The sequence below is a fragment of the Brugia malayi genome, assembly GCF_000002995.4.
Source record: "Brugia malayi strain FR3 genome assembly, contig: Bm_v4_ChrX_scaffold_001, whole genome shotgun sequence".
Lineage (NCBI taxonomy): Eukaryota > Metazoa > Nematoda > Chromadorea > Rhabditida > Onchocercidae > Brugia > Brugia malayi.
The window spans coordinates 2,678,506-2,750,411 of record NW_025062479.1 but is presented as its reverse complement, the minus strand read 5'-3'; the positions used below and the strand labels follow the sequence as shown (position 1 = coordinate 2,750,411).

The 71,906-nt window shown below is 28.0% G+C and overlaps 12 protein-coding genes across 19 annotated transcripts in view; 7 read left to right on the top strand and 5 right to left on the bottom strand.

The window, feature by feature from the left end:
- Positions 1–5,601, bottom strand: part of Bm4528 (multidrug resistance related protein 1, putative) — a gene marked incomplete at both ends in the record, with an annotated part of 15,706 nt that extends 10,105 nt beyond the window's left edge. For all 3 annotated transcript variants that reach the window (XM_043073368.1, XM_043073367.1, XM_043073369.1), the window contains 15 exons: positions 139–291; positions 540–708; positions 1,120–1,281; positions 1,365–1,472; positions 1,692–1,814; positions 1,972–2,103; positions 2,281–2,361; positions 2,564–2,660; positions 2,951–3,081; positions 3,181–3,227; positions 3,549–3,735; positions 3,853–3,966; positions 4,148–4,426; positions 4,744–4,920; positions 5,557–5,601. In XM_043073368.1, coding sequence (XP_042929302.1) covers positions 139–291; positions 540–708; positions 1,120–1,281; positions 1,365–1,472; positions 1,692–1,814; positions 1,972–2,103; positions 2,281–2,361; positions 2,564–2,660; positions 2,951–3,081; positions 3,181–3,227; positions 3,549–3,735; positions 3,853–3,966; positions 4,148–4,426; positions 4,744–4,920; positions 5,557–5,601 — 2,005 coding nt within the window. The remainder of the gene's footprint in view (positions 1–138; positions 292–539; positions 709–1,119; positions 1,282–1,364; positions 1,473–1,691; positions 1,815–1,971; positions 2,104–2,280; positions 2,362–2,563; positions 2,661–2,950; positions 3,082–3,180; positions 3,228–3,548; positions 3,736–3,852; positions 3,967–4,147; positions 4,427–4,743; positions 4,921–5,556) is intronic.
- A 7,184-nt stretch (positions 5,602–12,785) lies between these two features.
- Bma-rrc-1 (RhoGAP domain containing protein) lies at positions 12,786–24,295 on the bottom strand (the record flags this gene model as incomplete). Its single annotated transcript, XM_043073366.1, has 17 exons — positions 12,786–12,895; positions 13,193–13,536; positions 13,691–13,794; positions 14,188–14,443; positions 14,561–14,713; positions 14,953–15,094; positions 15,419–15,567; positions 15,702–15,809; positions 16,222–16,301; positions 16,652–16,796; positions 16,989–17,091; positions 17,223–17,517; positions 17,965–18,093; positions 22,299–22,421; positions 22,801–23,017; positions 23,432–23,578; positions 24,129–24,295. 17 exons carry the CDS (start codon positions 24,293–24,295, stop codon positions 12,786–12,788), a joined length of 2,772 nt encoding a protein of 923 aa, XP_042929300.1.
- A 6,482-nt stretch (positions 24,296–30,777) lies between these two features.
- Positions 30,778–31,069, top strand: Bm17907 (Uncharacterized protein; the record flags this gene model as incomplete). Its single annotated transcript, XM_043073365.1, has 2 exons — positions 30,778–30,780; positions 30,968–31,069. The coding sequence occupies 2 exons, from the start codon at positions 30,778–30,780 to the stop codon at positions 31,067–31,069; spliced, it is 105 nt and encodes a 34-aa protein (XP_042929299.1).
- A 1,223-nt stretch (positions 31,070–32,292) lies between these two features.
- Bma-sup-10 (Uncharacterized protein) lies at positions 32,293–34,577 on the top strand (the record flags this gene model as incomplete). Its single annotated transcript, XM_043073364.1, has 5 exons — positions 32,293–32,532; positions 32,815–33,012; positions 33,310–33,452; positions 33,869–34,076; positions 34,332–34,577. 5 exons carry the CDS (start codon positions 32,293–32,295, stop codon positions 34,575–34,577), a joined length of 1,035 nt encoding a protein of 344 aa, XP_042929298.1.
- Positions 34,578–39,388: 4,811 nt separating this feature from the next.
- On the top strand, positions 39,389–39,762 carry Bm10900 (Uncharacterized protein; the record flags this gene model as incomplete). Its single annotated transcript, XM_043073363.1, has 2 exons — positions 39,389–39,526; positions 39,649–39,762. The coding sequence occupies 2 exons, from the start codon at positions 39,389–39,391 to the stop codon at positions 39,760–39,762; spliced, it is 252 nt and encodes an 83-aa protein (XP_042929297.1).
- An 891-nt stretch (positions 39,763–40,653) lies between these two features.
- Positions 40,654–42,280, top strand: Bm6561 (ShTK domain containing protein; the record flags this gene model as incomplete). Its single annotated transcript, XM_001893187.1, has 4 exons — positions 40,654–40,747; positions 40,998–41,173; positions 41,446–41,636; positions 41,932–42,280. 4 exons carry the CDS (start codon positions 40,654–40,656, stop codon positions 42,278–42,280), a joined length of 810 nt encoding a protein of 269 aa, XP_001893222.1.
- A 660-nt stretch (positions 42,281–42,940) lies between these two features.
- Positions 42,941–49,168, top strand: Bma-rbm-39 (splicing factor, CC1-like family protein; the record flags this gene model as incomplete). Of its 4 annotated transcripts, XM_043073360.1 has the most annotated exons (17): positions 42,941–43,006; positions 43,082–43,165; positions 43,653–43,867; positions 45,172–45,267; positions 45,608–45,670; positions 46,001–46,111; positions 46,220–46,327; positions 46,448–46,541; positions 46,619–46,768; positions 47,101–47,313; positions 47,389–47,451; positions 47,565–47,639; positions 47,830–47,962; positions 48,262–48,406; positions 48,535–48,602; positions 48,730–48,846; positions 49,029–49,168. In XM_043073360.1, 17 exons carry the CDS (start codon positions 42,941–42,943, stop codon positions 49,166–49,168), a joined length of 1,941 nt encoding a protein of 646 aa, XP_042929294.1. The 4 variants fall into 4 exon arrangements, with proteins under 4 accessions (XP_042929294.1, XP_001893221.2, XP_042929295.1 ...); XM_001893186.2 differs by lacking the exon at positions 42,941–43,006 and having other exon boundaries at positions 43,106–43,165; XM_043073361.1 differs by lacking the exons at positions 42,941–43,006; positions 43,082–43,165 and having other exon boundaries at positions 43,689–43,867.
- Positions 49,169–50,792: 1,624 nt separating this feature from the next.
- On the bottom strand, positions 50,793–52,392 carry Bm10899 (Uncharacterized protein; the record flags this gene model as incomplete). Its single annotated transcript, XM_001893185.2, has 6 exons — positions 50,793–50,972; positions 51,065–51,163; positions 51,291–51,403; positions 51,680–51,721; positions 51,888–52,113; positions 52,330–52,392. The coding sequence occupies 6 exons, from the start codon at positions 52,390–52,392 to the stop codon at positions 50,793–50,795; spliced, it is 723 nt and encodes a 240-aa protein (XP_001893220.1).
- Positions 52,393–54,862: 2,470 nt separating this feature from the next.
- Bm2751 (Uncharacterized protein) lies at positions 54,863–56,314 on the top strand (the record flags this gene model as incomplete). Its single annotated transcript, XM_043073359.1, has 5 exons — positions 54,863–54,928; positions 55,210–55,444; positions 55,587–55,807; positions 55,911–55,997; positions 56,183–56,314. 5 exons carry the CDS (start codon positions 54,863–54,865, stop codon positions 56,312–56,314), a joined length of 741 nt encoding a protein of 246 aa, XP_042929293.1.
- Positions 56,315–56,869: 555 nt separating this feature from the next.
- Positions 56,870–59,055, bottom strand: Bma-mttu-1 (the record flags this gene model as incomplete). 2 transcript variants are annotated; one of them, XM_001893183.2, is made up of 9 exons in its annotated part: positions 56,870–56,956; positions 57,033–57,160; positions 57,244–57,334; positions 57,540–57,719; positions 57,867–57,923; positions 58,019–58,191; positions 58,386–58,570; positions 58,695–58,837; positions 58,948–59,055. In XM_001893183.2, 9 exons carry the CDS (start codon positions 59,053–59,055, stop codon positions 56,870–56,872), a joined length of 1,152 nt encoding a protein of 383 aa, XP_001893218.1. The 2 variants fall into 2 exon arrangements, with proteins under 2 accessions (XP_001893218.1, XP_042929292.1); XM_043073358.1 differs by lacking the exon at positions 58,948–59,055 and having other exon boundaries at positions 58,695–58,696.
- A 555-nt stretch (positions 59,056–59,610) lies between these two features.
- Bm1696 (Uncharacterized protein) lies at positions 59,611–62,060 on the bottom strand (the record flags this gene model as incomplete). Its single annotated transcript, XM_043073357.1, has 9 exons — positions 59,611–59,694; positions 59,756–59,848; positions 59,950–60,099; positions 60,412–60,492; positions 60,577–60,678; positions 60,910–61,033; positions 61,140–61,231; positions 61,396–61,473; positions 61,965–62,060. 9 exons carry the CDS (start codon positions 62,058–62,060, stop codon positions 59,611–59,613), a joined length of 900 nt encoding a protein of 299 aa, XP_042929291.1.
- A 1,050-nt stretch (positions 62,061–63,110) lies between these two features.
- Bm10898 lies at positions 63,111–67,737 on the top strand (the record flags this gene model as incomplete). Of its 2 annotated transcripts, XM_043073355.1 has the most annotated exons (15): positions 63,111–63,316; positions 63,442–63,698; positions 63,850–63,940; positions 64,062–64,211; positions 64,417–64,510; positions 64,764–64,949; positions 65,118–65,340; positions 65,427–65,599; positions 65,736–65,882; positions 66,010–66,186; positions 66,341–66,508; positions 66,731–66,924; positions 67,149–67,232; positions 67,308–67,466; positions 67,719–67,737. In XM_043073355.1, 15 exons carry the CDS (start codon positions 63,111–63,113, stop codon positions 67,735–67,737), a joined length of 2,328 nt encoding a protein of 775 aa, XP_042929289.1. The 2 variants fall into 2 exon arrangements, with proteins under 2 accessions (XP_042929289.1, XP_042929290.1); XM_043073356.1 differs by lacking the exon at positions 63,111–63,316 and having other exon boundaries at positions 63,350–63,698.
- Between the last annotated feature and the right edge of the window lie 4,169 nt (positions 67,738–71,906).

Below are 71,906 nucleotides of genomic sequence, written 5' to 3'. Positions count from 1 at the left end.
CTTAAATTTTTTGCGGAAATAAATAGAATGTCATATTTTAGACTGAAATTCTTTCAGTGTCTAGAGCAAAACAATATGAAATTGATGAAGTAAAAAAACATGAACGCAAAAATAAAACTATCAAAAATGAAAACATACCTAAGACAGCAGAAAGCAAGCTACTTTTACCACTGCCGACTTTCCCAACAATAGCAACAAGCTCGCCTTTTTTGATTTTTAAATTGATATTATTCAATGTCACTTTATTATTGTCCCAAGAAAAATTACCACTCTGTATCGACAAGGCATAATCTACAAAAGTATTAGCAGATTACTCGATAAAAATAAAACAGAGGTTAGTTAGGATTATCCAATAATTCATTAATTTTTAGTTTTAATTAGCTAGATTAGAAGTTAAAATGTGATGAAATTGACTTATGAGGCTGTAAGTAAAATCTAAATAAATCGAAGTAATACTAAAACAATAAAAAATAATACTAAAATAAATCGAAGTGATCCTCTATTTGGAATTAAAAGAAGTGTCATATGCAATTTCTAACCGCCTGAAGAGATTCGATCTACTACAGAAAGCTGCATTTCATCATCCGACAGAAATGACTTCAGCCTGGTATTGCTAACCGAACATTGCGTCCCCTGACTGAATATTAATGGAAAGATTGTCATTGGGAAACGGATCAAGTTGAAAAGTGAAAGGCCAACGAATGTAACCTGTAAAGTAATTAAATTTAAACCAATATGATAGAATGGTATTTGAGTATCACATCTGAGATTAAAATATAATCATTTCTTTTTTTGTAACCAAATTTGATTATTCAGTGCTTAATTGGCTTATGTCAATTTCGACTGCTTAGTGTCTTATTGGCTTATGTTTGGAATAAATAACTATCGCATATAGAATGAATCATTTATTCTAATCGCTAGTACGAAGCAATCCATCCTCCTTTTTGAACTAATTAAATCCCATTTGAGTTAATTTCATTTTATTTATCTGGAGTGAATTAATTCAAGATATTCATGCTTAAGTTAACAACAACTTATTTTAAATTGCCTGACAGAATTGAATTAATTCGGATTTATTCATCATCGCTGAATTTAAACTAAGCACCTAATTTATCTTACCTGAGGTGTAAGTTGGTTGTGCTGTGGATCAATTTTCACATATAAGCCAAACGTGACAACAGCAACAAGAAATGGCGCACATGACCAAGTTAACGATATTGCAGCATTATAAAGCGCAATTTCGCGTAGTACAGCAATCTCTTTCTCGCGAATTTCCAAAACCTGAGTACTCAAATAACTTTTACTTATAAATACTGAGTTTTGAACAACTCAAAAACAATAATATTGAAAATAATGTAATTGACCAGTTTTTGCATGCTTTTCTCCCAAGCATAAAATTTGATTATTCGAATTCCATTTAAAATTTCTGACATGAATTTCAAACGTTCATCTCGCAGTTTCATTTGTCTTCCCTGAAATTCATCACTTCCATATAGACATTACATTTCAAAAATTATTAATAAACAGTATGAAATTTTTCCAAACAAATAAAGGAGCAACATTTTTCAAAGACTGATTGATTTAATGTGAACATTTAAGAGAAAATATTCTAAACAAACTCTTTTATGACAAATCAGACACAAGAAATTCGACTTTCCACTTCTTTGATTTTATGATTTAGAAACAATTACTTGACAGTTTTTCATTCGTAGAGAAATATATGAAGTTAAGGGAATTGTTGCGAAAAGTACGGTGAGACCGGCAACAACTGCTATTCCAAGCAATCGCCACAGAAAGTAAATTGCAAGCAGTATCTGTAATTAAAAAAAAAAAAATCTACAGATAAAGTAATAGGGCCAGAAGTAATGAAATGATAAACCAATTAGAGATTGATCTTCATTAAAACTTGGAAATTAATTTCCAACATAAAAATGATTACTATATAAATATAAAAAGAATGTGTAGACTTACTTGAAATGGAGCAGACCAAAAAAGCATAATAAAACTGGCGATATCTTGAAAACGTTGGACATCCACAGACATCAAATTTACAATTTCACCAACAGTACGATTTTTCCGAGCAGAGTTAGATAACATTAACGCCTACAGAAAGAAATTAAGTAAAACTGATTTTGAATACTTAAATACAGTCATTTAGTTCAGGAATACGAAATAACTATTTCAACGAAAAATATTTTCAGCAGAAAACTTTTGCGTATATATATATTTCAGAATAATGAGAAGTAAATCAGTCACAAAATAAAATCATACTGAAAATACCTTGACATATACAGAGTTTGTCAGCACAGAACGTACATTAATACCTAACATGAACATTTTGTGAAAATACTGATGCAGAATCTGAAAACCATTTAAAAGAACAGTTGAGGCACGAAATGTTTCTAGCTTTTCCAAGAATTTTTTAATCCATTATAGAATCCTTTCGTGTTTTTTTTTTGAATTCCTTGAGGTTGGAATTTCTTATTACTTTTTTTCCGATAAATTTAAGATGAACAATAACTTCATATAACAAAGAGAAACTGTTTTAATATAACTGGCCAACCATTGACTGAACGAGTGCAACAGCAAACATGGCAAATGATATAGCAATACCCATCCATAACGGTCGCTTCATATCTTCGATATACGATATTAATGCACTGTAAAAAAAAAGATAAATTACTTGAATGGTACATAAAACAATTAGCTATGGAATTTTCCCAATTACAGACACAAAAATCTAAAATACTACAATATTAAAGAATTTCTATTAACTAACATCATTAACCGGCCTTATGCAAACTGATGCACCAAATTTCTTTATTATAAGGTATACTGAACAAAAACTAATTGAATATACTCAACATTAAGGCATGTTTTATTATAAGTCGAAAAAAAGAATAAAAAAATCATGAAGAATCGATTCCAGCAAAACAAAAAAGTATTTAACCTGAGAAGTTGCGGGCTGACGAAATTTAATACGTCAAATACAAATTTCATTGCAGCGCCAGACAAAATGGTCCAGCGATATGTTTTCGCAAGCGCCCACAGTAATGATGGCTGTGTTTTTGGACTAAGTTTCTAAAATAAGACTAATCTAATACAAATAATCAAAAAGTAACAGAACAAGCATAATTATTCAAAGAGATAGATAAATTTCTGAATGGAAAATTAAGGAACCTTAAGTGAAATTGATTGTTCCGCTGCTCGCTTCTTTTTATAGTAAGCTGAAAATTAAATTTAATTACATGTATTAAAATTAAAAGACAAGAATACCTTGAAATATATTCCTAATAAAATCACAATATATTTCATTTTTTGCAATGATCAATCTGATAATTCTTAAAAAATATGTGAAAAACATTTGCGGAAAAAAGAAATAAACAACGAGTCAAACTGACTTAAATGCAAACGATAGCAAATCAGCGTCAGATCTTTCACAACGCTCTCCATTCTTTTCAAAATTTTAAATTTACTGAATATATTTAACAATCACAACATTAAATTAAGGAAAAATATGGAAAGAAGTATGTAATACATAAGCATACCATTAACCGCTGGTAACCAATAACGCTTGAACTTTTTCATCAAATTTTCACTTTCTTCATGTAGTCGTAATCGCCATAAATCATTAACTTCGAGCGGTCTACGAAAACCACGTGCTGCCAAGCTGTGAAACCAGTTAAATGTGATTTTATTCAGATAGGAACAATTATCTTCTGGACAAAGTTTTTCCTGAAATAACAGCTAAAAGATGCTTTTTCCTTTAGTAACTGACATTAAAGATACAAAAATAAGTTTAAATTTTGTGATCTTAGATAGAGAATGATAACACGATTCAAACATGCTTACATCTTTCAACCAATATCTTGGTTTATCAGCAAAACATGACAAGAATACTTCGAACAATATGAATGCGTAGTAGATTATATACAATACATATTTCACTGAGACTTCATTTTTATCCTAAACGATATAAATAAACAAATTTTCAACAAAAAAGAAAAGAGAATAAAATCAAATTCTAAAACCAATTCCCCATTTAGACACTTTAATTAAATTAGAAAGCTTTGTGGTTTTCTGCTGTAGAAACGAAATTTCATGTTTATAACAATCAAAAATGTAAGAGTATAAGTATATTGCTAACCTGAATGCCGGTAAAATCTTCAGCATAAGCAGCTCGACGTCTAAGTTCTGGAAATGCACAAATTGCAGTAAGAAGCCAAAAGTTGAACAAAACGCCGGAAGTCACTAAGCCACGATTACGATAGGCAATCAGTAACAGCAAACATACGCAATACGTTACCGTTTGCCAGCAACATGACATGATGCTATACGGTTGATATGTTAACGGTGTCCGAAACCATGTTATCAGATTGATTATTGTTGCAGTTAGACGATTCATTACCAACAAGAAACACAGAATCTAAATTCATTCAGTAAACCTTCCTATTGTTAACTTCATCATATAATAATTTTATTCCACAAAAAAAAAAAAAAAAAAAAAAAAAAAAAAAAAACAAAAACAAAAACAAGAAGCAAAATCAGAAAATTTTCCACCATAAGTAAAATAACATGCCGCGAGCTAATTACTAGCCAGAAATTTCATTAAATATCTTAATTACATGATTAAAATTTAGTGCTGAATTAGATCATTACTAACTATCAAAATACTATAAAAAATACGTGTATAACAAAGTGAAAAAATAGTAGAAGCATAATATATGCATGAAATACACTTACTATTCGAGCAACTGTTGGTGAATAGAGTTCTAATGGAGGATGTCGACTTTTCTTGAGGTCATATAGAATAAGTGGACTAAATATGATCAAAAATATTAATGGTGTAATGACAAGGATTGATGATTCAGCACAATTTGTTATATGTGGCACTGTGCTATTCAATGAATAATCGAATACCTGAAATGACATAAGAATCTTTTAGTCAACATATTATTTTTCATATTAAATTAATTTTTTCTTCTTAACTGATAAATTTTATTAATGTTACACGAAAATTTAATCAAACATTATTGGAAAAATTTATCTTATCATTATCTCATTAAATAATTTATATGCAAAAATCAACAAAATGTTGAGAATGTTTGTATATTCAGTATAGTAAATTTTTTCTTTTTTAAATAATCAATTAACCTAGTAAAACTTATCGGAAGGAGGATTATGATATAAGTCTTTTAATCATTTGTTATCTATTCATTGACTGAATTATCAGTAAAATGAACCTTTTATTTGCATTGTAAAGAAAAAAAATGGACCGAAATACATTGGTATTATCATGCAATGTGAACTTAAAAAAAACAAAAAGAAACAAACAACAAATCAAAAAAATTCAATGAATTAATGAAAATAATATTTCTAACATTTATCAATGCTTCAACTGCAATTATTATTATTATTTTTTTCTTGCATGACAAATATATTGAAAGTTAAACTCTGGTATTTCCTTAATTTGCAACATTAGCTAACAATTTTACCATAAAATTATTCCATTTTATAAAGGAGAAAAAAAAAACCGGTTTGATACTGATAACTTACTTGTATTTCATCCACATCGCATAATATACGTGCAAGGTAATCCATAATTTTACTTTGCTAATTTTTCAAATTATAATGAAAATTTTATGTAACAAATTTCGCACTGATACTTCGGGAACAAGCACTGCATAGAAATGATGCGTTCATCAATTGATAGATAAATAATAATGCTAAAAAATATATAACATGTTTTTCTGTCAAATTTTATCATTTACTCTTGTAAAATATAATTTTAATTGTAACATTACTACTAGAAAAAAAGCATGACACAGAAATGAAACAGTTTTCAATCAAAAGACTGAAATGTTAATGTTAGGAAAAATAAAAACGAAAAAAATTACAGCAATAAAATATTCATTTATTTTTATCTAAATACAATTTTATATATTTCATTTGCAGTAATATCTGGAGAAAAAAAATAGCACTTCCACAGAAAATATGTAATGTTTATAAAATGAAAAAAAAAAAGAAAGTGACAACGATAAATCGTTATTTTGTTTATTTTAATCAGATATACCAATCTCTGCAATATAAATCATACATTGTAAAAAAAGAAAAAAAAAAGTTTTGAAAAAAATTTTTTTTTCTCTTTTTAGAAATATAACTGTTCAAGCAAATTGATACTATGATGTTCTATTGGAATAATTTATTTGAAGGATAATTGTTATAATATACTTCAAATGATTTCTAATCAATATTTGATCAAAAAAATCAACTACTTTACTGTCGATATAATTTTGGGAGAAATAAAAACAAAAGAAAAAATAACAAATACAAAAATAATAAAATGTTTTCCATGAGTATATCCTATCATCATCTTTTCGTTTATAATTTCTTTCAGGTTTTGATAACGATTTAACGTATAAAGAAAACATCACTCTTCAATGATATAAACAAACTAGTGTTAATTTTCAAATCAAAATCTGATAACTTAATCACTTCATACAATCAAGTATGAACATTTAAATTTGATTTTTATTTTTATTTAGACCTATTGTAATGGATGTAGGATAAACGAAAAAAAAAAAAAAATATCTGACAGCCTGAACGGTACTCATACTTTTACAATATTATTATCATATTCGATCATATTATGCCATGTTGTTACCATCTATATTTATATCGAAATCATTTTTTTATTAAAAATATTCTCAATACCACTATGACAATATTTAATTTTAGAAAATCTTCAATTTTTCTCAAAGAAAATTTGAACTGCTCATACGATACGATTTATATGTAATGATAATTTATTATTAAATTTATACAAATTAATGTAAAATTTTGTATAAGATATCATATCATTAATATTTCTAATATAATCAGAATTTCTACTACACAATTACTCTCGAATAAATTTGCAGGGAAAATTTTTATGTACACAAAGACATAAAAAGTGTATGATAATAATCAACCACAAGATTGCTCTAATCAAAATTTGTCGCAGGAACCAAAGTAAAAAAAAAGTAGCTTTGCTGCTTGCTTTAATCAGATGACGACTCATATCACAATAAAAATTAAAACCAATGAATTCCTCCGCTTTGCACGGAATAATTCATCGTACAGATAGGATGAGAGAAATTATTGATAGATAGTTTAATTTTTTATGGACAGAAAGATCGAACAGATTAATTCGTTATAGAAAGATCAAAACTAACATGATTGTTAATTTACGAATTTATTATGATTAAGGATAAAATTGTACATTACCTAATAAAATGACATTGCAACCAGTAATGCTTAACGTATGCTTAACAATAATAAATGATAAACAATTGAATATAATAAAACAAACAAACAAATAAAATGTAATGATTTTCTATAGATATACCAAATCGACTTCCAAGTTGATAATGACTGACATGAAATGATAGATAAAATTCATCGATAATAAATAATTCACATATTTCACTTTATAGTAGAATAAGAACTGGAATGAGTGTGTATGCTGGAAGAACATTAAACGGCGTTTTTTTAGGAAAAAAAAAAAAAAAGAAAACAATGTCATACAACTTCTAAACCATTATTTACAGAATAATCTTTAAACATAAACAATCCATAAATTTCATAAACATTTACAGATTTATAAGTATTACTTGACTCGCAGGATTATAAATTTTTAAATAAATTTACAAAAATAAAATTCGTAAAAATATAAAAGCAAACAATAGTCACTTCTTTTTGTTTGGATATTCAATTTTCGCTTCTTAAAATGCCACTTTATCTTTTCAAACACTTCTACATACTATTCGTATTTGTAGTTTACCTACTTTTTTTTTTTTTTTTTTGTTCGAATTTCTTTCTACTTTTAATGCTAAATTTGCGTTGGATCAGTATTACTGTTTGTGTTCATTGTTGTTAATGTTATAAACTACAATAATCACATAATCACGATGAATAACGAATTAAAACACATAAATACAAAGAGACAGTTACTATGATAACCACAATGTAAATAAATGCTATACCAAAAAAAAAAAGCTAATCAAATTTTGCATTCTAAAAAACTCATAAAATTTCACAATTAAATTGTTACCACTATTTTCTATGTTCTAAACAGTACGATGAAGTGATGAAAAAAAGAAATGCAGATAAATTGATTAGAAAACTTTCAAAATCATGAAAATTAACAATAAAATTTATTGCTGAAAATATACTTAATAAAGAATGCAATTGAACGGATAATAAATACACTGCGAAATTTCGCCAAACTTTTTTCTTCCTTTCTTTTTAATTGAATTAGGACAATATCGCTGAATGTTTGTGACAACTCCGTCAGGGACAAAGGATGAAGAAAAAGAAAGCGGAATTTTTCTTTTATTGTATATAATAAAAATTAAAAAAAAAAAAAAATTCTCCCTTCTTTTTCAATGTTCAATTTGCTTCATCTATAAAAAATTAAACAAACAGGAATGAATCATCATTCATACTTCATTTGACCCCCTCCAAAAAAAAAAAAAAAAAAAAAGCTATATGTTGGATCAATAAGCGCAATTTGTACTTCTACTGTCTTCAATTTCATACAAAATGAAAAATATGAATTCAACACTAACTATATGCCTTATCAATAATTTTTAGAATCATCAATCTGAATTCTCTTTTCTTTCAACTTTTATTTCAATCACAAAAAGAAAACACTCAATAGTTATGCCGGAAGCGGAAGATTCCAACGATCAAAAGTTTTAAAATTCCCCGGAGAGATTAGTGAAATTGAATTTTCTTTTTGCATATTCCAGAAATAACATCAAAATGTCTAGCTTCTATTTTCGATTTTTTTAGAAATGAAAGTGTTGCTTGATTTCACTGCTTACAAAAAAAATAAGTTTCAACGAACTAATCAAAGTACCGGCTTATTTCTCTCTTTCTCTCCCTCTCTCCCCTCATTCTCCATCATCAATTCAGTAAATAAACGACACTTTTTTTTTTTCTTTTCATTTGTAACTATTTTCAAAATGAAAACGTTTAAATGTTGAAAAAACCCGAAACAAAAATGATTACAAAATTTCCACTTCACAGAACAGCAACAATTTTTTCTTTTGGTATAAAATTAAACATTCAAAATATCTGTAAATTAATGTTAAAAGAAGGTCAAAAGAGATAAAGTGAAAAAGAAAGGAAAGGGTAACAATTTAAACACCGAATTCATTTAAATTTCACAATCCATATCAATTGTGTTATTCAGAACTGCGAAAAAAAAAAAACGAACTGAAAGAAACAAAAAGCTTTTAATTTTTCTTTTTTTTTTTTTTCTTAATTCCCAAACATCTTTTCACATAAACAACAATCATTCAAAACAAAACAAAAAAGAAAGAACCTAATTAATTCGGCTAAAGTGAAATAAAAGAAAAAGAAAGATAATGAAAAAAGTTATAAATAAGAGAATCATAGAGCACATTCATGTTTGTTATCAATGAAGACCGATAAAGAAAAAAAAAAAATGTAATATCATAATTTAACAAATAAAAGTTTATAGTATAGCTAAATATATTCCATATTTCGTTTTCAATTATCTCATTTAATTTATATATATATATATACGAAGGAAACCAAAACAAACTACTTTACCATAACCAGGTACCTACATGCGTGACCCCTAGGCAAGATGAGTTGGCTCAGACATCCAAGGAAATAAGCCCACATGGATGCATCTCGAATTATTTATAATTAGCATATAAAATAAACGTACTATGAAAAGACAAAAAACAAAAATATTCAATTTCAGCGGTGAAATCACGTTATTCAGTAATTTTTACGATGACATTGTATCATCTAGCAATTATCGAAATGACGTACATGAGTTCTGTTTAAGAAATAGTTGTGTAAAGAAAAGATTAAATGACTATACTGACAAAAAAGAAAAAAAAAAAGAGTGATCACAAATTAATCAAAAAAAAAAAATGCAAAACGACAGATTATATTTAATACGGAATACTAAATGTTTCCTACTTTAACTCTGATATGAAAATGGCAACATTACGTTCCTTTTACACATAATTTTTTTACATACGTAATTTTACCATAACATTGTATCATTTAGCAATTGCCAAGGTAACGTTTAGTTTTGTTTAGGAAATGCTCGTGAAAAAAAAAAAAACGATAAACGTCCGCATTAATAAAATAAAATTTTTACATATTCTTTACGTACGTAAAATACATGACTAATTCATATTAAAATAAAATAGACTGAAAAAAAAATTTAACAAGCATAATTTAGATGCTGATTCTAGATGTGTGATACAAACTGGACAATGATCATATCAGATGATAAGTAAAGAATTCTTTTTTTTTTTGAGAATTTATAATTCCTAAATCGCTCTTTCGCAAACATATGAATAGAATAGAATGAGTTGAAGAAAAAGTAGAAAAGAAGAAAAAATGACTGAAATAAGTAATGGACGATGTGACAATTGCGTTAGTAAATCGATTAAATAAAATTCATTTGAAATTTCTTTAAAAAGACTTTCAGTAAGTTACTTCTATAATATTCTTTGTTATGGAACAAAAAAAAGAATAACAAAAATACATTACTTGTTATGAACAAAATGTTGAAGTAATTTATAAAAATGAAAGTAATCCAAATTAGGATTGAGTTGAATGTTGTATGACTGTTACTTCAATTTGTTTATTTCAAATTAAAATTAAAATGAAATGAATTTTCAAATGATATACAATGATATGTTATACTTATTATACAAATAGAGTAAAAAGGATGAAAAGAAGAAAGGAGATGATGATAAGATTAACAGAAATATCTCAGATCAATTTCTCTTCTCTTTCCCTTCTTCTCCACATCTTTCTACCTCTCCCTCTCTGACCCTCCCTCTCTCCTTCTCTCTCCCAAATAAATCCTTTCAGTAATACGGATTTGCTTTATCCGTCTTCCTCCGTTATCATCACACGAGAATGAACACAAAAAAGGCACGCGATATCAATCAATGACTTAATGCTAAGCCAAATGCCATAGCCAACCGTTTATACAGCTACACCTACTTTTCTGTGTCTGTTCATGTCTGTCTCTGTCTGTCCTCGTCTGTCTTTATCTGTTCATGTCTGTGTCTGTGTGTCTGTGTGTGTGTGTGTGTGTGTATGTATGATGGACATGTGCGTATGTGTGTATCTATGTGTGCATGTGTGCATACACATGTGTATGTGTGTATTTTTCCCCATTATCGCTTAGGCTATATATCCGATCCGGTGCAGTCCCAGCAGTTCCGATATCTTAGTTCGTTGGAGAAAGAGAAAAAAAGGATTCATATTTCCGGATAATTTCGCCGGAGACGATCGAATGAACAATTTGAATTCATGAATTATGTTTAAATGATTGAGTCGGTAATCCTCGAATTCACATTTACTAATACAATATTCATTGATAGAATAAAACAATAAACGCTTAATGTGTATTATAATTTTTATAATATACATTAATAGATTCTTATCATACTATGATAATAATCAGTTTAATTCATTAAGCGGATGATTTAAAGTGTCGTAAAATTAGCAAGCTATCATGCTTGCATGCATGCATGCGCACATACACACCCGTACACCCACACTGATGCACGCACATATGCGCACATACACACACACACACACACATACATATATATATATGTTTTTGATTTTTTCAAACTATTCAGTGACTTTTTTCGTTTATCTAAGCATATTCATCGGTCAAAGGTCAACTTTTCCTGAAAATTAAATACTAGTAAATTTGAACTGAATGAAATTTCACCATAATTAACAGTTAATTTAAATATTTTAGATTTATCTTGTGCAATCAAAAAAAAAAGAAAGAAGTGATAGAGGGAAAATAGAATTGAAAATTGGTAAGTGAAAGGAAATAATGATTTCATAATTACTTATATGTTTTTTTTTTTTTCTTTCTTTCAGATTTTACATTAGACATAATTATCCTTTATTTATCAAACTTGTATAACATGGAAAATGTTAAAGGAAGTTTATCGTAATTAGTTATCAAAAATTTGTAAAGATGAGACATAACTAAGGGAGGAAGGAAAAACTGAAATTGAAACATTTGAAATAAAAAGTAATTGTTACGAATTGGGCGACAAACAAACAAAAAAAAAAAAAAAAAGGAAAATTATTTTTCGATGCAAATATTGCAGATTTAAATTGAATGAACATTTTTTTTCTATACCAACACTAGCATAAATTTGATCAATTATATTATTTTTTTCAAAAATTTTGAAAAAAATTTTTATAAATTTGATTTTTTTTTTTTAATTTCTAACTTTCTATCATTCTAATTGTATTGGTATTCTTTTTCAGATCATCTGATGCTTAAGTATATATTTAAGATCAGTTCCATCGAATAAGTGTTTATCTTCTGTTGTCCATTGAAAAGAAGGCAGTTAATTAACTGATTTGTTTTTAACTGAAATAAAGAAGTAATTTAGTCTTTTGTCAAGAAATTCTTTCGTTTTCCAATGATAAGAAACTGTTTGTCAATCTGAATTATGTCTGAGAAATGTTGATTTAAATGATAAATGAATTAATTCATTTAGTGAATGTTTCGAAGCAATCAATTTAATGTATAATTCCTGTCATTAATAGTTTTTTTTTTTTAAACTAATCAAAAATGATTTACATTTCATGCATTCGACTAATCTGAAAGTGTAATGTAGCAAAAAAGAAAAGAGAAACTGAATAAAGCCATTTATTTTTGGAAACAAAACAATAAAGGTCGATTTCAAATAACATATTTGCATTTAAAAAAAGTATAACTGAACATTTGATCGAACAGGTTTGACATTATTTTGTGGTAAATCATAAAACGATAATGGTGTTTCAACATAACGTCCTTCACCAGCATCTTCACCTATAACAAATATTCATTTAAGAAATGTAAAAATAATAATTCTTAATAAATTTTCATTATTACAAATTAATTTAAAAATTAGAGGAATTTTGAATTTCATAAAACTGTAATAATTATAATCTATTATTTAATAAAAAATAATGTTGCAATCGAATTGTTTGAATTATTCAATTATAATTTTATTGATTCATTTTTTCTTTCTACAATAACATTATACATTTTGTTTATATTATATTACTAATTGATCATTTCTTATAAAAATTAAACTGAAAAAAAAAAAAAAAAAATGAAACAAACCTATTGGAACATTATCATATCGACTACAATCATTATGTAATGAGCCAGTGCTACTACTAGTATTACTACTACAATTACTTTTGGCCACATCAGACCATTCGTCTGTTGAAGATGATCGCATATCATCTTCCGCTTCATTTCTTGACAATTTTTTCTTGTTTCTTATTGCTTTCACATTAAATGCTACATGTGAGTTATGTTCAGATTCAGCACTGTCCTTTGTCCATATTTCTTTAATATCTCGTAAATTTACACCTTCCTCTGATTGCTGTTCATCTTCATAGAATCCAAAAAAGCGATAACTATCAGATGACAAACTTACACCATCATCGATACAGTCATTTCTAAAATATATCACTGAATCAAACTTATAATAATAATATATTCTTTCTTCCTTTTTCTTCTTTTCTCATATAAAAACTGGAAATTTTCTATTGAAAAAATAAAGTTAAAAACAAAAAAATAAAAGAAAAACAGCAATAACAATAAAAGACACACTGAGTAACGGAAGGCGGTCGACTGTTACCGGAATCACTGGTATCCAACGAAAATGCTTCCGGTATACTACCCCTTATACTTGATGCTAATTTAGTATCTGTCGACTAAAAATATATGATAAATATTATTAATAATGCTTCAGATTTTGCACAAATATTTAAAGATTCAAGAAAAAAAAAAAATTTTTTTTTTTTTTGAACATTAAATTTATTAGAATTGCAACATAATTTTATATGATTAAATGATATTCTCTAGCAACAAACAGTGATGTTTAGTAGTAAGATTTGTAAGCAGTTTCAAATTAGAAAAGAAACAACAAAAAAAAAAAAAAAAAAAAAAACTTCTTAAAAAATATAAAATGTTTTTTTTTTTTGGTTTTTATAGAAAGATATAATTATATAATATAAAATTTCATTAGTTTTTTTTTTTTTTTTTTAAAATTAAAAAATCTTTTAAAACATGGTCATTTTAATATGTGATAGATAGTTATTGCATACTGTTGATGGTTGCTGATCGTTAGCCAAAAAACTTGTCAAGCCTCGACGCCTTACAAGTTCTGTTGCAACTGCTGTTGCAGTCGAATGTTGTTCCTCACTTGTACCATTTGTTATCGAATCATCACGTAATGTTGGTGCACAATGCCGCCAACTTCGTAAAACACCATTACGAAATTCTTCAACACTTTTTGTAACAAATGAGATTAGCGATGCGCTACGTGCGGCACGTAATGATGATCGCGTATCTGACGGACTTCTAAAAAAAAAAGAAAAAAAAAAAAGATGCATATATGAAGCATAATAAATAATTAATTTAGAAATAATAATAAACCAATTATAATGAATACAAAAATTGAAGTAAAATATGTTTTACCTTCTCCACTTCACACTATTAGTAGAATTATCATTGTCTAAATATTCTTCACCATGTTTTTTCCATCGTGTACGTAAGCTAGCAAATGCATTATCCATTGATGGACCACGTAACATACGTCGCCATTTGCTACCAGGATGCGCACTTGTTTCTCTGCATTAATTTATAATCTTATTCTCAAATTCTGATTTGGCAAACACAAAAAATTATATTAAATATTGTCATTTTTGAAGTTACTTTTTCTTCATATTTTAAACAACTTTCAGTTAAAAGTTTCAAAATTTAAAATATCAAATCAAATTTGAATGTTTAATCTTAGACTAACTTAGTGTTAAGTAACATGTATCCGTTCTATTCTTGCTATTCTTGCATGATAGCAGCATTCCACCAACCTGTGTCGTGGTTTTTCGATAATGGTATGAAATGTTGGCAATGTCGCTGGTCCACCGTTAACATCAATAAAACGACGACGATCCAAATCTGGTGATAGGGTACCACCGCTACATGATGATACTGATGATCTGCCTATCGCATCTAAAAATAGAACAAATATTTCACTAGTTTTAATTAATGATTTCATATGAGAATCACAACCTAAAAAAGTAACTGCTTTAAAATATGTCTAAATAATAATTATAATTAAAATTTAATATAACAATTTAGATGTTTTATATATATGTTTGAACGAAACATTAAAAATTATAATTTTTTTTTTTCAAGAAATCTGTCTAACATTCATTTATTATTTTTGCTAAGCAAGGTATTTTGATATTACTATTAATAACTTCCCTGAAATAATTTATAGAAAAATAAAAAAGTAATTATTACAAGTAATATTTGTATATTAAAAGAACAAACTTTCTGGAAGTGAAAGGGAATCATTTTCAAGTGAGAATAGGTAAACTGCATGGGCAAGTATATAATTACAAAGACCCGTTTGCGCATTCAGACCCTGCAAAAGTGATGAATCACTGCCACCAGAATTGTCGTCAATACACGGTGGGCATCTGAAATGATTATTTAAAAAAAAAAAAAAAAACAAAAATTTTTTGAAAGAATTTAATTTAGATGTTACATGAATGCAAAAGAAGAAAAAAGTGAAAAATGAAAAACAAAAAAACTACAAGTAAATTAAAAAAACCTGAACAAATTTGGAGCCCAAACAATTGCAAGATTTTTCGAATTCATATCTGTCAAATGAGTACATTGGCATAATTTAGTCAGATGACGAATTAAATATTTTGCTGTCCTACAATTAAGAAAATAATGAATGAGAAACCATTTATTAAATGAAATAAAGCTTTTGAAATTAAAAAAAAAAAAAATGTCACAAATTCGTCAACAAATTTGTTAATTCTGAAAAGAATTAAAACGTATATTAATTTCAAAGAAAAATTTATAATATTAACCTCAAATAATAATCAAATAATACTTATTTACAATTAACTTGATTAAATTTGAGATGAGCAATGAAATTATTGTCAAAGAGCATTGATAACTGTTTTATTTCCTTTTTTCTATTATATATAATTGCAACATGACGAAATTAATATTATGTACGTATCTTCTTGCTAAGATACCATTCATGTTACATGTCTTAAAACTTTCGCTACGTAAAAATGAGGGATTATATGATGGTCACTTAATTAAATGATGTTAACCTGTAATGTTCACGTGGTAGCCTTCCAATGACATCTTTAAATCGATTAGCTTGTTCATCATCAGTTGTTTCATATGCACCCTATGATAACACACTGATATTAGTTAAGATTTAATGAATAGTTTCTACTGGAACTAACCTTTATGAATTCACAGATATGAATTTTTGTAAACTATGCAAATTTGAACGACTAAAATTATAATAGTTAGAAAAATTATTAGATCTGAATTAATCTATTAAATTTTTAAAAACTATTAAATGATCTGAATTAACATTCCATGAATTCTCATAACATACAACAAGTAAATATGCACAAAGCTATAAAAATTTCATAGATTTCTTTAGAATTCAATCATGCAAGTTGATTATGAAAAAAAAAAAAAAAATCTCGCTGTAAACCACTGCTTTTAATTCTATCAATGTTAACTTACTATAAATTCCGGATAAAGCTCAAATGTAAATAATGGATTCGGTAGCTGACGAAAGTACTGTTTTAAAAGTGATGAAACTGAATGAATATCCTTTAAGATTGCTTCATCCCGCAAATCCGGTAAATGTCCTGAATCAAAGCCATTCCTGAAATTATAGCATAATCGATCAAATTGAAGTTTTAGTTTGAAATGAATTTAAATCAAAAGCATTAAATTCTATCTTTGCTAAATTTGAAAAGCGAGAAAAGGCAAACAAAAAGTGAATAGTAGATGGATTGAAATCAGAAAATTTATGAATGAATTAGGAATATAAACATTGAAATATGAAAAATGAAACCTAAGTTTTTGTATATTTGACTGTATACCACATTGGCGATAAACACCAGTAACAATACCATGCATTTCGATCACTTCCACACATTTCTTCAATATTAATGGCACTATAAAAATAAGATCTAATAATTAATTAATTCATATAAATTAGCAAATTATGCAATTTGTACGTGCTATAGTGCATTCATCTGGAAAGCTCAGATAGATTGCATGAAAAATTTAAAAATTGAAAACTAACCATCTTCACCGGTTTTCTGTAAGTATTCAACAAGATCTGTTCCGAAGACGAGCGGAGTTTGTCGTTCCGCATGCCTTCGTAAAAATGTTCGTACTAGGGAACGATCTCGTCGTGGTGGATGACAACCAGTTGATTTCTTGGACGCACATGTCAAATTTGTGGTTGGTTTCAAGAAAGTATGACCATTGCTAGAAGTGACAACTGCGTCCTTTTTTGCGGAAAGTAGCTGTTGATCAGCCGGTGGTCCTGTCTTGTCGTCAAATATCTTGACGCACTCACTCGGAAATAATCCGACCTAAAATACTCTAAACGTACGTAGGTATGATTGAAAGCATTGTTTGGTACCGACAAGTAATAGGTCTTATAGTACCATTCAAATACACTTTCTATTTTTTGTACACTAAATTTACATATCAATCCTGTTACGAAAACTTTCTTCTACATTTCTCAAAAATGTTTTCGAGTATACCTCATTCCTCTATGGTATAATCATTACAAAAGTGTGAATTTATCCAGGTATATTTATCTATCTTAGAGGAACGAAGTATTATTCAAATGAAAAGCACATCGAAAGCTGCCGAAAATTCTTTTATTTCAGATTTCTGCAATTTAGCAAAAACTCCCGTTTTATTCCGTTGTCTTCATATGACTTTGTCAGGTAATTAATTAATTAAACCGTTAGACATCAAAAAGATTTATGTAAAATTTTGAAGTTATAAATTCTTATACTCCTGAAAAAAACCTCAAACTTCCTGCCGAGAATAATTTTGCCGTTTTCGTTTTTAGCAATTGTTAGTTTAGCTTTCCACCACGATTTATCCTTGTTACTGAAGGGTGTCACCTTTTCGATGATGGATACTATATCACCAACCTGAAATTTTGAAAAGTCTCGAGAAATACACCTTCTCACTTATTTTCATTCGCTTATATCATAACCATAATTTTACAGAAAAAGGTTTTTAAAAGAAATTTTTATGAAAATTTCACAGGAGAGTTATTTCCTGGAAGTACAAAAAAAGAAAATAATTAAAATATTTGAAAATTCAAAGAAAAAAAGTTCTATAAGTAACAAATAGTAAGTGATATGTCAGCAATGAATATTTTAAGAAAACAGCAAGTGATGAATATTTATAGCATTTATAGGATAATAACATTCAATTAATTTTAAAAAATGTGATGTAAATTTATTGAACAACAAATGGAATAAGTACTTTTAAAGAAATACAATACGATATAAAGTAACAATTAGTAAATAATAGATGAACTAATTTGTCTGTTTGTCTGTTATCATTACTACATATGTAAAAATGAACTGAAAATTTAAGAAATTAATGCTAATATAAATAAATATCATTGAGAAGGAAATGTATGAGTGTAAGATAGATTCAAATAGGTACCACAAGTTTAAATTAATATCATTGTGAAAAAAAAAAAAAAAGAATAAAACAAAAATATAAATTGAATAGTATAAAGAAGTAAGAGAAAAGTTATTTATACATTTTCAACTTACAGATAAATCTTTCATGTAAAACAGTCAAACAAAATGAGCTACGTGTAATACATATATGAATGGATTTAGAGTTTAGAGTATTTCTTACTTTTATAAATTTGAATATTTTATAGAGATTCACTGAAACGAATTTAAACTAAATTATCTCATTTTCTAATTTAATCATTTCATCTATAACTAATCAATCTATTTTAAAATGAAAAGAATAAGGTTAAAAGTGAAAAAGTACTATTAATAGTATGAAATATTAATATGAAAAAAAAAAAAAATTAAATATAAATATTCAATTTATACTTTTACTTTGGCCTTATTCTTTCCTTTTTTTTTTTGTGAAAAATCGTATGAATCAAAATTAACCCTTGTGATAATGGTATCAATTTGATTAAAATAAGATAACAACAAAATTAAAAGAATCTATGTGCAAATGTTTAATACTTAATTGGATAACTTCATCCGTTAATGAATATAACATAATTAAAATGCAATTTGACAATAGAATTTTTGTAGGAAATTAACATTAACAATCATATTTGAGATGAAATACTTTATACTATCATTTATTTACAAATGTATCATTACGAATAATCTAAAAGGTCTTCAAAAAAAAAAAAAAAATTCTTTTGAAATATTAATTTTTTTGTTTTAAAAGAGAAAAAAAAAAAAACTGATTCAATAGCCTGTAACAGAGTGAAGTTGAGAATGGTATTGACGATCACATGATGCAAAAACTACAAACGATTACAATGATGATAAGCGATAGAACCTCCGGACAGTTAGGCGTAATGACAAGTTGTGATGAGATCATTTAGGTCACCATGATAGGCAAAAGATGCATTCTACAACCAGTAATCAATCATCAATTCTACGAAACTTTGAATAAATTGCAAAAAAAAAAAAAAAAGTCAGAAAGATATTAACTAAAGTATTTTATCCCAAACAAACAAACAAACAAAAAAAAGAGAGTTAACAATTCAAGTGAGGAAATGATATGAGTGTAATAGAAATTATTACTATTAAAACTAAAAATTATTTTTTAATTTTTGTTTACAATGATTTCATTTTTATTTTTTGGTTACAACAAACATCAAAATATGAAAACTGAATTATATAACCAATAAAAGAGATTTGCTAACCAAAATCGTTACTTCCAATCATTATTTAACATTTGATGGTTCATTTCGTTAGATCACTTTACAGGATAACACTAGAAGATAACAACTGTCGATCTCATATTATCATTATTTACAATGGTTAGTCAATATGGAGCATTCGTAATAAAGAATAGTAATTCTTTTTGCTTTTGCTTTTTTATTTTTTCGTTTTCCTACTCTTTTTTTTTTTTTTTTTTATCTTTTGAAATTTAAAAATTAAAATTGATTGAAATAAAATAAATTAATTATTTAATTGATCATTATAATTGGAAAGAAAATCCATTCAACGGCCAATGTAATCAATCATCAATTCTATAACATCAAAAAAAAAATATCAGCGAGAAATTAGAGATAAAATGATAAAATCTAATAATTATACATTGGGTAACTTACTTCATTTCAATAATACAGTCGAAAATTAAATTACAATAAATTTAACGATAACAAAAATTTCATAATATAATAATATGCAAAAAGAGCAAATAGCTTAATAACGTATTATTAAAAATAAGCAAACAGGTAATTTTAATGCTAAATAATAAATCTGATCCTATTTCATCCCTCATATAACTATGAAAATGATTCATAAAATCAAGCAAAACAAATTAATTATAGCAAAAAAGTTTTTCAATAAATTTCAGACATGAGGGGAAAAAAGATAAAATAAAAGTAACATTATTAAAATATATATATATATATATATATATATATATATATTCATTTATGATAGAAATTATTAAATTTTATGTTTTCTAATTTTTGTATAAAAATTAAAAATCCTTGAAACAAAGATTATCTTTCATTATTGCAAATATAAAATATTGAAGTGGTAAAATGGAAGTTAAAGATCAGTGGAAGAGAGGAAGAGGGAAAAAAAGGAAAAAGTTTTTAAATATTGACATAAAAAAATGAAAAGATCATTGTACCATTTTGCGTTCAAATATAATCACCAATTTAATGCTTTCAAAGAACAAGACATGAAGTGTAAAAACTGGAATTTAAAAAATTTGACATATCAATTAACAGCAATTTTTATCATCTGTTATTTTAAATTTTGAATTTAACTCATTCTAATGAAAATATGTCATTATTATATCAATTTGGTGCAATACTTTCATTTGTTTAAAAATTGAACATTTCAATTTTTAAGTAGCACTAATTTACTGCAATTTTGCATTAAAAAAAAAGGAAAAATTCTAGAAAACAATAACAGCAACAAAAGAAAAAGAAAAGAATTGTTTAATGTACTACAACTTTTTGATATATGCTATGAAATTATAAAAAAATTTCTGGAATCGAAAAAAAAATAAAAATCCTTTATTCAATGAAACATATTACTAAATTATTATTTCAAAAGAAATTTTAAATTTAAATAGTTGGGCAAAAAAAAAGAAGTGGGAAAAAAGAGACAGTTTGTTCATTCATGCATATCAGAAATTATTTTTAAAAATTTACAAGAAAAAAAGATTTTTGATCAAATGAAGAAAATTATCTGCTGGTTACGGGAAATATGAAAGGATGTGAATTATTAGCAGAAAAGGTACATACAGGTTGTTGGATAAAATGAAATGAATGGAAAGGACAGATGAAGGACTAATTGTATTGAATTTGAATGGAATCATCATTCTTGGTTCGATAATAACCTTGAAATGATATAAAGAACCAACTATATTTCAGGAATATTTAATTTATGCTTTCACAACGAACTGAATTAATATATTCATACCTATTCATTATATAATTATATACTATTTGAAATCTTCTAGAAGATTTATGTAAAGTTGAAATTTTACAATTTTTCATTGAATTACTTTTACAATACCATCAATACCATTTCGAAATCCTATTTCCATTCTTATTCTATCAAAGAATTTCATACATTATTCTATTTTATCAAAATTTCAATTTAAAAATTGTTACATTTTCAACAATTTCTTAACTCAAATTGATGACAACGAAGCGTCAAGATAACATTTAACAAATTTAGAAATTGAAAAAAAAAAAAAAAAAACTGCATTTAAAATAGCATAGATGTATATTTGCATATTAAAATTACCAGAAGAAAATTCTGCAAATTTGATTACTTCGTTTTTTTTTTTGTTGTAATTAAAAAGACTTTTACAAAATTACCAAGTAGATGACAACATTAATTTCAACATAAATAATCAAACCACACATTAATGACAAACAGTCTAATCACTCATTTATGAATATTACTTGTTCTGATCAGTTATAGTAAAAGTTCAGAATAATTTCACATTATTCTTAAAGTATAAATCGATAATAGTAATAGATCAAGATCAACTGGAAATTTGAACATTTCTCGGATTTTCGGAACAATGTACGCATAAAATTTCGACATTTTCATTTGTAAATTATTGAACTATTTAAGTCGATAAATGAATTAAAACATACCCGTAACGAAATTTGATCACCTGTTTCTGCTTTAAAATCTTTGGTAACAATTGCGCTTGCTATAGCTGGTGTATTTATTGGAGTTTCTTCGGCTGCTAGGAAGCGATTTCCATGACTATCAATCTGAAATAGAAAATCAAATTAACCGATAGTTTTTCATTTGTTGTAAAAACTTTTTTTTAAATAGAAAAAAATAATACTAATCAGCATTCATTTAATAAATTTAAATTACACATTTGTTGTAAAAAAAAAGAAAAAAAAAAGTTAAAATATGACATATTTAGGAAAAGAATCAAAAAAGAAATATTGAAAAAGCAAAAAAAAAAAAAATTGTATAAAGATTTTTTGTTCTTATTTTTATCTGAACACAATATTGATTACCTAATTTTGCATTATTTTAATAATTGTAGACTTTAAAAAAAGACATTAATTAATTAATACATTATGTGCATAATAATTTTCTTTTTTGACGAAAAAAGAAATAAAAGTAAATTAACCAAACCTCTAAAAATTTCAAAACGGAATAGCAACACATCAAATTGCCAGTAATATGTGACAATTGTTGCAAATAGATAAGAATTTGCCTTTGAACATTTTTTGGATCACAATGTTTTAACTCTGATGCTAATTCCTTTAAATGACTCTGTGAACGATCAAATACACAACGATGTAATTGATGATCAAATTCACATAACTGATCAACGCTACGATTTATACACCTAAAATGTTATTCAATTAAATTCTTCCTTTTCTCTCTCTTTTTTTTTTCCTTTGTAAATTTAAATTTAGAAATTATCAACAATTCAAATTCTATCACAAGTTGAAATTATTTGGAAAGAAATAGTGGAAATAACAGAGAGAGAAAGAGACTAAAGTTATCTAAACTAATTATTTTATTCCGAGAAAAAAAAAAAAAAAAATTAATAAGAAATGACAATAACGACATATCTTTTTTTTTTTTTTGCAATTATAGTCTAAATGTATTTAATTACTGAAAAAATTTCAATAAATAACTGATATTAAAAACGATTATTTGTATTATTTTGATGAATGAAAAAGATATGCCATAAATTTTTCAACGAATACATCTAAAAGTTTTTTTCTTTTTTTTTTTTAAAAAAAAAAATTGAAACCATTTTTGGCCGGAACTTTCAATTTGCAATAGAAGTTGTTCGGTAGGTGATGAAGCATTCGGTTCATAAGCGATCAATGTAACACCAATTGATCCTAATTCTACTTTCTCATAATGGAAATGGTCTTGATCGATTAATTTTTTAATACTGAAATGAATAATTCAAATCTTTTTTTTTTTTTTTTCTCAAACAAATAATTTTAAGAGAAGAAAAAAAGAAATAAACAATGAAATTGCCATTTTAATTTAATTTAATTTAATTTAATTTCTTGTTTCTTCTTAATGGAAATGAAACTGGAAAATAATCGCAAAAAAAAGTAGGAAATTCAAAAACAGCAGCACTGCAGTTCAGATAGATTTTTTTTAGAGAAAAATGAAATTTGCAAATTACAGACATTTTCTAATACTAAACTAATAAAGCATTATATTTTACAAAGATAAAAAAAAAAGACGACATACGTGATAATACATAATGATTTTATGCTTATAGAAGTGTACAAACTATTTGCCGAAATATATCACTTACAATAATTTAATATTCAATTTATCTATTTTTTAATGATAATATTAACTAACGAATGATAGAGTAAAGAGATAATTAATTTAAAAAAAATTTTTTTTTTTCAAATTTTAAAAAGATAATAAATTTTCGTTCTTTTTCATTTTTGAAATAATTTACATAATTAATTAAAATATACCTTGACGATCGTTTTACCGACGTCGAATTATTTTTAGGTGATGAACAATGATTGCTATTGTTATTTCGGCCAACAAGCGGTGATACATGTCCAAAGATATTATTTCTTATATTATTCGATATGGTTGTTGCTATTTTTGTTTCCGGTGCTGTAACTTTTTCAACCATTTCATGCTGCAATTTCAATAATTTACATTAATCATAAGTAATTAGTAATTAGTGAAAGATCAATAAGCAATGACACTTTTTCATTTGTAGCATAATGCATTTAGAATTGTAATGAATTAATGCTATTTGTCACATGCATTAATGCATTCATTCATTTCTTTGTTTTTCTCATCGATTAAATGTTTTTGTTATGAACAAAGAAAGATACAATAATTTTTTCTCTTCCTTACATTGATAAAATATTTGCTCATTCTTTAATTGTTACAATTACAATTATAATAAAATTAGCATAACATTAATAAATGGTGATCAATTATTAGAGAAAATTTTGAAAGATGAAAAGAACGACAAAAAGTATTTATGTTGAAAAAAAAAAAAAAAAAAAAAATTAAATAGATCATATAATGAACATTATTTTAGAGGAGAAAATTCAATTATATCATCAAATTTGCAATAATAATGCTAAAAATAATGAATACACTGCATTAAATATTAATTCTAATATTAAAAAATTCAAAAATTAAAACAAAAATATCAATTATACTGATAAGATAATTTGAAAATAATTATAAGTTTTTAATACTATTAATTAAATAAGTGAATGATATTATACTTGTAAGCGTATATATGAATAACTAATAAAAGTATTTTGATGATATTTTAGTAAAAGTACACGACGTACGCTTTTAAAGATACATGATTAAACCTAAAATGATCTAAGAATCGAAAAAAACAAAACAAAAAATAAAATAATGGAAGTTTGCCGGGGATGGAGTGATGGTAAATGTGAGGTAGGAGAGAAAGAGCGGGGGAAGTCCTTGAGATACAGGCAACAGCAGTCACCAGTAAAAAAAAAAAAAAAAATAAATGTTGTTGAAAGAGACGAAGAAAGAGAGATATTTCTGAAGGTCATTCTTTCCACTATCAAAAATGTCCTCCGCTTTAAGAGCTCACTAACCTTTCATTTATATTTTTAACTACAATAATAGATAATATTATTGAACAATAATATATATATATATCTCATATTCATATCATTTATCACTAATTCTTTTACATAAACATAACGATTTCAATATTTTAAAAGGTAAATAATTGAATTGTCATTTTATGAAATTAAATTTTTTTTTTCTTACTTTAAGTAAAAATATAAATAATATAAGTGATAATAAAGATTAGCAATTATCTTATCATATGTTTACTTAATATATGGTAAAAAATATACAATTCTACATTTTCTTTTTTTATCTTTTAAACTCTTTATTATTACAATTAATTAATAATAGAAATCGAAAAAAATTTTACTTTTAAAGTTTTTTATTATTTCAATTGTAGTAAAAAAAAAGAAAAAAGGAAGAAAAAAGTCCTAAACTCTTACTATTACAGTTAATTAATAATAGAAATTAATTGATAACAGAAATAATATAATAATAATCTCACAGAGTGGTTATTTTGGTACATATAAACAAGTATATACGCGGAAATAAATAACTCAATTTTTTTTTCACTTAATTTTAGCCTTTTATTTTTTTTTTTCTATTATTAATTAATCATGATAGTAAAAGTTCATCTTCACAACATTTCAAAATTTTTATTATTACAATTAATTAATAGTGGAAAGCAAAAGTTTGCATTGTTTTTTTTTTTTTTTTTTTTTTTTTCTTCCAACACTTGTTATTGTAGTAACAATAGATAATTAAATTTTATCAGATTTTTTTTTTCTAATTTTTATCCTTTATTAAAGTGAGAAAAAATTTTTCAACGAGAAACACATCAAGAAAAGCATGAAAGCTCATTATCACAAACTATAAATAATTAAATTGCTAATTTCATTTTATGCTATGTGTTGCATTTGAAAGTTGTCGCTAAATTTTAAAGAAATAAAATGCCATACGTAGTTAAGTGAACAATATTAGAAATTCATCATATTTAATAAGTGAGAATAAATAGTAGCCATTTCAATTTTGGTAAAACTTAATCCAAAAACTATCAAATCAAGGTATAAAAATAATGTAAAAGAAAAAAAAAAAAAAATTGCTGAACAAAACGAATATCAAACTGAATGTAATAAGAGGAAATTTAATTCATTTTTAAGACATAATAGTGAATATTTCAAAGCATTTGCTCCTTTTCTCTCCCTCTCTCTCTCTCTCTCTCTCTCTCTCTCTCTCTCTCTTTGAGTAGATAATGCAAATTCACGCCTTTTTTTTTCCCCATTTCACTATAAAATAATTCCCATTTTCTGGATTAAATTTGCCCATTCAACCAAATTTGTTCACTTTAAATTCATTGTAGCTCCGAGAAATTATAATTTAAAAATGGAATTAAAATTATGATTCTTTGGAATTTCGAACATTCATTTAATATTTCTCTTTTTACATTGTAACAACTATCATTCAAAATATTGAAAAGTTTACAAATTGTTATCACATATCATTTTTTACCTTACTCTTATTGATTGATTGAAAATATTTTGCAAAAGAGAAGTAAGAAAAGAAAATACTATTTGTCTATTGTATTTTATTATTTAACTGAAAAATGAAAAAAAGAAGAAAAAAAAATTCATTTACTTCTATTTTAGATATTATATAGAGTTAATTAATTTCATGAAATCTAATAATAAATACTAATAAATTATTATTAAATAAACATTTAGGATTCATACAATTTTCTGAAGATTATAATTTATTTCATATTTAAGCAATTTGAAAAGAAAAAAAAATACATATTGTATTGTTTGCTAGATGATATACAAATTAATAACCTAATAATTTAACGATAAAAAAATCAAATAAACAATTGAATAATTGATGAATGAATAAGTATAAATGATATTAACCTTGATTAAAATAAAAAAAAAAGTGAAAAAAATAAATTTAGAAGGACGAATATAAGTGTTATTTAGCTATTTTGATGATTATCAGAATGATTTGATTACTTATTTCATTTCAATAAATGACTGATATAACTTTTGCAGATACATTTAGCAATTAAAATGATAACAAATGCATTGATTAATGGTCGTAAGAGAATGAGTAATTTAAATTATTCTAATTCTATGTAATTAATTATCCATTCTTTTTTTTTCATAAATTGTTCCATAAAATTTGTGCATATGTGAAATTAATCAGGTCGAAAAAAAAAAAAAGAAAAAATAATAATAATAATTTAACCAAAAATGATTGCAATTTTTTATTTTTTATTTTTTATTTTTCAAAAAGATTATGTTTAGAAATTTTTTTTCATCAAATTTGAATATGATAAATTATTGATAAAATGTTTTTTCATCAGATTTAAATTTGATAAATTATTGACAAAACTAATCGAAAATGTTTTACGAATATTATTACATTCTCTCATAATAAAGAAATATAAAAATAACGGAGAAAAGGAGAGAGAGAGAGATGAAGGAAGAGTTTTCCTCCCTTATTCTTTCTTTCTTCACTAAATTTCCACTTCACCTCAATGATAGTAAAAATCAATTCAATCTTCGTATGTATACAAAGTGTGTAACTTCATTCTTAATAAATAAAGATTTCATTTGATGTCTCAAACTTCATTAGTTTAGTTTTGATTTTTGCTCTCACAATAATTCCCTTTCAATTTATAATATCTTATTAAAATACTACAAATTGTTTATCATTTTTGACGTAAATATTCTCAATCTAAATCTGAAATGTTTTTAAAATTAAAAAATTATTTTTCAATTATTTTCTTTTTTTATGACTAATCACTTTTTTCCTGTTTTTTCTCCTTTCTTTTTTTTTTTTTTTCTTTTGTGAAATAGCTACCAATAATACTTATTTTTATGTGATATGTTTAATTTTCTATTTTCCCTTCCCTAAATCTGAAATGTTTTTTTAAATTTGGGTTTGAATTTATCTCAATGTTACAATTTTTTCACAATTCACATTTCTTGTTCAGTTATGCAAAATAATGTAGCAGAAATGGAAATGTTTTTCCTTTTTTTTTTTTCTGTCGTTCGTTTTATTTCATGAGTTACTCATTCATTACAACTCATTAATTAAAATTAATTAGGATAATTAGTTGTGTTATAGCTTCAATAAAGAACTTTTGAATTTTCACCGTTTCGGGTGTCGTATCATTTTCCTTGTACAGTAACTGAGTCCTTTCGAAATAATTTTAATTAGTTCTGCAATTGTGCAAAAAAATTTTTTTTTTTTCGTTTATTTTTTTTAAATTTCTCAGTTCAATGCACTTTTTAACATGTCCACAGTTGTAGCTAAAAATTGCTTCATTGCAATATATTCTTAATTGCCTTCTTTTGCAAAATTCTCTTTTTATTAAAATTTAAAATTAAAAAGAAAAAACTAAAAGCAGTCATTGTGAAAATAATGAATAAAACGTGGAAAGTGTTAACGGAAATGTGGTAAATGGAAAAGAAGATACACATCATATATCACGTGTCACGCGTCTACGTCACTAGCAAGGCTATTTTTGCATGGTAAAAACACAAAGTTAACACACATTAATTAATTAAGTGATCAGTCACATCGATTATCTCCTATTTCTTTCTTCTAAACTTTTATTGTTAAACTAAAATTCTTAAAATGTTTCAGATTATCTTTTAAAACTATCAATTGATAACACTGGTTGGAAGATGATTTAAACATAAACATTATTCTTTAATAATGCTTATATTAACTAAATACTTGAAATTAATGTGCCCTTAATTAAGTTTTATGATACAGTTATGCCAAGTAATGATAAAAATTTAAAAAAAAAAAAAATTAAATTAAATATTAAAATGATATTCCTTATTTTCACGTGCAACCAGTATGGTGATGAAAATGTTAATTAATAATAATAGTAATAATAATAACAATAATTAATAAATTAAAAAAAAAAAACAATAATAATAAGTAAATGATTATAATAGTGATGAAAAAAACTATGATGATAACAATAAGATGGAAATGATACATGAATAATAGATATGAGGATGCTGATAATGATAAGCAGGTGGTAATATGGATAAACGATGACATCTGAAACTCATATTTTTGAACTATCATTATTTAGCTTATAAAATAAAATTGTGACAAACAATATTTGATCAAAAATGAAGGATGATAAAATCTAATAAATTAGTAGAGAAATTATGATTACATTTTGCTGAAAATTTAACAAAGACGTTCAAATTTTCATCAGTGTAATATACTAAAAAATTTTAATGATTAGGAAAGAGGGAAGTTTGATTTATGAAAATTTATTTTAAATGGACAAAAAAAAAAAAAAAAGAGAAAAAGAAAAACAGGTGAAAGGAATTAGCATAGAGAGAATTTCATTATAAACGTTAAATTCCGCCTCATTGTTGTACGCAAAGGAGTTCAATGTGTAAAGAAGATAATATATTCGTAAAATTTTAGTTGAAGTTAAATTAATGAAAATTCATATATAATATTACACATTATATTAGCCGATAATCTTTCGAAATTAATAAATTTAAAGCAATTAAACTTGTAGTGAAATTAATTGAAAGGAAAAAAAGAAAAGTTCAGCTGTTTAATAACAAAGCACTTATTTTTGATAATAAACAAATTTTTTTTTTTCTGATTTTTAATTTCATTTTCGCCTATCGTTTTGCTAATTAAATAAATTGAATTATTTTAGAAAAAAAAAAAATTTGGATACTGCAACTCATAGACCAGGAAATGGAAAATGAGGGAAGAGCGAAAGACTCATTTCTAACCATCAAACTATTGTTTGAAAAATTTTTTTGACTCATTCTTTTGCACTTTTCTAACAAATGTGGAAATGTAAACTTCAAACGAAACTCGTGAATACTATTGAAATATCATAAAATAGACAGAACATTCTACCATTTTTTAAAGCAAATATAAAATTATCAATTCTTTAGAAAAAAAAAAAAAATCTCATTATAATTAATTTCATTAATTGATTAATGTTATGGATAAAACAATAATGAATGTTGTACTCTAAAAATATGATTATGATAACAATTAGCAAGTTTTTTCCTTTTTGCATATCAATAATTAAAAGGAAATAATTGAAAAAAAAAAAAAAAAAAAAACATAACATAATAATATTATTTAGACTTATCAATGATATAATAACGATAAGCTTATCAATTGTGTATACAATATGATGTTTAAATGATGGTTAATTGAGGGAAAAGAGTAATTTTTGAAATATATAACATATACAAATATATGTATAATATATATTTTTTGAAAAAAGCTAATCAACGAAATGCGAAAAACCGGACGGTTGATGTTCAAATACTGAATAATATAAAGGATAGAGAAAACGGAGGATTGGTTATGAGAGAATAGAAGGAATGGAGGATGTTAAATGAATGAATACTGAATGTTGCTGGATCAGTTGCTTCCATCGTTAAAGGTGTTCATCCCATTTAGCTTCTTAGTTTCCACTTTTCATCTCCATCGATCAACTGAATTAGTCAGTTAGTTTAGTTTAATTTGGTTTAGTTTGTACGAATGGTATACTGTCAGTTCACGAAAGACGAGTAATAACAATTTATGTGTGTATGTATGTGTGTGTGTGTATGTATGTGTGTATGTGTGTGTGTGTTTATTGTTAAATTTGTTTAATTTAAAATGAAGGGAAAGATGAACAGTGATAATGGATTTTCATTCTTGAAGTGATGAATGAGATGTAGAAATGCAGGAGGAAGAGAAGAAGGTGAAGGATCAGGAAATGAAAGAGGAAGAGGAGGAGGAGGAAGAGGAAGAGGAGAATGATCAGGAGATGAAGGAAGGAGAAGATTAAAATGAATCTATCAGCTGCTGATATTTCTTCATTCATTCGAGATCACAAAATCTTTTTTCACAATTTGTCTTTAATTACTAAAATTTATCGTTAATTAAAATCATTAGCAAAGTATAGAATTTGATAAACGATAGAAATTTGCTAAATTTGATCAATCGATACTTTCATTCTTCCCTAAAGTTCATTTTTTTTTTTTGCTGTAAAATCATCTGACTTCATTTCATTTTATTGCAAAAAAATCATGGCAAATTAATGAGTAAACTTTTAATATTAGACCAAATTGTTATATAATTTTAACATTTTTCCCATAAAGTTATAAAAACTGATTCACTAAACTAACTTATTACTAATAATTAATTATTTTAGTAAATATCTTTTTTGTTTTAAAAATACGCTTTATATTGCTTAATTATCTTCACTTCTCATTCGTTATCTTTAAAGCTAATCTAAATTATATTACTTATTATTTCTACTGTAGAATATAATCAAATATTTGATATTCGCGAATTATGGATAAATATGAAAAGTGAAGTCTTTATTATCATTTATAAATTATTCAATTAATGACTTCAATTCAGAAAATGTTAGTTAACTAACCTTAAAAGCAATTTTAAGGTATTATAAATTTACAAAGAAAAAAATTAAAAATGAAGTACTTGCATACCTTAAACTTTATCTCAGTTAAGTGTAAGTAAATGTAATGTGAAAAAATAAAATAACAAACAAAGAAACCGGGTTGGAAAGACATTTTTTTTACCCTCAAAATCATTATATTACTTAAGGCATATCATAATAATGAACTTTAACCTTTGTAGTAAATGACTAATCGATTTCTTTTTTTCCATCGATATTTGCTAACAAAAATTATTATTCTCAACGATTCTAAAATTAATTTTCTAGCATTCATTCTTACGTATTTTTTAATTCGCTGAAAAATGCATACTAATTGCAAGCACTATTATCCATAATTTCTTCTTTTCTCTTGTAATCACTAATTTCATTTCCTCTCGAACATTTTCATTTCTAAAAGCAAAAAATTTATCCATAACTATGTTAATTGATAATAGCAAATGAAATTGTAAGTAAATATATCAACAAAATTTATTCACTTTATGAATTTAGTATTAATATTTAATTGAAATGAATTGGATATAAATAAATAATTGATAACAGAATGATTATTCAATAACACATTGATATCTTTCAGTTCTCAAAATTAATAAATGTTCATAGTGCAATATGTTCTAATTATTGTTGTTACTTGGAAAGCAATTATTGGTGTTTCAATTCAAACTTGGGATCGAAATTTTGGAAGTGAAATTCATCTTTTAAAGAATGTCAAAAATGCTGTATATGATCGTAGAACACAACGTCTTGTTGACACCATCAAGCAAAAATTGGAATTTAATGAAAGGCTTCTGATACTTATTTGCATTAGGCGATGTTATCCTACACAATCACAGGTAATTTTTAAATGTTTATCAATGTTTATTTGATGAATATTATCATTACGACAATGTTTGCTGATACTTAAAAATTTTTTTCTCCATCAAGGATTAAAATATTTGGTATTAAAAAATTTTTAATATTTGTTTAATTTCATCTGTTTGTTTGTTTGTTTGTTCCTTTTTTTTTTCCTTGAAAAGAGAAAAAGAGAAAATAGAGAGAAAGAAAAGGGAGAGAGGAAGAGAGAGGGTGAAAAAAAAGGCTTATGAAAAATTATTAATTTCATATCTTTTTCATAGATACCACGATGGATTCGTGAATTCTCGAAGCAGAATAATCTGACAGCAAAGCATGAACATTTCACCTATCAATTTTATGATAATCGGCGGAATAGTCCTATTTTTAACGATCAGTTAATTCATAATGGTTCAAAGCCTCATTTGGTTTATGCTATTGATGGACAATTGTTTCTCTATAATGGTAATATAAATAATAAAGTATGTAATTAAAATTTTCATCAAAGAATAATTGCAAATAATTTAAATGATTGATTTAGCAAAAAATTTGAGAATTTTTTCTTTTTCATTTAACCGAAATCAATTGAGATCATCAATTCTCAGAATAAATAATTTTTTTTTTAATCGAATTATTCAAATTAATTATCAAATTATCAGAATAAAATTATTGAAATTACTAAAATATCACCAAAAAAAGCTAAATAAAATTGTTGAAATTATTTACAAAATTATCATCAACATACTATTCAACAATTTTGACAAGAATATATTTCCCAGGAAGAATTCTTTACATTCCTCGGATCTCATGAGTTACTCAATGCACAAATTGTAAACACCTGGGAGCATTTGGAATCAATTATAAATATAGCACAATTATGTTATGGTCAGAAGCAAGTTTTACATATAGTTGATAATAATCGGTTAGTTTCCTTTCAATAATTTAGATTTAATCGTCTTTTCTTTTTCTAAAATATTCTAATTATCATTAATTCAATTTACTTTCATTAGATCAATTAACAATCTGATTTAATTCATAATAAAGTAAAATAATTTCAATTATTTATTTTTCCTTTCTTCCTTAATAAAATAATGATCTCTGTTTTTTTTTTTTAAATATCAATTATGTTACAAATTATTTTTGTATGCAATAATCGAATTTAGATTTTATCATACAAAAATTTTTTTAATGACAGAAAAAGCTATCAATATTGATTTAACCTGATAATTATCAAAAAACAAAAAATGTTGAAGGGAATAAATTCACTACAAGATAGGTTGTTTATTTCATTAATCTTACTCTTTTTAAATTTCATTTTTTGACTTAATAAAATTACAGATGTCCAATGGATCACTATGAACTTGTCGTTCGAGCATTCGATGGCATTGCTAATTATAGTTTCTATGAAATTATGCTACCACTCAGCATTGATATGTATGTTGAATTATACACTCGTCTTCCAGAATTGCCATCTGTTTGTCAACTGATTTTACTCCTACAAAATGGTGGCTATCTTTGGATGTCTGCTGATGTTGATCTTCATGAAGTATTGTTTTGAACTTATTTTTTCTTCTAAACTTGTAGTATAAATTTGAATGAATAAAATACAACAAATAGCACATAGAATTTTCGTAATAACAACCTTTAAAAGAGTACTGAATTTAACAAACATAATTGGTGCTTTTTCTTTTTCATCTGCAAAAAATTTATTTTAATATTATTAATTATCCAATTATATTATCATTTATAACAGAAAGAAAAGAAAATGTTTTTTTTTTTTTTTTTTTTTTTTTTTTTTCAGCTTATTATTGCAGTGGAAAGTTTAGAAAATACTGAATGTACTCATAAATTATCCGGTAATTGGTATCCAATTCGAGAAGAATTAACAACCATCGAAAGAGATTACCTTCGTGAAAATGAGCAATCATTATTATTAGAATCAGATTCAAGTTATATTCTAGTTGGTGCTACCGGTGGTATTGCTGTTGTTGTGCTTGCAATAAGTATTTTCTGGGGACTTAGCGGATCCACTTTTGCGCAAAATTAATTTAATGAACAATTCGTTTTTGTTTTATTGATGCAATATTAGATGTAGTAGTTATTATCAGATGCAAAAGAATAACTTTTTTTTTTTTTTTTTTTATTTGCAAAATAAAGAATTGATTAATGTGTCAATTTTATCTTATGCTAATATTATAGTTTAAAAAAAAAAGAAAATTATTTATTTGTACAATTTGTAATATTGCATAATTAATTTAGTATAGTGATAAAAATTTTGCTTGAGAAAAAATATTAATTAAAAATTATCATAAAAACTTCTGGAATTCATAATTTACAAACACTTTATGATTACGATTTTTTAAATAACAAGTGGGTAAATAGATTAATCAATTAATTTGATATCAATTTTTGTTTTTATTTTGCGGATAGATGGAATAAATGAAATGACTGATATTCACAAATTTTTAATTTAGATAAAAATGTCATTTGCATATATATGAATTTATATTTATTGTATTATACAATGTAATATCTTTCAAAATTTATTGATAATTTATAAAATAAAATATCAATAATCAATTGCTAAACAAATGGATGCCAAGCATAAATTTTGCACTGAATAACAACTGAATAGGTATATGTATATTAATTTTATTTACTTTAATAAATTATAACTTTAAAATTTGTTAAAATGATCACCTCTATTACGACATGTTGCGAGTTTTATTCAAAATTATTCGTTGAGTATGTGAAATGGAAGTTGCTATATATCAAAATTTCCGCATTGAATAGGAACAGATTTTTGAAATCTTACTGCTGAAATTGAAATTTGAATGTTGATTATAATAATTTATAAATAATAGAAGCAAAAAAAAAAAAAAAAAAAAAACACCAACATCAATACATCGAAAAATGTTTTATCTCTTTAAAAAATTTAATAATTACCATTAGCGACTATAATTTTCTTCAGAAAAAAAAGCCAATTAATTAAAAAAAAAAAATTTATCCATGGAAACTTTACCAACTAAAAATAAAATTAAGCAACATTTTTCGTTCTCTTTCATTTTTACGTTAAACTTCAAAAATATATATGAAATTTATAAAAGTTTAGTGAATGCTGAACAATTAGATTTGTCGATATTAAGGTTTACTAAAGTTAGCATTTCAAAGTATAATTGATATGATTAAAACCAAATACTTTTGATAATTTAATTGCATAACTATTCATAAATATTTTTTTTTTTTGCAGTAAACATAAATTGAAAATTTATCATATAAAATGTTATAAAAAATATTTTATTATATAAAATATATCAAAAAAAAAGGAAAAAAAAAACAGAAATAAACTTAATATACGCAAAGCATTTTTAATTTTAAATACTTACAATAAACCGATAACAAAATCATATTGCTTACTTCATCAAAGTAATTGAAACAAAAATAAGTTGTATTATGTATGTATGTGTATGTGACCTGCGTGTGTGTGTGTGTGTGTGTGTGTGTGTGTGTGTGTGTGTGTGTGTGTGTGTGTGTGCTATGTTGTCTTTTTAAAGGATTTTAATATTTTCAAATTTCAATTCAGTAAATGAAACCATACTCATTCATTATTAAACTAATTCATTGATAATTTTTTTTTTTACATTATTACTTTTTTGATATTGAATTGATACTAAAGAAAAAAAAATGAAGCAAAACTAAAATTGAAAATGTTTTTTATCATTATGATTAGAAATATGCAACTGTGATTAACATAAAATGAAACATTGAAGTTACATTTAAATCTTAATTGTTTGTAAAAACACAAAAAAAAAAGGATTGAAATTAATTATATTTACTTTATTTTGATCACATTTATTTACTTCACACAATTTACAATGCTAATGGGCTCATTCACTTTTTTTTTTTGTTTTAGAAAAAAAAATGATCAAAGAACAAACTAGCTTGGTCACTTTCTCTATTGACCCATTTGTTGCTAGGCTCTTTTTCTGCTTTTCCTGCTCATGGCATTATAAATAATTGTAGAAAGTAAGTGACATGAAAAGGTATTAACATTATTTTTTGCTTTAGAATAATTTTATTGCCTTAAATTAATTAAAATTAATGTAAAATTTTTCGACATCCGAAGTCAGTAATATAAATGCATTCATTGTCACTGTTATTTTACTCATTCTAATAAAAAAAATTTTTTTTCTTTTACAACAAAAATTTGTTAATTTTAACTAATTATGTTAATGTCCATTAGCATAACAATGCTTCCATAATTCAAAAGTCTAATTAATTTACAATCTAGCAAAAAAAAAAAGGAAAAAAAAAATGGAATTATTAATGTGATAATTTGGCACTAAATTTTAGAATTAATTATTAATTCATTTTTTGCGAACAAAAAAAGAATTCAAAAAATGCCGGTTATATCTAACAATCATATAATATCAAAACTTAGCTTCCATCACTTTTTCACCATCCATTTTTCCATTAAAATATTTCATAACAATGAATTTCATGCATTGAAAATTAATTCTATCTTTATAATATTTCTATTTATCACAAAAAAAAAAAAAAAAAAAAAACGAAAAAAAAAAATGTTTTTACACTATCAATAATTTACAAAATCTTACTCATTAATCTAATATTTCATTTTTATTAAAATTAAATTTCGATTATTTTGAACAAAGCAATGAAATTAGTATTTTGATTTGAAACAGATTAAGCCATGACAAACTAATTTCAATTATCTATTATAAATGCTATCATTAAACAATAATATTGTGATTTATTAATTAATTCCATCAAATTTTTTGAATTTAAATTTAACAAATCGATAATTTTGCAGCATAAACTCATAAGTTTACTTTCACTCCAAATTTCTAACAAATAAGCAATTTTTATTTTTTTTTTTATTTTCAACTATATATATATGCATATTGATTAAATAGTATTATAAGTTGCAAAGCTTATATGTTTATAACATAATACATTTTAATTTTTTCTGCCATACTTTTCTATCTATTTAATTTAAATTACAATCATGTAAATTCAAGTTTTTGTTTTTGGCTTTTTTTTTTATGTTTCAAAATAATTTCCAAATGGATACATAGTTCATGAGCATTCCTTTAATGGTATTTTTGTATATATCTTAATTGAATACTCCAAAACTACTATCACTATTAATTTATTTTAATTTAAGCAAGTTTAAAATTATAATTTTATCTCTATAATCAAATTATAACCAAAAAGAATCTGTCCTTTTTTTCTTTAGCGTGTAATAATGGTACATTTTTTTTTTCTCTTGTTGTTCGTAGATTAAAATTATTGTTGTTTAAAATCGTTTATCGATAATCGTTGCATAAATTTTTTCACCTAATATTATGCAAAAAAATGAACTGATAACTTATTAAGATAAATATATAAGAAATTTTCATCCAAATGAAAAAACACTGTTAAGCAACAGAGATACAACAGGTAATACAATAGGATCACATAAGAGAATAGGTATCATTCATTTTACCATTTATTTTCCCTAATATATTTTTTTTTTTGAAGAATAGTTTTTAGTATCCCATCTTATTAAAATTTGTTCTTCTTCTGGCGTTTTTTTTTTTTTTTTTTCTTTTTTATTTGATTGCTTTTTCAAATTTAATTATCGGTAAAATTTTTTTTTTTTTAAATCAAATTGGTAATGAAGTTACATTTGCACTTCTCTTATTTTCATTCACTGAAACTTTTTATTTGTTACATTGTGCATTTCTCTTCTTTCGAGAAATTAATACTGTACAAAAATATTCTTGTTCTAATTTGTAGAATTCGAAACACTTTTTGTGATTAATTACCCGTTAATTCTCATTACTGATATTATTAATTTATTGCATTTTCACGGTCAGTGATCGCTCTATGCTAAAAGTTTTGCAATCCTTTTTGCATGAGTTCAATATCGAGATCTTGATTGAGTTTAGTATTGAATTTTTCTATCTTCTTCGTGATGAAGAAATCATAAAATTTTGGGTAAACAAAGTGACAGTAAGGAAAGAGTAAGAAACGAAGGAAGGAAAGCGATATGGAAAAGATTAGATTATTTATTATCCATATTGCATCCAACCTCCGATTTGGTCTATCAGATGCAAAGGATTCGCAATTTTAGCATTTCAGTGTTCGAATTTTGTATTAAAAGTAATATTGAGAGTTACCTTAAGGATTAGTAAGTGTCTTTTCAATTATCTTTCCTTTTCACTGATATAAAGAAAAATAGAAAAGAATAAATAAATAAACAAACAGATATTTATGTTTATTTATTTATTTAATTGTTACATATTTATTTTCTATCAATGGGATAATTAAAATTAGTTGAAATATTTTTCTCATTTATTAAAAAGTATACTAATTTTGTTAATTTAATCAATTAGTTCATTCAGTTATACAAAATTCAATTCATCATGCTCATATTTTATTTTTCCAAGTTAATTATGATAATTTTTTATTCTGATATTGTCCAGATTATTGAATAATTCAATGCAAAATAGTTTCACTTGAAGACGCTGAAGACGTAACTGTACGTGAGATAACAATTACATATAAGTCCTCAGAAGGACTTTATAAAATCGGTTATTTAATTATATCACAATCAGTTTATGTGTTAGTTTATCGGAAATTCGAATTGTTTGTAATCGGTAATTTCTTACGAAGGTTATTTAAGGCAGTATACTTCATTATGCTTTTAATGTTTCCAAACTTCTATAATACGTTGTATTAAGTTTGAATTTCGTTTTTTTTTTTTTTTTTTTTTTTTTTTTTTTTTATATCTTTTATATTATCAACATATCTTAATGAATATATGTTTTCAGGTTTTCAATTCAGTACTGTCTAATGAACAAATTAGGTATATTGTTGACAAAATTACGCATTCAACTTATCGGTCGATCATCACCGTCATCTAATTCTAACAATTTAGAAAGCTCAGCAGTTGATCCAATGCCATACACTCTATCATTTGGTGCATTTAAGGTCTGTTTATCATCTAAATAGTTAATCAATTCTTCATCAAAATTTCCACAGCTTATGATATATTTATAACTGTCTGAGTTTGTTCTTTTTTTATTACTTTTAACAAATGAAATTTATTATAGTTGATTGTTGTTACAACTTCATCAATTGGATTTGGCGCTTTCTTAGCAAAAGAAGTAGCCCAATTTTTAAAGAAAAATAAAGTGTTTAATCCAAAAGAAGAAAGAAATGATTGACATTAAAGCTTAATGTTTGAAAATTTTTTCAGTTTTAAAAAATGTATTTGTTTTGAAATTTGAATTTTAACTTTTTTTTTTTTTTGTTACAGGTATGATATCAACCATTTAGGATGTATTGATATTCGTTTTTTATCAGGAGAAAAGAAAAAAAATATAAGAGAAGGTGAAAATATCGTCACCTAAAAGGAATTTTTTTTTTAAAATGACTTTAATTTAATTTCGGTAAAATAAATCTCAAAAGATTAGTTTTTTTTTTTTTTTTTTTATCCTTACATATAGTCATTAATTGTTTACATCTTTGCAGCTTATTTATTATTTCAACCTGTCGTTTTAATTTGTCACTCTTTTTAAAAAATTTTTTTTAGATAATATTTTCGCGTCTGAAAATTTTATCTCTGTGTGCATTAATATTAATAATAATTTCTCCTAGTGCTTTTGCTCTTTTTTTGATCACAATTTGGTCACAGCATTGAATAATTGAAATAATATAAGCAAATGCTAACAAAAGGAATTGCGTTTTGTATAATTTCCATTGATGATCATGAGAAAAAAAAATCAAATTCTGATACTTCTTAAAATTTTAAAACTTAGCAAAGAAAAAACGGGAAAATTTTAAATGCAATGAAAATGAAAGTAGCAAGGTGAGAAGTACATACATAATCAATTGGAGAGGTCACACAAATAGGATATTACATAGCGAAGGTCAGTAATACTTCAGTATTCTCATCAGATTCGGTTGCTTCACAATTACTTTCAATTATTTGGATTTCATTCAAATTTCGTCCCAATTATTTTGCGTTTAAAATTTCATTACAATAACTTTAAAAAAAGTTTTAATTTTATATCATACAATACGAAATTTATCACTTTTATTTATAATTAATTAAAATGATCAAATTTGTTGTTGCTGTCCTATTTGATTTATTTTTCGTGGCACGAAACGATTGGGTACCATTTGAATTTATGTATGAGCGTAGACCAGGTGAAAATTTGTTAATTTAAAAATTCAGGATTTAAATTTTAAATTCACTCATTTTTACATTAATTTCAAATCTAACATACCCCTTTTTCCTTGTTTAATAGTTTTGCTAAAAAAAAAAAAAGCAATAATTACTAAGAAATTGATTGATTTCTTTTGCTTCTATATTAATTCTCAATTATAAAAAAGATCTTACAAAAAATAAAAATGAAAGGGAAAGACTATTTCAGTTTGAAATTGTAATTAATTTTAGATTGGTGCATTGATGAAGATCCATTATGTCCAACACTTAAAGGTTGGTGTATTAATGCTAATAAAACACGAGAAAATTATATGAAGAAAGCTTGTCGACGGACATGTCATATGTGCTATGAGGGAATGAACAATACGAAAACATGTTATGATAAGGAGGAAAATTGTGCTACACGGGTTCAATTCAAATTTAAAAAAAAAAAAATAAAATGTTGAGAAAAAATTTGGAAAAAAAGAGAGAGAATTATTATTTCGTCACAAAAAAAAGAAAAAATTCTAGGAAGATCTGATTAAAAAATTTGGAAATTTTACAAAAACATAATTTAAATAAGTCAAAATGAAATAAATTGATACAATTTGATATTTTTTTGTTTTTGTTTCTTGCATGTAATCATTTATATATTAATGAAATTCTTTCAAAACGTTTAATTTTTTCTTTTTTTTTTTAGGAAATTGATTGTTTTTCTGAAGCAACTGCTAAACGTATGTATGATTTGTGTCCAGAAACATGCGGATTTTGTAATAATATTTGCGCTGATTTGGCAACAAATTGCGCTGAATTAATCGATTACTGCATGTTTTCCTATTGGCATCAAGCGGTAATGCAGTCCAGATGTCGTTTAACATGTTCATTTTGCAGGTTTCACTTATTTTTTCATTCATTTTTCTCGTTGCAATAAACATAAAATAAGATGTAACATTTAAATTTACGATAATTAACAATATTGCAAACTTTTCATATCAAATCTTACACTAGTTATAAATTAATTATTTCAACATGCTCAATTATTTGATAGGTAGTTATTTCACTTCCGATTATAATTTTAGGCCAGCATACCATACTTATTAAAACTTAATCACAAAATTTAATACCTTTTCCTTTTTTAAATAAATCGACTGTCATATTTTTTTTTTTTAACTTCTGCATTTTTCAGAGTATATGATCGAGAAAATTTCGAACCTACAGATTGTTCGGATAACTTGAGCTATTGCAGATACAGAAGGAATCTTTGTGAGCGTATTGAGCATCAGCATGACATGCGTACAGATTGTTCCTATACGTGTAACTTTTGTGATCATATCGAAACTGAAGAGGATATTCCAACAGAATGCAATGATTCTGAAATTGATTGTATCAGAAAGAGACATTTATGTTACGTCGAGGGACGTCATAGCTACTATATGTGGCGTAATTGTAAGCGTACCTGTGGTTATTGTCCACAGTATAATTTAAGTAACACATCAACAGATGACACTTATGATTCTTACTATTACTATTATTAGTTTCTCTAATATTAATCAGTCATGAATTGAAAATGTCACATCTTATTTACATTTTTTTATTCTGTTTAACATTATCTTAATTATGGATAAAATTTATAAATTTATTTTAACGCAAGTTCAATGAATAATATATTACCTGTGTAACTTTCTCTACTCATACTTAAGCAAATTCTAGTATGAAAACAACATTTTGTATCATCATGATAAAATATATTTATTGTCAATTTACATGAGTTATTTACTTATGTTACATTAAAAAAGAATATTATTCTAATTAAATACAAAAAGCAGTATAAGAAGTTTATGTAATTTAAATACAACCATAATTGCAACGATCATATGTCTTTTAGTGAAAATTAAAAATATTTATATCATTTTAGTACACTTATACGATCTTAATGAATTATTTACTAAATACCACTTTCACAGACATAAACTCGCAATTCACACAGCCACTTTAATAATTTTCGGAACAAAAGCATACAAAACGCCTAACTCAAAAACTTTATGCTGGGGACGATTAAATTTGCATTTTGAGGCAGACGAACGAACCCCAATTTCTTTAAAGTTCGTAACGCTGCTCCTGCAGCGTAGCCTGTCTGCACAAGTCCACTATTCCGGTTAGGTTGTCAGCTTTTTTTCATGACGTAATCGTCCAGGATGTTGCGTGGGTGTGCGTGGAAAATAATTGAGGAGCATAGGCGTAATGTGGATTTGAAAGAAAAAGTCTGCAAAGTGTGATTCGTTGTTCAGATGTGTGCTGATTTCAGCTCTAATTTCTACGTGGATTTAGTGTTACAGTTATTCCTCTGTTTGCGTAAAAATATGGGTGAACCAGAGGATGTTGATGCGATGCTTGAGGAGGCGCTCGATAAAATTGAAGATGTAAGTGTGGTTTCGTTTCTTTAGTTGCAAAACTATTGGTAAACTTGTTTATGGGTGTGGGTAAGTGAAGCGTGGAAACACATGATGGGACCAAAAAAAAAAAAAAAAAAGGAAAATAAATGCTTCCACAACGTTAATGGCTGTTGGTACAGTAATCGTTATGTTTTGTGCAATATTTCATTGCGTTGCTGCTTTTAGGTGTCTTCTAGCTCTGTAAATTTGGACTGATTGGTTAGCACATTATCATTGGGATCATATTCTACTTCCATTTGTGATTGCATTGTTAGATTATCCATATTTTTTTTCATGACATTTCCATCCTATGATTTAAAGGGAATAATCTGCAGTGTTGACTCGTTGTTCACGTTTTTGCTAATTTCAGCTCTAGGATTTATTTAGTGCAAATATTATAAGGGACTTTTCGTTTTTAAGACTTTTCTGGCAAATGCTGTTACAGAAAATAATTCTTATTGTTTCTCTGTTTCAGTCTGATCGAAATTACGGTCATGGGCACGCGGAACCAATGGCAGCATTGATACGGGGTGAACTAATGAAGCAAGAGGAGCCATCCGGCGAAAGTAGTGAGGAACACAATACAACCAATGGTACAGAAAAAATGGATGGGGATGGAATGGCTTCGTCACATAGCAAGAAAAAGAAAGAGAGCAATGAACATAAGAAGCGATCTCGTTCCAGGTCTAGGTAGGTCAAAAACAGATGAAAATTTTTCCCACTAGTAATTTTGCTTTTTTTTTTTGTTGATCTTTGAGTATATGTTTATTTCAGCAACTTTGTAGACAGCACCTCACAGGGTGAAAGGAATTCAGAACTGTTGCAGGAATTCATTTCCAGATCTTTTATAAGTGATGGTATGGGTGCGTGCTTTCATTTACCAATGTCATTTTAATATATATTTCGTCTCTATACAAGTTAGGTGACCGCGTCTCCGAGCATTTGTAGAAGCTGTGGTGGTTCTGGAAGACTACTTTCCTACTTTTTTCTGGTAGTTTTTCCTAGTAGTGGATTATGCAAACGTTTCTTACATAGGACAAAGTTACAAGTTTTTTCCACCGAATTGAATTAACCCTGCTACCCTCTTACCTTGCGTTTAGTGACGGGTTATCCATTGATTGTTGTGGATTTCCCAAACTGAGATTTGACGGAAGTAAAACTATTTCGCTCTTTTCACTGCATGAATTCTTGGCGCATCACGACTCGTCTAACGTTAGTTTCTGGTAGTAAGTCAGTGAGGATTTCTTACAGGAAGTAAAGGATTTGGAATTTCTAAATGTACGGTAATGTATGTCCGTATGTAATGTTTTTTTTTTTTTTTTTTTGACGGACCTACTGTGTCTACGACTTAATCTGGAGGCCACAAATGACTGCAGAAATAATAAGTAATTAAAAACCGTAATTTAAGTCGAATCGTCGTTGTAGAGTCATAAAATCGATTGATACAGCTCTGTGTCACCTTATACCTTCTGCATTATAATGATGAACAAAGCTCGATCGATGTTTCGGGAAACTGTTTGCTTCTTGTTGGAAACTGAATGAGGATGAATTGAAAATGTGGACGATGAGGTACGCGAGAATGTCGTATATGTGTTGATGCCTATCAATGCAGTCGGAGCGCGCCGCCTGTCTCATTTTTCTTATCACTTAATTTCACGGAATAAAATGTATTTCCTAAAATTACATGTTCGATGCGGTTGAAATTTTTTAAAAGTACTGTCAAGGCTGGCGCGCTCCAAGTGTTACAGGCATAACACGATGTCATATGGCGTTATGGATGATTGGAAACACTGGATCAGTCTTTGCCTTCATTTCACTTCTGCAGTTGTCTCATGAGTATCAGATATTTCGACTCCAGCGAGCTTAATTTTGCAATTTACAATGGACTTGTGTTTTTCTACAATACTTTTCAGGGATTGTTTCTCACAATTATTGCACTTAATTATGTGATTATTTTTTTTTTGATCTTTGTTTTGATGCTTCCGTGATTACAGATCTTCATCTCGTAGCCGTTCTCGCAGCCGTGACAAAGACAAGGAGAAAAAGAAACGACGCAGAAGTTCTAGTCGTGATCATAAGAAGAAGTCTCGGTCAGTATTTTTGGGCCTTTTTCTCCTCTTAGTCCTGTAAACAGCTGATAAGAGATGAAATGCATACAAAAGATTTCAGTAACCAACTTGAGTTGCTGCTGATCCAAACTAAGTCGGTTTACATTTTTGGATGTGTTAATGACAAGCATTAGATAGCCTTTTTCTTTTTCTCTATTCACAATAGAACATGGGTGACCAACAGAGCGCTGAGTGGTACTAATTTGCAGTGTGATCTTAGTTATGTTTTGTGTTGTGTTTTATCTATTCCTACATGATAAATATGTTTATATCGGGATGTAAACTGATCAGAACATTGATGTTGGAAATGGTTCTTTTTTAGTTCACGTTCAAGATCGCGCAGACACAGCTCGCGGAAGCGTAGTCATTCGCGTCGTCGGTCGCGGTACTTTTTTTACTTTGTTTAATTTTTGAAGCAAATTCATAGAGTAATAAATGAATATCAAAACCGTTTTGCATTTGCGAATCGTGAAAGAAGATGACTACTGATTCCAGTTTTTTTGATCCAGTGGTCTCTTGTCATTCATGCGAAAAGTTTTGGCTCGCACTACCATTTGATATTTTAGCAAATATTCAATGGTAGGACGGAATAGGTTATGTACATACATTTGAATATTGTCCCATTTTGTGTACCCTTATTGGTATTCTAGAACAGGTGCTACAATAATGTTTTTAAAGACATCATTGGAAGTATCAGTGATATATTTGATTATAGTTCGAGAGATCGCCATCGTCGGTCAAGATCGCGACGACATTCGAGATCGAGATCACGTGATCGCAGACGACGGTCACGCTCCAGAGAGCGCAGGCGAAGAAGCCCGTCATGGTCATTTCTTTAGTTTCTTAACTAAATCTTTTTTCAAAAATTTTGTTCAGCTAGATAGCTGAGCGGATGCAGAAAAAAAAATCAAATTGGGAAATTTTTTCATTGTAGGTCACGACCTCGTGTGCTTGATCATCGTGATCGTCGCGGGTTCTCTCCACCATGGAGACGTTCACCACCTCGTGGACCACGTCTGCCAGGACCCGAAAGACGCGATGTGTAAGTTCCTAAAGTTTCACACGGTTAACCATCAATTAAGTTTGGTTCATGGAGGGGCTGGCGCACTGATTTGTTTCGGATTTTACTTCCTACGTTCGATAAAATCGTGAATTTTTTAAGGATGCCGTTTACTGCTCGTCGTTCGCCGCCTCCAAACGCAAAAATGGATATGACATCTGAAGAGCGTGACCAGCGTACTGTGTTTATACTACAGGTAATTCTTCCATTGTCCAATAATGAAGTGTATACCATTTTCTTCCTTTTTTTTTATAATATGTAAAAGTGCTTCAGATAGCGAAGGAAACTCGACCACGTGATCTGGAAGAATTTTTCTCTAGCGTTGGGCATGTACGCGACGTGCGAATAATTACAGATTCGAAAACTCGACGATCAAAAGGAATTTGTTATGTGGAATTTTGGGAAATTGAAAGTGTTAATTTGGTTAGCAGTTGTTTTAGAAAATTAAAAAACATGGGTAATGTTGCTCGTTATTTTTTTAACGCTTCTGTACTTTAATGCTTTTGTATGACTCCTAGTTGCAGATATTTCTTCGATATCATCAGATTCTATTAATTTCCCTTGACATTCAACCTATTTTTATAATAGTTTTCGAAAGTCATATTTACCAGTATTAGAGCTTCAGATTTTTCTAATGGAATTTCTTAAATTTCCAATCTCATTAATGGTAGATTTAAAATGAATCTGAAAATCTTGCAATCGAAATTTTGCTGCTTGTTTTATGAATATCCAATGTTAATCATTTGTATTTCCAGGCCCTTGCACTGAATGGGCAGAAATTACTCGGCGCGCCGTTAGTAATCCAGCCAACATTGGCTGAGAGAAACCGTGCAGCTAACAACACCGTTGGTGGAACGCTTGGCTTTGGTCCTACAAACACCACAGGTCCACTGAAGCTCTATGTTGGCCAATTGCATACAAGTATAACGGAAGATATGTTAGGAAGGATTTTCGATCCATTTGGAAAGGTATATTTCGTGTGTAATTGTTGTTTTATGATTTTTTGATTTACTTAATGCATTACGCGGAATAACGTATTGCAGATAGAGAACCTGGAAATTGCGACCGACCTCAGTGGTGTTTCGAAAGGATATGCATATGTCACGGTATATTTAATGCGAGTTTTTCGAAAAAGAACTAAACTTTCAGTTTTCTGCACTTCTCACGCTTTGTAAGTTCATCTAACTTAATTTTAGTTGTCAGTATGCAAGCTTTTCAGTTTCGACATGCAGATGATGGTAAAAGAGCGATGGAGCAAATGAATGGATTTGAATTAGCAGGTCGCCCAATGAAGGTATGGGTTGATTCAGCTTCACATTCTGCATCGTCTTCTGGATTGTTTTATCCTCTTATATAAACGTATGAAAATTAGTGGAAAGTGTGCTAACTTCAAATTCTCTAGATGGAATTGCGATTTACTTTTAGAATATGTTTATTAAAATTGGATACCAATATGAAGTCATGTGATTCTTTCATATTTTTAGGTGTGCTCTGTTGAAGGAGATGAAATGCCACCACCAGTCCCTCAGCGGACACTTGATACTGATGATGCGGACAGACGTGGTATTGATTTAGGGACAAGTGGTCGTTTACATCTGATGGCTAAATTAGCTGAAGGTACTTTTTATTATTTTTTGCACAGCTGCAAGAAAGAAAGATTATATATATATATATATATATATACTGGTACTGGTATAGTATGGAATAATTCGATTTTTTAATTTGTTTGTTCGAAATTATCGCTCTCGGTCGTAATGTTGGTAAATAATTGTGGTTATCGTAGAATAACATAGATTTTCAAGATGTGGCTTTTATCATTATAGTGTTGATCTGTAACAAAACCCAGTTCTAGACGATGTTGGAGTTACTTATGTCTTTAACTTGTGCATTTACTATGAGGAATTCGTGCATTGCAGGAAGTGGTTTGGAACTACCGAAAAGTGCTAAGGAAATATTAGCGCAAAATCAGCAGCAGTTAGAGAGTGCTACTGTCACAGGTCCTGCAATTCCACCAATTGCAACGCAGTGCTTTATGCTTTCTAACATGTTTGATCCATCTCAGTAAGTAAACTCACATTCTTTGGCATATTCAACTTCTCAAGAAAAAGTGATTTGCATGAAGATTCAGAGAGACAGTGTTACACCAGAATAAAAGTGCTTTTGTATGAAACTATGTTTTGTTTCTACAGGGAAACGGGTGAAACTTGGGCTGATGAAGTACGAGATGATGTTATAGAAGAGTGCGCAAAGAACGGAGGTGAATCATTCTTTGCACTAAGTTGCATAATTTTTACTTAATTTGAACAACAATGAAACAAAATGAAATGAATTATGAAAAAAAAAAAAAGTGAAAAAAGAGTGAAACGGAATTACCGATTTTATAGGAGTATTACACATATTCGTTGACAAAGCTTCCCCGAATGGCAATGTTTATGTGAAATGTCCTTCTGTAGCTGCTGCTTTTAAATCAGTGAACGCGCTACATGGGCGATGGTTTTCAGGTTTTTATCAATCTTACTCGTTCTTACAGTGGAATGAGTCTTTTATTTATTTACTTTATTCTTATTATTTATTATTATTGTTATTGTTATTGCATTAAGTTTTTTGGTATAGTGGATCAGTGATTAACTCAATATCCCATTGAACAAAGAGAAGTCAGTGATATAATCATTCTTTGTTGCAGGCAAAGTAATCACAGCAAATTATGTTCCGGTCGCAAGCTATTCACAGCTGTTCCCAGATTCAGTTGTTGCGCGAGAACCTATTCTGTCAGCTGTAAAACCACCAGTTGTAACAGCTGCTATCCCAGGCGTTGGTTATTGAAGGGACGTTGTTTTACCGTTGTTCAGGAAAGGTTTCCGTTTTTTATCTGATGTGAATATTACGTTGTTCTTTTTTCCAATTTGTTTCTCTTTGTTATACAATGGTGTATCCTTAAAGCCTGAAAATTCCCTCTTTTTTACCATACTTTTAGTTTTTGTGGAATTAAGCCATTGAAACATCAGTGTTATGGGAGGTTTGGGGAATTCTGCCTCGCGGATTAATGTTTTACGATATTCTTCAGGTTTTCAGACTTTTTCTTTGCTTTTGCTCCAGCTTCTCGAACGTATTAGTGTTTTTTGCAAAATATCACTAGTGGTTCAAGTTTTAATGCTGTTTTACTTCAGTGCAGATTGGGAAAATATACCTTTAAATAATTTAGCATATCCATATTATCATGTTATATTGTTTGATTCATTATATAATTCTGGATATTAAATGTTCACCATTCTGAATCTGTGGTCACTGGTCCAACTCTGAGCTATCCAGAATGAATACGTTAATTCATTTTCTGTTTACGTCTCAGACGGAATATTTCGTCTTAATTTTGCGTAAAAAAGGATTTTTTTTTTTTTTTTTTTTTTGCGAAATATTTATGGATTGGAGAAATTTTAATATTTGGTACTGATTTTTGTTTCTTTGGCTGTGCCGTTCTGTCAAGTATCTTTTCCGGATTTGTGCTGTTCATGATTGTGAAAGTAATTGGAAAATTGTTTTCCAGCCAAGGTTTCCGAAGATATTTTGGGATTAGAGTGATTCTGAAGTGCTTATTTTTTAGCCATTATGTAGTATTGAACTTCAGAACAGTCACGTAACTTCGACAGTCTGCAAATCTATAATTTATACTGTGAACTGAGAGTAGATAGACCTGTCTGATTTGGAGGGTCAAGATGGTCTTTTATTAACCATGTAGTTAAATTTAACCCTCTCATTTAATGCAATAATCTAATGAGAGTGAGGTTGTGGCAATTTATTGGTCATCATCTAGGAGGAGATTCTTAATGATGATCATATTATGCTTTTGGTTGCATTTATTACTTGGATATGACTTATATAACCTATCCTGTAATTTCCGACAGTTCTTTCTCTATCTGCTTTCTGGCAAATTCTGCACTGTTTTAATAGTTTCAAGTGTTTACAACTCGGACTTCTCGATGAATTCTCAGTTACGGAATTTTATGTCAAGTACTTTGGAAACTTTTGTTAAATACTGCAAGTTATTCATGTTGGTACTTTTGTTCAGCTTATGATGCTTGGTATGTTGTTCCACATGTATTTTATAACATTTGCTGTCTTAATGCTTGAAAATGTTTCACTGCAAGGGAAGTTAAGAGCACAATACTCAGCCACTTTCTCCTTTTCTAATCTCTCTTCTTCTCACGTTTCTATTTTTTACATTTCATGTTTTATCTTCTCTACAGGCTGGAGTTTCATGTGAAATATTTATTCACCAAATTTGCAAAAATTTTGACATTTGATGGATTTCCTCCGTAAATTTTCGAATTTGTTGTTCATGTTCTAAAAATGTTTTGGAACTTGCAAATAAATCTTGTCTGAGGTTCAAAAAACATATAAAATTACATAAAATTACGAAGGAATAACTGTGCGATTAGTAAAGTGTTTTGCATTAAAATGAATGCATAGATCTCATCGGTGCACAACAGAAGCACTGTGGTATATCGTTTGATGACGATGTTACACTACCACCAATTGGTATCAAGCCAGGAAGTATTGCTGGGTTAATTGCATTTTGCATCTTAATGCTTGGTTTGGTGGGATTTGTTGCAGGAGTAACAGTTGATGTGGCCTAAAATTAAGTGAACTATAAATGGAATAAACATTAAGTTCATATTTGATTCATTACATAATTTTGATTTTAGAAGTGTTTCTGGAACTAACTCTTTTTTTTCGAAGAAATGATGTATGGGAAAATTTTGGCTGTATCTGTATGGGTGGCTTGTTCGGATCAAATGCAAACATTATACCGCTTACTTCATCCTAAAATTATACGTCATTCAGGATGGATTTCATATTGGACAAAAATTACACGATAAGAGTTAACTTTCAAGCAATAAAAAATTACAAAATTATCATTTCGTTTGTAATTCAAGTATTAAAAACAAACAATTGAGGTAGTGTAATGTCGTGCGGCAATCTTGCAACAAGTATTGCAAGAATTCTCATTAGCTGTTGCAGTAAATCGACAAAATTCTCGCATTAATTTATTTGATGAATCTCCTGTAGAAAGAATTGAGTAGTTTTTTAAATTGTAATAAAGACGAGAAATGTTCGAATTTTTCATTATCTTTTTAATCATCAAATTTTGAACAATATGTCTTTTGTTCTTAATATAATATGATAATTGTTGTTTCATCAGAAAATATTTTGATAAAACTACAAGTATGACTTATTCTTATTGAGAAATATCTCAAATTATTATCCATTTCGTAAATTTATTGGAAAATTTTGCTATTAAAATAATAGAATAAACAAAACAAAAAAATTGCTTTATACCTGTTCCTAATGCAAATGATCCATGTGCTGAGCAATAAAATTCTGAAAATTTTAAAAAATTAGAAATTCTTAATATATTATAATTAAAATTTATCTTTTACTTATAACGATAACTTTTTCATAAAATTGAAATTATTCATCGGAGTTTATTTCTCTATAAATTTATTGAATAATAATGATTAATGGGTAAATTTGAAATGAAACTTACGATCAAGTGCAAGTGGTACTGTATTACTGCATGATGCCGGTGGATAACAGGATGTATAGGATGGATAGTAACCTGATGAACCATAACTGTACGGATAGATGAATGGTGATACTTCACCGTACAGCGGTGATATTGGTTGTAGCTGTGGTTGTGGTTGTTGTAGTAGTGGTGGTGGATACCAATGTCCTTCACCAGTTTCATTCTTCACTCTACTTGATATATTTTGCTAAGAGAAAAAAAAGACGAAAAAATGCATTTGTATAAAATATATTTTCAAATCAGAAATTTTGAATGCTAAAAAATGAAACATTTTTTCAATAAAATGGAAAAATAAACTAAGCTAATATACAAATTAGAATATGTTAAAATTAAAAAAAAATTTTTTTGCTTTTCATCTTTTCCTTTTTTTTTTTTGATTTTAATTATCTTTAATAAAACAAACCTTTGGTGATGCAGTTGAATGAACAATTCCTAAAATTGAGAACAAAGCAAGCAGCAACAACATTTTGTTGACTTTCTGAAACGTTTTTTTTTTTTCGTTTTTTAAGACACGAAATAAACAATGATGAAAAATTCAACTATTTATTACTTTTAAAATCAATGGGCGGGTTTATTGCATAATCTATTATATATTCTATATGCTATTATTAGAAAAAAAAAATTTTTTTTTTTTTTGAAAACTTTATAGTGTAGTTTAGAATTTGTAAAATCATAACAATTTTTGATAAAAATATTCGGAATGAATAAAATTTTGTTTCTAATCGTCAGCATTTATAGTATACTTTAAAAAATACAAATAATTTTTTTGTAATTTCAGGTTACTAATTTTTAACATTCTCAAATGTCATTAACATTCACAATTTTTGCTTTTCTTGAAGATTAAAGTTACTTTTAATATAATTTCTGAAAATATAATTTACTCAGCAATTTTAAATTAATTTCTATTTGATAAAGAATAATGCGGAACGAATAAGATGTTAAGAAGAAATATTATAATGTTTTAATGTTTAATCTTTTTTTTTCTTAATGTGTTTAGTCCGTCGTTTTTTTTTTTTTTTTTTTGATATTTTCTTATAAATGATTTGAATATATCAAAAAAACAAGTTAACATTTCATAAAATGTTATCTCATACCAATACAAAAATGTTTGGTTAAAAAATTGAACAAAAAAAATAATTTTAAATTCAAAAAAAAATAATAATTTAAAATTTTAAGTTATAATTTTTCTACTTTTTTCTGCAAAAATGAAATGTAAATAAATTGTAAACTTTTTTTTGGAATAATTTTTTTTCATCTCTTTTTTTCTTTCTCTTTCATTTTTGCACTTTTTTATTTGGGAAAATAGAAGTACTCGGAATTGATACATTCTGTGATTACATTTGAAACAAACTCATAGAATCATGCAGACTTTCACAATTCACATAATTTTTTTTTTTATGAAATGCATAAGAATATATTAAATTTTCATTTGATTGATCATCAGTTAACTATATCAAAATGTTTTCTATTAAAATAATAATATTATAAATAATATCTATTAAAATAATATTAATATTTTTTATCAATATTTTGTGATTTTTTATTAATAACAATAATATTTTCAATTTATCTATTAAAATAATACAAATATTACAAATAATATTTATTAAAATCAATTGAACCCAATCGTTGAAATATTGTTGTTAGCCGAAGATATGAAGATAAGAAAATGAGAAAAAAAAAAAGCAAATATTTAAAAAAAACCAACAAAATAATTTTATTGTAGCGTTTAGAAACTGTGATTTTCTCGTCCGATATGATTTCAATGGGAAAAACCGAAAAAGAAGGAAATGAAAAAAAAAAAGGAGAAAAAAAATTGACGAAGATTTTCACAAGTTATCAAAGAATGAGATTGTAAATGATAATAGATTATATTCAAATATCTCATGATGAGTCATTACGGGAAATAAGAATTATAAATTACTGTGTTTATACTACTTTTCTTTATTAACATCCATTTCCGTAAAATTTTTGAAAGTTTTAACTAATAAAAGTTCAGCATATTATTCACATTGCACTAAAAATTTGACAAAAGTATACTATAAAGTAAATAAAATTAATTAACCTTTCACTTTCTATCTCAACACTTGAAAATAAATGCCTTCAAAATTCGCAAATTTTCAAATAATCTTTATAAAATGATAACTTATCCAAGATAAGTTATTCGTAATACTTGTGTTATCAATGAAATAAATGGATTGATAAAAGAGTTGATACGTGGTTATCTCTTGCATTGACAAAATCAACATCAAAATACCTTTATCATTGCTGATATAAACATTATTGAATCGAAAACATAATAATGTAATAATCATTCATTTGCTTATTATCATAACAATTAGCACGGTTGCATCCATTATTACTGTATTGATATTACCACATTTGCGTGACTGGAAATTCACATCTAATATATTTGCTTATGTTTGTTTCAAAACTAACCTTTTTGAATTTTGAAATTAATTATTATATCATTCCATATGATTGTTTTTTCAATTTTTTTTCCTTTTCTCACACATATAAACAAATTATGTACTAAATATTAAATAATTTGATTGAATGTTGTTGTTATGTATCATTTATAATGATTTAATGATATATAGTGAAATCGGAAATCAGAAAAGTGATGTTTATTGATAAGATACTATCCATTCATCAAAATTATGCTTTTTTTACTATACCATACTACTTGTTTAAGGTTAGGTATAATAAATCTGATGTTATGAAATTGAGAACGTTAAGTTAAATTTCGATTTAACAATATATATATGTAATATAATAAGTAAGAAAGTCAAAACTTATTGAACTGAAGAAAAAAAATATTTTTGGAAAAAATTTAAAAGGCTCCGCCCTAAATATTATTATTTTCGTATATAAAAATTAGCTGTGCTTTTTACAATCACTTTTTTTTTGCAATTTCAACAATACATCTCAAACAAATGCACTCGATTTGGAGCACTACAATTACTGTACTCTTCTTATTTGCTATTGTAGAAAGATCTAATGTAAGTTAACAAATTAATATTTTTAAAAAATTTAGTTAGTAAAGTTTGTAGTATTATCATTTATTAGATTTACAGATCTGTTGTAATTTTTTCTATGAAGTTTCAAAAAATTTCAAACAAATCCTAACAATTTTGCCGGTTCTTTCTTTCCTTTTCTTTTCTTTTTTTTTTTTTTTTTTTTAAAGATTAATAACAAAAAATATAGGGAATTTATTTAGAATCTTTTAAAATAATTTGAGTAGAAATTTTCTTAAAACATTTAACATTATCATATTTTACAGGCAGCGTTGAAAAATCAAACTGGTGAAGGTCGTTATTATTGGGGACAGCCGTATGGTTTACCACAATGGCAAGCACAACAAGGCTGGGTACCACAACAAAATTGGATGCAACCACAAGGTGGAATTACATCACAGGGATGGGCACTACCACAAGGTGGAATGCCAATGACAGGTTGGGTACCATCATCAATGCAACCAACTCCACCACCATTTTTGTGGACTCTTTTTGACGACAGTAAGTGTAAATTTTCAACTTTTGAAAAATTTGAATTGATTATGAGTTTAGTTCATTGCTTATAATTGTAACAATGCAATTTGAAGAAAAAATTAAAGCCTTCTAAGCAACTTTTTTTTTTTTAATTATGAAAAGAATTTAGGGAATGTCTGTACATTGGATGCATCAATATTAGTTGTTTTGGAAAACGATGGATCAACTGCGCCAGGAGGAATGGATATTAATGCACAGTTGCTATCTGCGTATTACGGTGGTGATTTATCCTCAAATGCAGTAAGGATGCCATGTTCCAGTATAGCAACTACATCTGCGCAAGCATGCACAGCTTGCTGCAAAATGGCATGCAAGCATTATACCATAAGCGTGGCAAGCTTTTATGCATTCTTTAATACTGTTAAAAGAGTTGAAAAAAATTAGGTGGAATTAATGGTTATGTAACTGAAAAGTAGGTAATCGAACACTTCAGGAAGATGTTCATGGATTTTTAATTAATTCGACAAGACTCCTTGCTGGTCAATTCCCAGATATTGCATTACCAACATTTCAACGAATGGTTAGTTTTACCTCTATATTATTAATTCAAACATATCATTAATTTATGGAAAAAAAGGATAAAAATCCCCATGAGAAAAAAAAAAGTTGAGACATTCTTTAATACTGTTGAAAAAAATTAGGTGGAATTATACTGTAATCCGGGAAATTCTGCTAAAACTTTATCACCAAGAGAGAATGCTTTAGAAACGACAGGGATCGATACCACCACAAACATTACCACCACTGCCTCCAGTTTCTTGTGTGTGTTGTGGACCACGACGTTTCTTCACTAATTGGTCTCCTTCTGCACCTAACTCACCACCACAACCAATGTGACAAAAGCCATTAACTAATTAATTAATCAATGCCTACTTTAACCACCTAATTTTTTTATTTTCAATATTACTCATACCACCTTCTCGTTAAACAAAAGAATTTGATAAACATTTTTCATGCATTTCATTGTTGACTAAAAATATGATAGCTCACAAATTTCCCGGACACTATAATTTTGGGAAATCCAAGCCATTCTTGAAAAAGGACTAAATGAGGTTACTACTGATTTTTTGTGTGAGTCGATTACATAGCTATCTCTGATATATATAATATTTTAAAGAAGCGTAGTTTTTTCTGCAATCTTTGAATTTTCTCGGTCCATATTCAACTCATCGTTTTCTAAATCTTGACTGCAAAAAACACAAGTCTTTTTTTTTGGGTGAGTAAGTTTTTCTTCAGAGATAGCTATGTAATCGACTCATTGATGTATACAAATTGATGTATACTCATAAAACACTAGAAATGTAAGTTGCATGGAAACAAATTAAAAACTAAATCACTTTTTATATATTATTTTATAAAGAGTACCATAATTTGAGACAATAATCAAATCTACTAGTTTTTTACACCAGCTAGTGTTGTTACAACATATTGTATTTCGCCGCCACCAAGACATTCGCTATCGTTATAAAAAACACAAATCTGAAATTAACATTTTGCTTAGCAACAAACAACACTATAAATTATATATTTTTCATTATGAAATTAAAAATGACACCTGGCCAGGGGCAGCTGCTCGAATTGGATTATATGGTTTAACTTTTAAAAGTCCTTTTTCCAGTCGAGTAAGTTCACAAAGAAGTGCCGGATGTGTCCTTTGGCAACGAAATTCCATTTTTATAACGCCTCAAAAAACAAATTTCAGCTTATCTATCAAAACAATCAATAAGACACTTAAAATTACGGGGAAAAAAAAGTTAGGAACAAACCTGCGTCACCAAAAGGACATTCAGATATCCAAACGGGTTCTTCAACAACAAATTCACGAGCAAACAAAGCTGGATGATGAGATCCTTGACACTATATACTTGGAATTTTAAAAAGCAACAAAATCCTGCTTACAGAAACAAGGAAGGATAAGTCGACAAATCGAAACTTCGTAAAAAATGTCAACTAAAGCTCACCATCAGATAAATTTTCGAGCAACAAACTTTTGCATTAAAACTACGAAACTGTCCTTTTAGATATTCTACAAAAATTGAAATAAACTAGAAAAAAGACGAACCACCCAGAGAGTTTGAGTTTTATCATCAAGACCAGCAGCAAACAAACCAACAGCACTCTGACAATGGTCAGGTACCATTGTAATGCGTTTACCAATTGTATAGTGATGTATACCTTTGTGCTCAAAAATAACTTTACCGGTATCGATGTCCTTCGCTGGTCCAATTACAGGTTCAATGTACTGTAAAACTGCTATATTTATTGATATATACGAAAAAAAAAACCACTTATAAAAGTGGTTTTTTTTTTCCTTTTTTTTTTTTTTTGTTGAATTGTCATTCACAAAAAACATGCCTAATGTACTCTGAACTTCATCACTTCATCTTACCTGACTAATAAAAGCATCGAAACGTTTTCTTTTTCCAATGAAGCAAAGTCCCATGCTCTGAAAAATTTTCATTTGCAGGAGTAAAGTTAAAACCAGGTACTTCCACCTCGTTGATTTGTTGCAAGAAAAAATAGAGATAAAAGAAAACCCACCTCCCGCTTTTCAGCAATTTCATCCATCCCAGCATCAATCGCAATTTGGCGTACTTGTTGTTTTGTCAATGAACCTACTGGAAACATTGATCTTCTCAACTGCGATTGAGTTAAAGTTGACAGGAAAAATGTTTGGTCTTTGATCGGATCCACAGCAGCAAGCAATCGAATCACTAAACAATCACTTGAAGTAAAATGACGCATAACGAAAAAATTACGGATATAGAAACGTTTCATCTAAACCAAAGTCTAGCATTTTCAACTTTATTCATAATTGTGGAAATGAGGATCGTCTATATATTTAAGCATTAACTCAAACTACTAGTGTCTCAAATACAGAAAACATTTACCTAATTTGTTCACTTACATCCGGTTTCTAAACGATTCTCCAGAAAATCACCAAAACTTGTCCTTGCAAAATGGCCCGTTGCAACAGCATCAGCTTGAAGTTCATCAAATGCATATTTATGAAACCGATCGAACTTTATCGTTTTATTGCAAAGCACATCAGATACGACTGTCCTTCCTTTTCGGTAATTATCTAGCAAATACCTAAATGAAATAATCTTCTCTCCAGAATATTGAAAAGCCACTGAAACAGGTCATAAATCTAATTAAATTCATCTTATTTTAATAAAACCTAGAACATCTTATGTTTTAGCTATGTTAAACTCACATAAAAATTTCGTTCCAATATTTGTCTACAAAATTGGTCACATAAAAAGGTATTTGTAAATGATTGCACACTTTTTCCGCATCTTTTTCGTCCACAGATTGTGGGCAGTTGTTTGAATCCTCTTCAGCGCGATCCCAATTTACCTTAAATGCTTAACACTTAACATGCAGTCATTCGTTCTAAACTGAGTATACTTTACAAGCGTATTAGAAAATCTTTCATCTGTGATAGTTAAGCATAGAGTATACCATACCATATGCACACCAATTACATCAAATCCTCGCTTTTTCAACAAATATGCAGAAACCGCACTGTCAACACCACCAGAAATTGCACATACCACTTTTCGGATTTGTTTCATTGTTATCAAATTTATCGTTAAACTTTCATTTGAAGAAACTAGTCTGAAGAAATTGAAAGGTAATGATAGGGACACGGAATACACAGAGTAAAAACAAGCAAAACTAGAAGGATCAATGATCACTTATCAATAACCAGATGAAAAAATGAAGCAAAACAGTTCTGATGATTAGCTTTATGACACTTCTTGCAAGATAATGACATATAGATACCATAATATGGAATAAGTGACAGAATAGTACTGCAAATAAATGACCCTTTCAGTTATGAAGAATTACAAATAACTTCCTCTAATTATGTAACGTTATCCTTTCCAACAATGTTATCATTACTATATTTCCGTACTCATTTACAGACATACTATGACATCCAAAGAAATACAACGTAGCATTGCTGTGAGTCTGACTACGGTGATTGCATTTTGAAACAAAGAACAAATTTTACATCCAATTTTTTATTCAGCAAAGAAACAGCTTATTCGAGAATCAGTCAATATTAAGTACAAAAATTTAATACAGGATGCCTATTCATTACTTATACAATACCTGACTACTAATCATTTCGCTTGTTCCAAACGTCGTATTTCTGTATCGTCCTTAACTGCCTTATCCGGCTCTTTATTTTCATTCACAAGACCAAGCTGAATGAATTATGTAAAACAATTTGATTACAATTTGGCAGGAAAGTAATGCAGGACTTACCTTTTTTAGTTCTTGTGAAAGTCGCACATCGTCTTTTGCCTTTAATTCCTTCATTTTTTCTAATCTTTCCATCCTTTCTTTTTCACCTTCATCCTATAAAGAACGAATATCTCACTGAAATGTGCAGTTAAAGAAAACAAGATAACACACAAAAGAAAAGAAAAGGATTTACTGAAAAATGAAATGCAACTCACCAATAAACCTTCTTCCAAACGAAAATGAAATTCATCCTCAAGCTCCTGCTCCTGTTTTCTTTTCAAACTTTCCAACGATGGCACTCTGCGTTCTTTGTCGAAACCCAACATTATATCGCGAAGCTCATCTATATCTTTCCTTTTTACAACCTAAAAGTAGCAAACTAGGGATACCAAAAATTTTTACATGTATGAACAAAATTTTTTCCAAATTGGTTCTGATTCGAAACTGGATTAGAAACGAATGAAGATGCAAATTCATTATTTCATAGAATTATTTCACAGACAGTTTAACTCATAATATGAATTGTAATATGAATCGTAATAAAACAATTTACAGAAAACTTAATAATTCAATTATTTGAAGTTTAGCTGACCATTACAATAACAATTTAATAATCTAATGAATAAAAATACTACTGTAAGTGAAAGAGTAAAACTGAAAAAAAAAAAAAATGATACATATTGTTGTTCCTTCCGCTCGAATGGTCTAAAATACTGCCAAATTGTGTTAAAAGATTCATTACCAATCCTCTGCATGCCCTAGAATTTACATAAATCATCATTTAAAACCAAATATCAATTGATGAGTATACAGAACAGCTATAAAAAGAAAAAATATCTTACGGGATGTTTTTCTAAACTTTCTAGGATCTGAGGCAGTAAAATATCTCTGCGTTCTTCATTCAATTTTAATACGAAATCTCTGTCACATTGTGTTCGCAGGATCTGCAAACAGTACGAATAAATCTTTAAAATACAAAAATACATATAGAAAATTGGAAGGTAAAACCAAATTAAACGTGAATGTAAGAGTAAAATTATCTTCTTAAACCTTCATGTGATTTAAGCACTTCTTACCAAAACAGTAAGTACTGTGCCACTGCAATCAAAATAAAGAGACAACTCATATCGCTATACATCCTCTATTCGATTAGAAAAACCCAATGATTAACTTACCTCAATAGCTTCTCGAAACATCAATTTTCCCTTGGGTACTTTTTCTGGTGGAGGCTCATAAAATCCAAATTCCCATATTTGGTCATTCCTATGAACCCACTCCGTGTCTTTTGACTGTAATTCTCTACAAAAAAAATATATGAGAATGTAAAAAGTAGCAGAAAACATAAAACCGTACAAATGTTTACTAACAATATCTCCCATATTTTCACTGGAAAAAAAAAAAGTACTTTGTTGTTGTCCAACGACTTTCTGGTTCCGAAGAAGTTACTGTAATTTTGTTCATATTGTCTATTAAAATATTGTTCCTTCTTTTTATTTCCTAAAATAAAAACTCAAAAAAAAAAAAAAAAAGAACATAGTAAATACTGGGATATAAGGAAATCAAGTAAAAACATGCCAAAAAAGCTTTTTAATAATTTTTTCTAATCTTCATTTTTAGATATTTTTCTAAAAAATGCTTTAATTTGTGGTACAAGTTTATACCTGTGTAATTTTTTCGTCGGCTTGGACTTTTTGGAAATATTTCTGCTCCGTCGGATGCCGAGGCGCTCGATGAACGGCCTAAAAATTTGAATCAACTTAATATGCTAAATCAAATAAACGAGATTTCTAATATTTCATCCACACAATACTTCTATTCTCAAAAACCTCACCAAAGTTTTAGTAAAAATTGTTGCTGTTTTTTAAAAGTAAAGACGCATTTAATGTGCAACAGTCTAACAGTGCCTAAGGAACTACCAAAGGCAGGATCAATTTGCGAACAAAAAATTACATATCGATTGCCACATATAAAATTTAATGTGCAACATGAAATATGACTATAGATAAAAAGAAGTTCCAACATCAACAGAAAAAATATAAATAATTAGTAAAAAACGTAAAAATCAGATACTTTAAAGTTAATGATACTTCCAAAATAAATTGAACAATATGATCCACAAATGATGGAGACACATAAACAAGTAAATCAATTACTTCTTCCATTCTCATATATAAAATTATAAACATTTGTTCAAACAATTTAAGAACATTATTAAGTGATGAAAATAAACCTCAGTTTTCTCCATATCTTCAGCATATTTAATTGCTTTTTGCTGATAATTCCGGTTTTTCATCGTGCGTAAAACTGACTTCCAAATCTTCTTCATCTCATACGAAAACAGCACTGTATTTACTGAATCAACTGAATCATTGACATGGAATAAACTCCGACAAATCAGCACATAAGAAATACAGCAAATACCGATCTAGCACAAGATATCGGTAATGCCAGCTGTAAAAAAGTTTTGTTTTGAAATATGTTACCAACAGTGGAAGATTGAAAGAGTTTGCGTTACATAAATGATCACTACGGCAATCAAACAGAATGACTGAAGATGATGTTCAGTGTATCTACATTAGCTAGATAGGTCATAGAAATAACATCGGACACTCCTTCAAAGTTATCGTTAACAAAGCATCAAATGAAAATAAATCATAATGAGCTTGCAAATTTATAAAATTTTTGAAATAGAAATTAAGACAAAGTATGAAATACAGTTACAATGAGGGAAATAGCAAAAGGGAGGAAAATATTATATATAGATTTTCATAAGTTTATATGAGCAATAGCGAATGTGATAGATGATAAAACAATAGATTGAGGAAGTGGTAGGGAAAAATGATTAGTTATATTAATGACTGGAATTATATTCTTATTAAACATATACCCATATGTAGAAGATACTTGCATGTGATGGTATGCATTTTTATAAATGTCTACTTTTAAAATTTTACTCTTTTTACAAAATGTATCCAGAAAATTGTTACTCCAACTGAACCGGAAATCCAATCTTATAGCATTATCTTTCCTCGACAAAGCAGTACTTCGCAAATAGAGATTCGTGTATAAGACGAGACGATAGTATGGAATACGGTGGTGGGCGGAGCTTTGTAAGCGGAGAGATCTATTGATCGCGGCCCAAGGCCTTCGCTCCGACGGTCCGTGGCCCAATCTCATGTCTTCACTTTGCACATAAACAGTTCTTTATTAGGGACGTACGTGAGGTGCGTGTTAAGCGTGACACGTAGTTTACTTTCGTTTTTTTAAAGTTAACTTTGTGTTATTTAAAGCCGTTTCACAACATAATAGAAATAAAAAAGATTTCTGGGAAATTCGAAAACTTAGCAGTTTCAACACATTTAAGGTGGATAGAGTAATGCCGGGAGGGAATAGAAATTTGCGTTCGACGCTACGACGACGTTCGGTTACCGCTGCATTGGAAGAGCCATCGGAAGATGTTGACGTGGGAGGAGGAATAGGTGACAGCGGAGTTCATGAGCTGGTCGATGTTGAGGGTGATGCACCACCTAACTTTCCTCAGGAAACGGCACCAACAACCAGTAAAACTAAACTCTGCAAGCGGCAAGTCATACCTGTCGATTAATTACATTTATTATGTTTTTTTTTTTTTTTTTTTTTGGTAGGGTTCAACTGTTTTTTCTTCTTCTGTTCGAAATTTATTCTTTACGAAACATACTTGGATCTAGAGAGGTCGATGAAGATGAGGATGAAAATCAGCCAGTAATGAAAATCCGTCGTATCACGACGCCAGCATATGCAATTCGACGAATTGATCGGCGTGTTTGGCCGAGCGAAGTACCTCGAAAAAATTATAATTATGGGAAAACCACAGCATATAGCGTAAGAAAGGAGCAAGAATTGGCACCCAATCCAAATAATCCTCATTTCTGTTTTACGGGTCATCAGCGTTTATATCCATATCGGTTTTATCTCGACCTTATCCGTAAGTTGATCGACTGATTGATTTTGTTTTCCGTACTCTATATTTGTAAAGAATAAAAGTGTTTGATTGCTTTTTTGATTTAGTAAATAACAGTGAAAGACTTGGTCAGTAGAAAATTGTACTGCGCTTATTTGCAAAATGCTGTTTTCAGGTAGAGCGAAAAGAGATCCTTCAATCATCAGTTTGGATATGCCAAAATTAAGACCTGTAGGGGGAACAATAATTGTCTATGACTGTCATGGGTTAGGATTTTTACTCACTATCTGAGGCATCATATTTCAAGCATTTTTTTTTTCGAATTTTTTAAATGAAATATTATAAGACTACTTAAAATCGATTTACTTGAAACAAAAGACATTTTAGTATCGACCAAAATCGAGCCCTTCACAATGATGGCTATCGCTGGGGCCGCTCGAAAGGTGTGAAACTGATTCAGAGTGTTGGCAATAGACTTGTACGCACATATCATTTTCTGTATGATCCAAATAATCCGGCTGGAGATCCGAGTTTTAAGTATGTTCATTCATTCTGAAATTTATTTCTGCATCTATTTTCATATTCTCTGTCATCTCATTTGTTTCTGCGTGATGCTCATACGTTTTTGGTGAATACGTTATCTTTTTGCACTTCAAGACATGTTGATCATGAGAAGTTTGATAAAATACCGACATTTTATGAATTTCCTCACCTTTTTCTGCAAAAACAATATTAACTTTAGGAAATACCGTTTTTCGTTGAAAGGTGAAAATTATGGCGTAATGGTCATGCATTATATCGGTGACGAAAAGCATGCGGCGGAAGTTTCAGCTAGAGTAAGAACCATTCTTGAATTTAGCAAATATGCAATGAAGAATACAGATGATTCCACGACTCGTTTACTTACTGAGCATTTGGCAGTAAAGTAGCATTTTTCTTTAAAAAAATTTTCATACTTTCAGAATTGATCATATGGAAATTTGTTATACATTTTCAAAGAAAAAAAATTGGATTAATTTGATCTGGATGTATTTTATTGTTTCCATTTTTTTGCATTTAGCTGAAATTATCAATGATTTTTGTTCTCAGTGCATGCGGAACAATGATCCAATGGCTATGTTAGCATATAGTGAAGCACAACAGGGAGTTGAAGATTTGCATTCGTTAAACTTGTTGCCATTACCTATGTTAAATGAACACTCATCTGAAGAAGAGCGAAACAAATTTCGTCAAACTTTGTTATCCAATATTCAGGGCCTTCAACGGCAGTTATTGGTAATTGAATTTTTTTTATCCTGTAATAAAACTTACTAATGTCCCGAATATTTCTGATCCAAATTTAATTGTTATTTATTCGTTTATTTATTTACTGTTAGTATTTGTGTTTTTTCAATTTATTTAATATAGACATTAATAATATTTTTTATAACATCCATATTGCAGTATGAAAATGAAGAAACTTTTGTGGAAAGAGTTGAATTTGATGACTGTGGTGTGAGTGTAGTTTATTTGTTTTGCTATCCATTGGTGGAACAGTTAATTGCTGTGGCAGGTTATTTGCAACAAGGCACTCCGTTCCGTACCGTTCAGCTTTTTTACCATACTGAACCAGTCACTGTCGATTATCACCTTTCTACGCTTTCGTTCGTACATCCATTTTTTGAAGGTTAGGTTTGGGGATACTAATTATTACTTATTTATATGTTTTTGCTTTCTAGATTTTTTAAAAAAGGTAAGTGATTTCTGTTACAGGTGACCAAGTGTTACCCATAGCTTTCATGATCAGCTCGACTGCATCACCGGACCGTTGTGATGATCATGACAGTTTTTTGTCAACATTATACGATAGATTTAATGAGCTTCTTAATGGGCGTTTTGTGATTATCACCGGCCAGAGCTTGTGTTTCACCCCGGATGCTTTTCCGGTTTGTCTTTTTTTGTTTTTGTGGTTGCTCATTGTTTACTATTTTTTTTCTGAATTTCATGCTATTTATTTTTTAGATTCATTTGATAGAAGTTTAAACTTATTTTTTGTATTTTGTTCAATGATAAAATGTTTAGGTTGCCGAACACATTCGGTGCTGGGATGATTTCAAAAGGGTGAAACTCAGTTATATTGAAACTCTTTTTGGCGGAGCTAATTTGAATGAATATGCCAGTGATATGAATATTTTGATGAGCTGTACTTATGAAAAACTTTTCGATGAGGTAAGTATGTAAAGCGATTTAATTTTACTCGATAAAAGGCACCAAATAGTTTTTTGAAAGAAATACCAGAAAGTAGAATGAATCTTAATTTTGAAAATATGAGAAATCAATTTTTCATATTTTATAGATGTGGGGAAAAATAAGTGCATGCAAACGTTATACTGAACGGCCAGATGTATACAGTTATTTTGATAATGTTTGGAGTGATTTTAAATTTACTAGTTCCATCTGGCATTTGAAGAACTGCGGTGTTCCAGATGCTGACAAGGGTATAACTTGGCGACCGTGTAAAGGTTTAAGTAAGGTAATTGGCATATTTCACTTATATTGATAGGTTTCCTGACTATAGCGTAAACACATGCTAAAGAAATAAAAATTTCTCCTGCTTTTTCAGAAGTTAATAGGATAAAGACATTTGGATTTGTTTAAAATTTTAATATACAGTGCTTTCTTTCCAGCTTGTTTCGCAGCTCTGTGATAGTAACGCTCTGCTTGATACTATTATTATATCACTGTTTTTATTGTCAAATGCATATCGAAGGTTGTTTATTGCTGGACTGCATCAGTCAGGTGCATGGAGATTGAAGAAATGTTACAGGGAGCGTTTTCAGCAGAGTCATTTGAAGGTGTTATATTTATTGGATAAATTTCAAGCTTTAATTTTAATATAAATATGTGATTCTTTATTATATGTATTTCAAGTATCAGCAAATCATCCACTGTTTGTTCTTTTTTCTACATATTTTATGCTTACATTTCAATTCTTAAATTTTTTAAAATTTCTCTGTTTTTAAGTTTTTTTTTTTTTTTAGTTAGGTTTTAAGTTAAATTTCTCCATTTTCTTCCAGTTACCTAAATTACCGTATGCACCAGCCATGGAAAATATTGTGATGACCTCATTCAGTATGTGTCCAAATCGTCCTTACAAGCGGTTGTCGCATGATGGAGTAAATGATGGTTCAACATTGTCGACGTGTCTTGATAATGAGTATCAAAATCATCCTAGTTCTCTGTCTAACCAAATTGACTTACCTTCTACAAGGCAAGCAGGTTTAATTATTGTTAATGGATCTGTTATGTTTTGATCATCTCATAATGCCAAAATATTGTTCAACTTTTTAGTCTGCAAATAATGTTTTAAATGTTTTGAAATATAGCGTTACCGCAAGTAAAATTGAAAGTATTTTTTACAGGAACTAATTGTGTTTACACTTTTAAATACAATTTAGTAAATTGTGATTTTTTGTAACTAACACTTTTTTGCAGTTCTTTATTCTGGGAAGGGCATCCTGAATCAAATTTTGAGTTTATTATCGATGCTGATGATTCGCGCTTACCATATTCTAGAAAGTGAGGATTATTTTTCTTTCGTCCGTAATGATCCACTTGGCTTTTCTAAAATGTTAACTTAAAAACTTTTTTTAGCGCATATGTACGTTTGGTTAGTCCAATGACTTTTGCGGTTCGAGCAAGAGATGGTTCACCACATATTGTAGAGGCCACACATCGTGATGATCTCGATTCATTGCAGTGGTACTGTAGTTGCGGGCTAAGGCAAAGGTGCAGTCATATCGCTAGTGTTATGTTAGTTCTTCAATCCTTCTATTGAATTGTTAATCTATTTGAGGAACAGTTGGGGAACAGACTGAAATTAGTTACTTGAAAAGTGAATGCTGTCTACAAGCAAAGGTTTTCTATAACTAACTTATGATTACCTCACCAGTTCAGTTAAAATTGGGCTGATAGTACTGTAATCGAATAACAATTTTCGTGCAGTATTGATCATTTATCAAATTCTCTTTCTCAAAGTCTAAATTGTATTTTAATTTTCTTCAGCCAGAAGATCAACGATTGAAGAACTCATTCGTGATATGTTGCAAAAGGATACGGAGTTTGTCGAGAATACTGTATTTTTGTTTATCGTAAAGTTGCGGTTTATAGGATTTCATTACACCACTATATCAATTTCTAATGGCAGTTTTTGTTTTGAAATTGCTGTCAGTCGTTGTTGTAGCATTAAATTTGAATTCCATTGGGAGTCCATTCATTTGCAATTAAAATGATTTTCCATTTTCCACTTCGTTTCGAAATTGAATCTGTCGGATTGTTGTGAACCCTATCCTATCCTTCACCCAGTAGTCGAGTAGTCCACGATTACATTTCATAAAACAATGGGAAAACTGAACATTGATTAACAAGTAGTAAATCAATTTGATCTCATGAGGTTGGTGCAAACTTTGTATTTTAAGTACAGTTTGTTGACTTCAAGTTGTGTATGTACAAGGTTGAAAAAAAAAAGAAAAAAGGAAAACGATACGTCGGTCTGAATTGTGTACGTTTAGATTGTTATAGTTACATAAATGAGCATTACGATTAGAAATCCTATCTTCAATGTTGCTGTAAGAAATGGTGTCTCTGTGGTTGGCTGTTTTATCCTTTTATTCCAATCCTACAAATTACTGATTTTCCTTCATTTCTTTGCATTCCATTAGCATGCAACAGGATCACATAATAAAAATGCATTCGTATTTTGCATGTGAAATATCTCTTATGTTTGGTATTTTAGTAATTTTGTTATGCTTTGTAAATTCTCATATGTGCTCACATATTTACTCCGCTTTTGGGCTCGAGCAGTTCTTAAACTACTTTACCTGTAATTTGTTTTGTTTTCTACTAACATGCATAGTTTTTCAATGGAAAGAGTGAGATTGAATGAAGCTCCATTTTCCATTTTCTTTTAACGTAATATTCCTCCAACTTAGTCGATAAGCTAACCATTTGGCAGGAGCAATTTTCGCAAATATTTTGATGAGAAAGAAGGCTGCTGTTATCATTCACCTTTGTTTTTGAACTAATTTTTGAAACTGTTGCAAAAAGCGTGGCGATTTTGATCTCAAACATCCGTAAATTCGGAATTTTTTCTACCTATCGATGTGACCCATCTCTTTCTGGTATCATTGCTCAGGTGTTTGAGTAAACCTTATCGTCATGAACTAATTTTTCTTTTCTGTAAATTCTAACTTCGTATGGGAAAGGGTTCAGCGTCTAATTTCTTCCTCAAATTCATTTTTATTTCATTATCATCAATTTATCCATTTTAAGCCGAAATTCAGTTCTGCCTGAAATATGCTTGGAACGGATAATTGTTAGGGAAACTATGTTGTATGTAATCCCGAACTTCCATTCCTTGTTTAGTATAGATTACAGCTTCCCATGTACTTATCGTCATCAGTTTTTTTTAACGATTTGAAGAAAATGTTATCCGAAAGTTTGTAAATTTTGGATTCCAGTAAGATATTTGAAGTGGGAGCTCGAGTTTTTTACTTTTTATTAATCAATTTATGAAATTAGATGTTTTTTGAACAGTTGTATTTATTGCTCCAGACAAGAAATAATTTTAGAATTATCGCGTCATCAAAGTAGAGCACTCGTCTGGTCATTAACATACCTGGTTTATTTTTTTCATGTTTTCAATTTCAAATCTTTACAACACGTACATTAACCGTCTTAGCGTTTTTAGAAAGTTGAATATGTTCGAATGTTGTTAACGTTATGTTCTGAACCATTTGCGCCTAATGAAGTTTCTACAATCACTGTAAATTTCCCGAAATTGTTATGCGAAGCATCAAACTTAAATTTGGAAAATTTGCTTTAATATTTATAATTTTGTAATGCAAAGAAAATATGAAAACGGAAATTTCGAAACTTGTAACTGTTGAATACAACTGGTGAATCTCAATCTGATGTTAATATAATTGTTGAACTATTTGATGCAATTACATTCTATAACAAGATTGAACTACGTTAAAATCTTCCGGTAATAAAAGATTAAATTTCTCATAGCCACCGACTCATCAGCAGTTATTATGAATTCATATTGCCTATAATTTGGTACATACCATAAGAACTAAAATGTAATTTAAGGAAGCCTAACGATATGAAAAATACAATAGTATAAAATTTTTGGAAATGCTTCAGTGATTGCTGATCAATGTGAGATGACAATGCAGTGCTTATGAAATGAAAAATGGAAGCTTGGGATAGGAGAACAACCTCAAAGGTTAAGCCATATATTTTTGGTTTCATTTCTACTACATGTAACGATGCACATTTGACAGACTAGTCCTTGTACCACAAAAGCAAATTCTTCATATTTGACCGTTCACATGTATCCTCTATTTTATCCGCTCCTCTTCACTCAACCACCTTTTATAGTTTTTCTTTATTGCTTTATTGGTGTTTCTTTTATTTGGTAGTTGTCCGGTATTTGTTCCAGTAGAAGTCCTTTATGGACTTACCGGTTCCGGTTTACAAGACTTGTTGCAAATCATTTGTATTTGCTATATTATGTACATCCTCACAAATCATCAAAACTATAGGACAAAAATAATATTTTTGTTCTTCCAAGTATTTACACAACACCATAACAATATCAATTATTTCAGTTAATATTGTTATTAGCTACCGTTTCATCCTTTCCAGTTGAACTTTTACAGTAAGCAATATAATATTATGCTTTCTTCAGTTATTGTGTAAAAGCAAAAAATTTTTTCTGCCCTAACCTTTTTAACTATTTCTGAAAAAAATCTGATCTTGAAATAAATCAATTTGGATAATATTTGAAACTATTACATAATTTTGATACATATCTTGAATACACTCTGAAATTGTTGTATGTTCTTAAATTTACAATGTATCATTTCATCAATTATTTTTTTCTAGCATTAATTGGAAGTAATATATTAACAGTTGTCTCATATATCTCTTAGATTTAATTGATAAAAATGATAAATATTTGCTTTTTATGCCAAACTGTATACAGTTGATACGGTTGAGAAATCTGATACAAAAAAGCAAATACTTTCATTTAGCTGCTAAAGCATAAATGTTATTTTTTTTTTTTTTTTTTTTTGATGGAAATTTTACATTCAGTTGCTGATAAACAAACTTAAATTCTTTCTGTTTTAATTAAAAACAAGTTAAGGACTGATCCCAAATTAATTATTGCGTAATTAATTTAAACTGTAGGAAATGAATTCTAGTGACAATACTATATGCTATAAATAAAAATCGATCATTAATTAATCTGTTTAGATGAAAAAATTGCAATTCTAGTATCTTTAAATTTAATACGCATGTGTGCAACATAATTTAACAAAGTTTAAAATCGTAATTTTATAGACAAAATTTAAAACATTAAACAATTATATAAGCCTGAAACCAAAGCGAATCATAAAACGATTTCAGTATTTTAATTAACAAATTTCACTTTCATGTTGATAATTTGACCAATCATCAAAACAATAGTAATTCAAATAAGAAAGGAAAATAGATAGATAAAATTGTGTCAACAAACGAGAAGTAATGATGCGCACTTCTTCTTTAATTACATTTAATTACGTACTTCTCGTTTAATTAATTGCATTAACATTTAGAAGGATAAAAGCAACAAAATGTTATATAACCAAAACGATTATGACAAAACTGTACTAAAATAATCCAACAAAAAACTTTTTCTTACTTTCAAAATTTGAAATCCATTTATCAGATACAACAAACTATTATTTATGAATTTTTCTCTAGATAATTCCTTTAGATTTGATATTTGATTTCTCTCTTTCTCTCTTTTCCACTCTCTCCTTTTTCTGTTTGCGTACAAAGTGATAAATAAAGAAGATTGTATCACTTTTATTTTGAAGACAATGAATGAAGTGGAACTCCTAAATTAACTGAATTACATGAATTTTGAAAAACTGAATTTTAACATTGTTCCATAATGAATTGATTCACTTCAATGAAATGATTATAACACTGTACTTGACTTTCCTTTTCATTATTATTTATAGTGTGATTCTTGTGATATTAAAACATTTCGAAATTCATTTAATCAAAAATAAATTAATTTCATGAACGGAGAGTCTCCTGATGCTTCTTTTTTAGAAAAAAATAAATAAATAAATAAAAAACGAATTAGGTAATTTAAATGATTTACTATACAGAAATAAATTAATGTTTAATTCAAAC